This window comes from Hibiscus syriacus, unplaced genomic scaffold (assembly GCF_006381635.1).
Source record: "Hibiscus syriacus cultivar Baekdansim isolate YM2019G1 unplaced genomic scaffold, ASM638163v2 tig00005582_pilon, whole genome shotgun sequence".
NCBI lineage: Eukaryota > Viridiplantae > Streptophyta > Magnoliopsida > Malvales > Malvaceae > Hibiscus > Hibiscus syriacus.
In genome coordinates this window covers 273,260-343,710 of record NW_024062062.1, presented here as the reverse complement: position 1 = coordinate 343,710, position 70,451 = coordinate 273,260, and the positions used below count along the sequence as shown (strand labels likewise).

Here is a 70,451-nt window from a genome sequence, read left to right as displayed (position 1 = left end):
ATGCTACTGATTTTATTAATATTTTTTAACAAATCCGATAAAAAATTACTTAAAACATTATTATTTCTATCGGTTTTGTTATTATTGGGCGCTTTACCTGTTTTGTTAACATATCTGGTAAAGCGTTACCTAAAACATTATTTTTTTACCGGTTTTGTTATTATTGTTCACTTTACCAAAAATGTTAAAAAAAATTAATGTTTTAGGTAATTTTTTATAGGATTTGTTAAAAAAATAATAACAAAACTAGTATCGTCTTTCCTTAACCGTATATTAAGGCTGCTGCTCGGTAGAACTTCTCATTTTATTGGTGATAGCATGTGAACTAATGTTCCATCTTAATTTCATTCACATTTATCCAAAATATCAACCAACTCTTTTTATTTTTTCTTTCACCAAACACATGATTGGATTAAAATGTAACCCTATTAAATGACCTCAATATTAAAATAAAAAATTATTTTTTAATATTTTAGATTTGAACAATTACTTCTGTAATATGTCTATATTATCAATTGATTAAAAAATTAATAAATAATATCTTATAATCACTTTAAATTATTTTAAAAAGATTAATTAAGAAAAGATAAGGAAGAATACACCCACAATATGACCATTTAATCTATTTTTTATTATTGGGAGTTAAAGAGAAAATAATTATTAAATGTAGTAAATTATTTTAATGTAACGATATTTATAGCTAGGGATGGCAAACGGGCGGGTCGGGTGCGGATACTCCCTCTCCCATCCCCATACCAACCTAATATTTTTCAATCCACCACCCGCCCACCACCCATGATGGGTACAAATTTTCAAATCCACACCTGTCCACGCGGGTACATTTTCAAATCCATCCCCACACCCACTACCCACTAGCGACATACCCATCTAGACCCGTCTGACAGCAAACTAATGGGATGTTGGAGTTGGTTCCCAGACAGTTCGTGATGGGGTAGCAGCGCATGCTTCAATTTGTCAGAGGAGTAGCTCTACGAATGTTATGGAGACAGATTGTAGGGAGCATGTAGTCGCAAAGCTGGATTGTTGTGTTGCTTTCGATGTTAATGCTCATAGTGTGCCTAATATGGGTTTTGAGGGGCTAAAGAACATGAAAACTGATGTTTTTTATGTTAATGCTTATAGTACGGCTAATTTATGTTTGGATGGGCAACATGGGCTAAAGAACATGGAAAGTGTGGTTAGTGGAATTATGGGTTTAATCAAAGAGCCGAATATTTCCCTAATTAAAGACCAGATTAAAGACTAAATATCCTTAATATTTGGATAAATTATATGTTATATATTATACAATATTAAAATTTATAAATTAGTCTCTAAAATTACACCTAAATTCATAATGATCCAAAATTTAATAGATATTTAGCTGGGTGGGCGGATGCGGGGCAGGCGGATGTGGGGCGGGTAATGTCTCAAACCCATTACCCGCCCACCACCCCACGACGGGTACCACTTTATAAATCCACACCCGCCCACTACCCGCTAAAATTATACCCATCCCCGCTCCAATTGGAGCGGATGCGGTACGAAATCCACAAAACTATACCCGTTTGCCATCCCTATTTATAGCTAAGAGACATATTGAATCGGTAGGTAAAAAAGGTCAACCATAATAATTGCAAAACGCTGCGGATAAACGGCCGACCTAATCGAATTAAAATGGCAGCAGAGAATCCCTAATCGCACTCAATCATCAAGTTTAAATATGATTTAGTTTGGATTAACCCTAATTAAAATAACCCAGTTGCCTTTTGTTGTTAAATTTCCAATTTTAATATATATTATTATCTGAAATTGAATAAAAAGGGTAAATTACCTATTTGGTATCCCATCTATTCTCCTGTTTTTGTTATTTTTAGGGTAAACTACATGTTTAGTACCCTAACTATCACATTTATTCTGTTTTGGTAACTTAATTATTTTCATTTCAAAATCACACCTAACGTTTAGTTTTAGTTTCATTTTGATCACCGCTGTTAAAAAATTAACAATGATGCTGACGTATCATCAAAACTTACACAATATATCAAATTGATCATAATTTAAAATAATTCAATAAATCACTAATATTTAAAAATAATTGTTAAATGAATAACAAATTATTAAAAAAGTCAAACCTAACAACAATAAGAAACTAAAATATAAAAATATAACATTAGACATAATTTTAAAAAATAATAATTGAATAGTTAAAATAAAAACGAGAGAATAGATAAAGTCGTTTACCCAAATAAAAATCTAAATCTCCTATTTAGTAGCGCATTGACCCTTGGTGGTATATAGGGATGGCAAACGGGTACAGTTTCGTGGATTTCGCACCGCACCCCGCTTCAATTGGGGCGGGGATGGGTATAATTTTAGCGGGTAGTGGGCGGGTGTGGATTTAGAAAGTGATACCCGTCGCGGGTAGTGGGCGGGTAATGGGTTTGAGTCATTACCCGCCCCGCATCCATCCGCCCCGCATCCGCCCGTCTAGCTAAATATCCATTAAATTTTGGACCATTATGAATTTAGGTATAATTTTAGAGACTAATTTATAAATTGTAATATTGTATAAGATATAACATGTAATTTAACCAAATATTGTTATTGGGAATATTGTTTGTGCCACAAAAAGTATTTGATATCAATGAGTTGATTGTACCTGTCAAAACTTATTCTGGAATTGTGAATTGTGAATTAGCAAGATATCATATGTTTGGTGTAGATAAACTTATTCTAGAATTTTACCTGTCAAACCTCTTCGTTGAGTATGAACCATTATATACACTCAAAGCTGAAAAGATTTCCAGAGGGTCTCAAGCATAGCACGAATGTATTTTATTGACCGCACCTGTGAAATTGATGAAGATATTAATAATTTCATCAAATTTATGACTCTGGTTGGAATGGCTGTAAATATAAATTCATCTTTACATATCATTGCTTTTCATAAAAGTCAAAACCCGAAACCTCTTCCGTAAAAAAAGTTTGTTTTTATGCGGATCTAGACGGGTACGTCGCTAGTGGGTAGTGGATGTGGGGATGGATTTGAGAATGTACCCGCGTGGGCGGGTGTGGATTTAAATTTTTTTACCCATCATGGGTGGTGGACGGGTGGTGGATTGAAAAATATTAGGTGGGTATGGGGATGGGGGAGGGGTATCCGCACCCGACCCGCCCGTTTGCCATCCCTAGTGGTATATTTTCTAACTTAATGACCTCAAATTTTGATTAACCCCAAATAAGAAAGAATTAATTATATTTAAAGCTTCTTCTCCTTCCTCCTCACGCACGATTATAGTATTTCAAAGGCAACCGCGATGCCTTTTTGCTTTTACGAGGAACGCCACCATCACCATTTTTCTGCAATTTTTAGCTCGCTTTCCACTGTTGAAAACAGAACAAAAGTAAAATTTCACACTCCGAAAAGGAAAATAAAAAGGGTAACCCTTTTTTTTAAACTTATTTTCATTCTCTGAAACTTCATAATCTGGGAATCACCATTTTCGTTTGTGGACTTTACTGTTACTTTTACTTTTAATCCGGTATTGAGTTTTTTGGGTAATTTTGTGGGTTTTTGTTTTTATTTGCAATTATTACTTTAGTTGGGAAGCCTTAGTTTTCCATGTTCTTCTTCGTTACACGTTGATCGAATTATATTGTCTTCTTCATGATTGAGAATTATTAGCAATGGCATTGACTACTCTTGATTCTAAATACCACAAATTTGTATTATAAAAGATCCCTCTGTTCCATTGGCCGGCAGCTTAGCGGGAACTGCGTGTGTCTACGTCATTTAGCTTCACTTTCAGATTACAACCTTACCTCTGGGATTCTCGCTTTGTTCCTTTCACAGTTCATTTTCCATGAAAACAAACAATAAGATTTCTCATTTCCCAAACACCTTTCACTTTCCATTTGTGTTCATCATTGAGTTTTCAATCTTTCAAATCCTTCCCCCTTTCTTCTTCCCCTTTCATCTCTTTAACCAAGTACATGGAAGTACCAAATTATAAGGCCAGTCTTTTCCCAGATGTATTACCAGTCCTAAAATTTTTACACAATTTTCCACCATGTATTCTTCTCTGTAAAGAAGCTTAAAACCCAAGACTTTTTTTTTAAAATATTATATTGGGAGTTGAGTTTTCTTTTCCTTTTTTAAAACTATTTTTCTTCTCCATTTTTCTGTCTCCATTTCCCCTACAACTAGTTTATTTTATATTCCCGTTGAATTTGTTCACTTAGTTAAAACTCTAAACCTTAAGTTTTCCCTCAAAATATTCATAACTTAATCTCCCAAATCTTTTTCTTTTCAACTGTCAATGATAATCTGAGTTGCCACCGGATTTTGTTTTTTCCTTCAACACTTTATTTAATTTACAATAATATTTATAATTTTCCCCGCCATTATAATATCAGTCAACTTGTTATCGATCCTGATTTTAAACTTCCATTGCTCAGGCAGTTAAGCAACGAAAAATATATATGGGAAAAGTCTCCAAGGTATGCACCTGAACGATTCATCGTTCGTCGGATTTTCTTATGAGCGGAATGCTTAATTTCTGAATCTCTTTTTTTTTTGGCTGTTGCAGTTTTCGTGGCCTAAAGTAATCGTCCGAAAATGGCTGAATATACCGAGTGGAGCAGACGAGTTTCACTCCGATTACGCCATCAACGGTAAAAAAAATTACAAATCCCACCGTGAATATGTCTCGTTTCCGATCAAATTTCATTAGCAGATTTCGTTTTGGATTCGAAGGAAGAATTTTTGTTTTTGGCTTTTTTACAGGCAAGATTGATGAAAGAAGAAAGAGTTGCTCCGACGAGGATTACTACGCGTTTGTACCGGAAGATTTCTCAGGTAGATTTTACGATGCTCCACCGGCACTGTTTTAATTTTCCGTACTGATCTGCAAGCTTTTCTCTTTCATTCTTTCTTTTTTGTTGAATTTCCTGCAGCCGTCAGTTGTACGGCTACGATCAAAGAACTGGTCATGATTTAGGTAGAAATTTGATGATCCGTATATAATTTTCCTCGCCACGTGACGGTCTATATTTGACTTTCACTGTATCACTTTCTAATAACACTTGGATTTACTTAATTATGAATTTATGATTATCTTGTTAACTGTGAGTTTTTGGTTTCTAATAGAAGGCTGGTTGATGGAAGCCGCCGGAGGGATTAAGCCGACGTTAGTCTCGCCGGAGACTATGCCTGTCACTGATTCAATCAACCTCAGGTGATGTTATAAAAACTCGGTTTAGTTATTGTTTGAATCTGTGCAGTTAACTAGGATTATTTGAGTCGAGTCATAGATTTAATTAGCTGTCCGTTATCGAAATAGCGACCGTTATACAGTAGTAACGGTGTCGTTTGAAACTATTATTATAAGGCCGCGATACTTGTAATGACCGTAATAACATCTGTTATATTCGCAATAGCGATAAAACGACCACAACCGCAATTTAAATCTTTGATTTGAGTTGAAGTGTTAATTTTTGTCAAAAATTGTGTTTTATTAAGGTTTTTGGTTTTGACTTGGGGTTTATCTTGTTTTTCTGGGTTTCCAGGATGTTTGTGGGGACATGGAATGTGGGAGGGAAATCGCCTCACCATGGTTTGAACTTAAGAGATTGGTTAATGTCACCTGCTCCTGCCGATATCTATGTTCTTGGGTAAATTCTTGCTCTTTTCTCTACATCATGATCGAACTAATCCGAATTGATTCGTTATGCCATTTTTATGCATCGAGTGTGCGATATTAATTACGATGTTTGTGATGTTTCAAGAATTGATTGGCTCAAACTGGATTTGTTCTGCCGCTAGGTTCCAGGAAATCGTTCCTCTAAATGCTGGCAACGTTCTTGGAGCCGAGGACAACAGCCCCGCCGCACAGTGGCTTTCCCTTATTCGTCAAGCTTTGAATACCAACCGAAGTGACCTAGAACTTGCTCAATGTTACAATGTTATGAGCCCGTCCTCACATCAGCTTGAGCAGCAAGTAACCGTGAAGCCAAGGATCAGCTGTTCGGATTTTCTTTCGATGGAAGACGAAATCATGAAAGATGATTTCGAAAGATCAATGAACTTGAATTCTAGTTTAAGCGAAGAAGGCTTACCTAGCCTCACTTGCATGTCCAGCAGTCCAAATCAGCGGCGCTTCTGCCTAGCTGCTAGCAAGCAAATGGTTGGTCTTTTCTTGTGCGTGTGGGTTCGAGCTGATCTTTACCAGCATATTAGCAACCTGAAAGTCTCGTGCGTTGGCCGTGGCATCATGGGATATCTCGGAAACAAGGTCAGCGATTGCATCGATTCCACACCCCAGTCGAAAAGAAATCAGCATTTATCACAGTTAAATTGCAATTGTATTAAGTTTTGCATCTTTTAATGTTTATAATAGGGTTCAATATCCATTAGTATGACATTGCACCAAACAACGTTCTGCTTCGTTTGCACCCACTTGACTTCCGGAGAGAAAGAAGGCGACGAGATCCGAAGGAATTCGGATGTTGCTGAAATCTTAAAGAGAACAAGGTTCTCTCATACACTTAGAGGTCGCAAACAGCCACTTCCTCCGCATACCATTCTCGACCATGAGTAAGATATATTCTACAATCTTTATGGTATCTGTAAATTTTCACACTTTTCTGTTAAGCCTCTAAAGGTTCAATTGTTTCGTATTTGTTCAGTAAGATTATCTGGTTAGGAGATTTGAACTATCGGCTTGCCGCCGGTTACGCTGATACATTCAAACTACTGAAGAAGAATGATTGGCAAGCACTTCTCGAGAAGGATCAGGTGAGAGCCTAACCTAAACAAACAAAGAAAATAGATAGTTGACATTTGTTAGATCTAACATGTGTTATTTCCCTCATTGCTGAGCAGTTAAGATTAGAACAAAGGGCCGGTCGGGTGTTCAAAGGATGGGAAGAAGGCACAATATACTTCGCTCCGACATACAAATATATAGCCGACTCCGACGACTACGTCATGCAAACATCGAACTGCAAAGAGAAACGGCGGATTCCTGCCTGGTAAGATTTCAAGATTCTTGTTCCTTTCACCACCGGTTTTGATTAATTTTTAGTAATTAAATACATGAAACAAAGATTAAATTAATCCCAAGTTGTGCATTAGTTAAGGTTGCTTGTTGGGAACATGTAGTTGCCTTCATCATCCTTTGAAAACAATAATAATGCTGACTTTTTTATTTGGTTAGATATATATATATATCATGTTTATCAAAATCGGATCGGACCGGTCGGTTCAACCGGTTGAACCGTGAACCATTGGCCTGTCCAGTCCGATTACCTCACAAAACCAGGCTGGCAATGAACCGACTGAAAACCGAGATGAACCGGCTAAAAACCGGCAAAACCGGTTTGAAACGTCGGTTCACTTTTTTTAATTTTTTTAAAAAAAATTAAACCAAACGATGTCGTTTGTTCAACGAGCCAAGTCAAATTCGAGTATTGCTGAGCTCGATTCGAACTCGAAAACTTTAAAAGTAAGCTCAACTCGACTCAAAAACTCACGAGCTAAAAATTATCAAGTTCAACTCGAACTCGAAATATAATATTAAAACTTGAACTCGAAAAGGCTCGAACTCAAAAAAAATTTAGAAGTTCAATTGAAGCCTAAAATTTGAGCTCAATTGAAGCAAAAGAATAGTTCGCTGTGTGCTCACCAAAAGGCTCCATGATTTTGAATATCAAATTACCTCTATTATTTATGGAAGTAAGTTGGATGTTCTTCTATGTTTCTTAGCCATGTGAGATTGTTTTTTTCAAAAGAAAATTAAACCAAATGACATCATTTGTTATGATTTTTTAAGCCCCAATTTTATTTTCCTGATTATAGTTATATAATTATATTTATTATTTAATATGTTTTACCTTAAATATTATGTTGTAGTTGATTTGAATCATTTTGTTTCACTTGATTTTATGGTTTTTAATTTATATATGTTATGACTTGTGATATTTTTATACCTTTTAATATTGTAAACTTAAAAAAAGTGTTACATATATATTAATATTGCTTTGAATATTATGTAAAATTTAAAAAAAATTATATAAAATCCGGTTCAACCGCGATTGAACCCGATTGAACCAGTGAATCAGTACCTTTACCGGTTCAATATCAGGTCCGGTTTTAAAAAGATTGATATATATAATTCCATGGTATATATTACTATTGTTCTGCCTCTACTTTTGGCAGTTTTCATTTTTTCGGTCTAATTGCATTTTTAGTCCTATTGTGTTGGGATTTAAGATTTATGGGAAAATAATTGCAGGTGCGATAGGGTACTATGGAAAGGCGAAGGAATTAAGCAAATGTGGTACTCAAGGGGCGAATTGAGGTTCTCGGATCACAGACCGGTTTATTCGCTCTTCTCGGTCCAAGTGAATTCAGCCAGCTATCCCATCTCGACCGCAAGATCCTGCCCACCGACGTTATCGAAATTAACAGCTTGTGTGGCCAAAGTTCAAGCAGAAGAACTTCTACTAATTCCCAGGGCACAAAGCTGCTTAAACACAACTCCCAGGTTATGAAAACCACCCCAAAATTCCATGTCCAAAAAATGCGCCACAAAGCTGACACCATTCTTGTCCGCGGCATTCTTTAAGATGGCTTGCTTGCTCGGTTTATGATGACGTTCATGATGGAATATATAGCATGGCCTGCTATTTGGAGGAGCATGTCTTGGTGGATGAATCATAATAGAATATGTACATACTTAAAAAACTTGCATGACATGCTGAAATTTTTGTCGAAAAGGCAATGATCTCGTTGGAATCTGGAACTACGTTCAGACGTAGAAGCAGTGCCGCCCTGGGGTTCGAGTTTTGATTAGAGCAAGCACTGTTTAGAAACTGCAAATGCTGTATTATTGATTATTGGTGAATTTATTATCATATGGATTTTTGGGTAGAGTTATTTTTTCCCTCAGTTTTGTCTGCAATTTAACCGTGGATTAGCATGTTAAATTGATTGCTTTGGACGCATTCCTCTTTCGGCCTTAAGTGTGATGGTCACTGTCTTGGATCCAAATGTATCTAATAAATGTTAACGACAGACGGGCCATGAATCATATGACCGAACCAGCACATTTGTTCAATAGTGACAATAGGTTGGCAAGACTAAATGGTGAAATACAGCCCAAAACACAGAATTGACGAGCTGGTACACCCTCTCCTCCCATTTCTAATCAGATATTTCATGGATGCCTTAGAATCCTTGCTTTTAAGTTTACCCCAAAGTACCATCATGAGATATATAACCCCCAGGAACATTTGTTCAGCTAGGATGAAAGAGTCATTATCATGCTTCCCCTGTACTCATAGAACGTTAAAGTTGATCATCTGTTGCTCTTGATTCCCCTCTTCCCGTTATTTTTCTCCCTTTAGTCTGCATGCAATTTTTGGTTTGGATTGAAGTTCTGTGTTGATTGGTTTTCCATAATCTTATTACAAAGAGATATATAGGACTAAAATCTGAATGCTTCTGTAGCTTTCATAGCTCAGTTGGTTAGATCACCTGTTTAGTAAGCAGGAGGCCTTGAGTTCAACTCTCAATGAAAACAACTAAATTTGTTTTCTGTTCACCACCTTGGCCTAGATTAGTATGTAAATGAATGGAATGTTCAGTCAATCGTTTATACGGGAATTTTTTTATTTAATTAAATCAACATAAATAATAATTTGTTGGTTTATATTCAGCTCAATCTCTATAACCATTTAAAATATTAAGATCCAATCATTAATATTTTAAAACCCAAATAATTTTAAACTCAAAACAATTAAAGAAAATATAAACCATACTGTCGGAACCGTCTTTCGGATAGGCCTGAAATTGGGCTTCGACTTAGGGAAATAGATTAGGAGTCGCCACCGATTACTTTAAAAAATATTTAGGTGGATCAGACACCATCTTATCTGATCTACGTTTTACCAGAAATGTGTTGGGCTCGGGAGTCGGTTACGGTCAAGGATTAGCGCCCTTGAACCGCCCTTTCGGTACCAATTAATTTATCGGTTGTCTTTAATGCGAAAAATTAAAAAATTAAATTTAAATTTAAGAACCCGATTTGAATTACTTAGCTTTGATTGGTTGGAGTTCCTCTAAAAGAAGTCGAAAAGGTTATATAAAAAATAATAATAATAAATAAATTTAAATAAATAAAAAACATAAAAAATACTAAAATAATAAATTTAAGGAAGAAAAAAAACAACAAAAATATAATAAATAAATAAAGAATAAAAAAATATTTTTAAAAAATAAATAATCAAAGGGAAATAAGAAAAAAAAGGAAAAAAGGGGAAAAATATCAAAAGAAGAATATTAAATAAAATAAAAATAGTATGGAGAAAGAGAGAGAAAAATAAAATATAAAAAAAATTAGAGGGTCAAATTAGAACACAAAAAGCATAAAACATAAAAAAATAGGACTGAAATGTAAATATTGAAAATAACCGGTTTGAAATAGTAACATAAGATTTCCATTAAGTGGCCAGAATGAAACGTATACAAAGTAAAGACCCCTCTCCACAGTTTACCCATGCGTTGACCCGAGAGATGCCCTAAACTCACCTAAACGACGTCGTTTTGGGGGGTTTATATACCCCTTATATACGATTTTGGCAAGCACTCTCCCTCATTTCCCCAATTCGACCGTTCTCTCTACTCCCCTTTTCTCTCTTCTCAAATAAAAACACGAAATCTCCAAACAAAAAAAAACATACAAACCCTCACTAAAAAATATTACCTTTGGTGGCCTTAAGGGTTCTTTCCACTTCGATGAAGCAAGGTCGACAGGGAACAAGAAGAGAAGATCTACATGCAACAGCCTGAAGGTTTCACTCAACCTGAAAATGAGCATTTAGTTTGCAGATTGAAGAAATCTTTATACGGGTTGAAACAGTCTTCGAGATAATGGTACAAACGATTTTACTCCTATATGATGAAGATTGGCTACTAGCGATGTGAGTATGATTGTTGTGTCTATGTTAAGAGCCTTGATGACGTTCTTTTATTTTTCTGTTACTGTATGTTGATGATATGTTAATTTCTGCGAAGAACATGGATAATGTTATCGGTTTGAAAACTTTATTGAGTCAGGAATTTGATATGAAAGATTTAGGTGCTGCAAAGAAAATTATTGGAATGAAAATTTGCAGGGACAGAGACTCAAGGAAACTGTGACTATCTCAACGGGGTTATATTGAGAAAATCTAGAAAGGTTTGCGATGATCAGTGCAAAACCAGTGAGCACTCCATTGGCGAATCACTTTAAGCTTTCATCATAACAGTGTCCTAAGACAGATAAAAAAGCTAAAGATATGGAAAAGGTTTCGTATTCTAATGTTGTTGGTTTCTTGATGTATGCAATGGTATGTACTCGTCCTGATTTAGCTCATATTGTTAGTCAAGTTTGTAAGACATGTCTAAACCTGGTAAGCAACATTGGGAAACAATCAAGTGGATCTTTAGGTACTTAAAGGGTATTGTGGGACATGGAATTTTTTTGGTAGTCAGCGAGATAATCCTTTGGTTGTAGGATATGTGGATTCAGACTACGCGGGTGATTTGGATAATATAAGATCTACGAAAGGGTATGCCTTTACTCTTGGTGGATGGCCTATTTGTTGGAAGTCTAATGTTCAATCTGTTGTGGCATTATCTACAACTGAAGCTGAATACATGGTAGCGGCTGAAGCTGTAAAAGAAGCTTTATGGCTTAATGGTTTAGTGAAGGAGTTGGGTGTTCAGCAAAGTGGAGTTCAGTTGCTTTGTGACAATCAAAGTACTATTCACTTGGCTAAGAGTCAGGTATATCGTGCTAGAACTAAGCATATTGATGTAAGGTTTCACAAGATCATAGAGTTGGTTGCATCTGGAGAGATTTTGTTTCAAAAGGTACATACTGATGAGAATGCCACTGATATGTTCACCAATCCAGTTACGACATATTAATTCATGCATTGCTTGGACTTGTTAAGTGTTTCGAGTTGTTAAAGAAGTAAGGTAACTCAACCCAAATTGAATGTTTCCTAAGGGACATAATATTCACCAAGGTGGAGATTTGTTAGGTATGGCTCATAAATATACCGGTAAAGAGAACAGAGGAAGGAGAGAAGTAAGCAGAGCGTAGTGAAGATATGACAAAGGTTTCGTATTCTAATACGGTACAGGGTTATTTTTGTAAATATGTACTAGGGTTTATTTATTATAAAGGAGATGTAACCAAAACCTATGATATATTGAATGAAAAATCTAGCTCCGCCCGAGGCACCGAGGACATAAACACATTGCTAAACCTCGTTAAAATTCTTGTGTTCTTTTTGTTTTCTTTACTCGATTATTCAACAACTATTTAATCAAATTTTTGATATTTTTTATCGTTATCGCTCACAGACAACCCAACCTTCCTTTGAGAATGCAAACTATGTCGAAGATACGAGATTTTAGCACTAGTGTGAGCCCCAAACAATCTAAATATATTGAGGAATTTTAAGGTTGGTTTGAGTCCATCATGTTATAGCATCTTAAGAGGCGTTGTCGTTATATGTTTTGACTGAAATGCTCTTGAATTGTGAAGCCATACAAAAGCTATTTTTTAGTGAAGGAATTTCTGCTAATGTGGATGTTTTCTCAAATAATGAGTGTAGTAGTGAGTTGAATATTCAGAATGCTTCAGAATATGGCTTAATTGAGAAGTAGTTTTCTCAAGAGAAATGGCAGCAATGTGGCTATCGTGTTCGAGAGCGTGGAAGGTCCTATGGTTTGAATATGCCACAATTTTAGTTATGTGGTAAATTTGGGCATGTTATGCAAAAATGTTATCATAGGTTTGATAGGGAGTTCCCTGGGGTTGCTGTAAGTGAGGTTCAAACCGGGGATAATTTGAAATGCTCAACCAACTTGACTACTGAGAGTCGTCAGTCTCCTGCTAGAGTGCAAGCCTATACTTACTCTATATTTACCCCTACATTCAATCCTTCATTTACTCTTTATTCTTTTAACTTTCTTCTTCATACTTCACACAACTCAGGGTTTATTAGAGTGCCTACTTTCAATTCCACATCTGTTTATCTTATGGTTTGTCCCATCCCTCGACTCTAATGTTGTATTCTCTGCCTGAAATGTCTGTTGGGTCTTTTCCTGCTACTCAGGCTATTTCGAATGATGGACATAATCCATTTGGGTCTGTCTCACCAACTGTTTTTGTGTCTACTGTTCCTAGTATTTCTTTAGTAATGTTTGTTCCGCAAAAATCGGTTGATATTGCCTAGTACCCTGATACAGGTGCTACGTTCCATGTCACAAATGACCTTTCTCAGTTTAGTTCAGGTACCGTGTATACATGTAATAACACTCTTCTCATGGGTAATGGTGAAGGTGTTAATATTGCTCATGTTGGTCAAGGTTTTGTGCAATTTAGCTTCAAACATTTACTTTTACAAAATATGCTTCTTGTGCCTAATATTAAGTAGAAGTTGTTGTTTGTGTCTCAGTTCACTCGAGACAGTAATGCATTTATTGAGTTTCACCCGTTTGAATGCCTTGTGAAGGATTCTCAGACTCGGACTGTTCTGTTAAAAAGGAAGCTCACAGATGAAGGATTATATCAGCTACTGCCGTACAAGGAAAAGGAGTCGAGGTGTCTTGTGAATAATGTGTCGAAATCTCAAGGTTTATTGGACTTGTGGCACAAACGTCTAAGCTATTCATCTCTTAGAGTTGCAAAAGATGTTATGAAGTCTTGTAATATTTTTCCGCTGAAAATAAATTGTCTACTGTTTATACTGCATGTTTGCAAGCTAAAGCTCATAAGCTGCCATTTTATAAATCTTTGAATACAATGAGCCTTTTCAGTTGATAGTCTCATATATGTGGGGACCTGCTCCCTTATCCTCTTCTGATGATTTTTCGTACTATGCCTCGTTTATTTATGTTTTTAGTCGACATACATGGATTTATTTGCTTAAGAGGAAGTCTGAAGTGATCCAATGTTTTCTTAACTTTTTTAAATTGAATAAAGTTCAGTTTGGTAAGAAGATTATGGCTTTGCAAAGTGATGGTAGGGGTGGGTATCAAGCCCTTAAAGGGTGGTTGTAGATGAATGGTGTTCAACGTAAGATTTACTATCCGAATACATCATAACAAAATGGAAAGGCGGAGCGTAAGCATCTGAATAGATTGGCTTATGCATTTCATCTCTTTTAATATCAGTCTTACTAAATGAATCTCCATCTTAATGATTTTCAATAAGGAGGGGGCTACGAAAAGGGTGTCCTCTATCTCAATTGCTATTCAATTTAGTTGGGGAAGGCTTGAGTGGACTATTGAAAAAAGCTACTTCTATGGGGTGCTTCAAAAGGGTAGCGATTAACAATAGTGCATATCAGTCACATACAATTTTTCGACGACTTGATAGTCTTTTCGGAAGCAAATGGAAATATGGTAAAGAATGTAAAGAGGATTCTCAAGGTATTTAAGGTAGTTGTTGGCCTATCTCTCAATTTAAAAAAGATGAAACTATACGGTGTAAACGTCCCTGAGAGTAGCCTTATGTAATGGTCGGAATTAGTTCAATGTAGTTGGGAGAAGCTTCCTACGGTGTATCTTGGGTTACCCTTGGGTCATCCGAGGATTCTGTGAAAATGTGAAGCCCGATATTAGACAAGTTCCCAGCACTGCTAGATGGATGGAAGGGGAAACTTCTGTCTTTTGGTGGTAGGGTCACTATGATAAAATCAGTTTTATCAAATTTAACGATATTTTTCATGTCTTTGCTTCAAATTCCATCTGAGGTTACATCGAAAGTAAATAAGCCCGTGGCTAATTTTCTATGGGGGCAGACTCAAGAAAGGTAATTCATTGGGTTAAGTGGGCTAATGTGTGCAAACCTCGCGAATACAGAGGGCTGGGATTTTTTGATGTGAGAATCAAGAATCGATCGATGCTGAACAAATGGATTTGGAGATTCAAACAAGAGTCGGATGGGCTTTGGCAGAAAGTGGTGGCTACTAAATATGGTTACGACCAAAATTCTCTGTTCCCTATAACCCCTCATAGGAAGAAGGTGTCATGGGTGTGGAGAAATATCATCGCCCCTCTTTTCATGGAAGAAAACCTATTGATTTCAAACATGAGATGTACTGTGGGTAATGGGGCAAAAGTCGAGTTTTGGGATGATTTTTGGACGAGTGTTTCATCCCTTAAAAAGGCCTTTCCTCGGATATATAACATTGTTGTCAGAAAACATGGTAAAATAAATGAGCTTGGTTATTTTTTTCAATGGTATGTGGGATTGGAGAATTGAATTAAGGCGCTCATTATTTGACTGGGATTTGAGAGTTTGGAATAAATTTCTCTCCATTTTAGATAGTGATGTTTACATAAGTGATATTGAGGATCGTCTTTCTTGGCAGAGATCTTCGGATGGATTATACACGCCTAAAAGCTTCTTCTTGTTGGCGTCGTGCTATGGGCTAAAGGAAGATCGGTTTTGGAATCAAATATGGGCAAATCTAGCACCGCCTAAAATGGAAATATTTGTTTGGAGGGCGATTAAACAGAGGATCCCAGCATTTAACGAACTTTTGAAACGAAATGTTTCAAAAGTGGTGCATAGCACTAGTGTTCTTTGTAAAAAGGAAACCGAAACTACAGATCACCTCTTCGTGCATTGCGAGCTCAGTTGGCTAGTTTGGCAAAAATGGTGTCAGCAGTGGAATGTAATGTTGGTGGTTTCTCCAAGTGTTAAAATGCTGCTTGAACTGTGGAGTGCTCAAAAGTTTCGAAGAAAAGGGATGCCAATATTGGAAAAAGGGGCTCTTTGGATTTATGTGGACTATATGGTTATGCAGAAACGATGTGGTCTTTAACAAAGGCGTTTACAATGTTGAGCGCATTTTTGAAGCGAAAATCCTTAGAACGGGTCTTTGGGTGAAAAATAAATGGGCTAATTGTGCATGGTCTATAAACGACTTCAATAGAAACCCAAAGGAGTGTGACATTGACATGTTTTGATGATTCAAACTTTTAATACGAGTTGATACTTTTTGTGACAATTAGTAGCTTCTCGTCGTTGAGGCCAAATATGTCATGTTTGTGTCATTCGCCTTATTGCAGTTTGCACGCTGCAGTTTTAGAAGTCAGGCGGTGGGGGTCTCACGCGGTTGCTGGCGAGATGGATTCTCTTATTCATGGTGTTGCTCAGGAGCCTTGGGGTTATCTCATTTGCTCTTACGTATGGTAGTTGTTGGTCCTCTGCTGGAAGGTCTTGAGCACATGGAGTATGGCGTTGAAGCGTTGTTTTGCTTCTTCGGAGTTTTGTGTGTGCGCGCTCTATTTAGAGGCAGTACTAAAGTAGGGTTTGCCTCTAAGCCCCGTTTGTGTGCAAGTTTTGTTCGATTGTGGCTTTGTATTCTTGCTCTATTGTTGGTTTTCTTTCATGGCAACTCATGATACACTCTTTTTCTTCCATTTAGATTTAGAGATGTTTTTTTAACGAGACTCATGATGTTGTTTAGTTTTGTATTCTATCTATCTTGAATACAAAATCCCCTCTTCAAAAAAGAAGATAAATTTGAGTAAGGGTATGTTTTTGCTTATGCACATTCCACTAATAAAGAAAGAGAAAGTGGATGAGACGATAATTCGTCTTGATATTGCAATTGTTACTTGAAGCGTGAGAGTTCGGCCGGTGGATGTTCAGGCCGTCGTGCTTCTTGGGAATTTCATTCAATTGGTAGCATTGGTGGCGGCCAGCGGTGGTAAGTGGATTGAAATTAGTTTCTGTTTCGTAAATAAAAAATTTAAAATTTTATAAATACGGCATGTGTGAGATAACAAAAGTTGTATACGACTTATGTATTTAAAAAAGTAACGTAAGTATTAGACTTTAAGCAAAAAAAAATAGATACCTAAAGTCAACTTAGAATATAATTTGAATACTTTTTTTTTATTAAACATTTGTTTAGAAGAACCCAGGCAATGGATTAGGATCTGTTAAGTGGCATTCGTCATAGATTCTAATGTTAGGAGCCCATAGAATCATTGCAAATAAATATTACCTTTTAATAGCTTTAGAATATTAAAAAAAATTAATTATAAATTAGTCTCTTGATTATGAGAATAAAACTCCTAACAATTGAAAAGGATCTCCCGAGCATCTTGAAGAGGGAGAATATGATTCTTACATCATTCGACTTACCTTCATGTGATTCACCTTTGATTTTTGTGGATCAATGATTAAATTGGAGTTACAGTAGTGTTTTCGATAGCGTTTCATTTATCGTAGTTGTAAATATAACAGACGGTATTACGATAATTAAGGATAGCATGATCATACAATAATAGTAACGAACAATATCGTTACCATTATATACCGAGTGTTATTGCAGTAGCAGCTTGCTATTTAAATCCCTAGTTGTAGTTGTAGTTGTAGGGTGAAATAGTGGGTGCTCCACAAAATCTTTTAAGATTAGCTTAGCATGTAGGATCGATGCCCCCAATAGCTCCATTACCACCTAATTCTTTGTGGCTCTCTGCCCCCATGTAAACTAGGGATGTATCACACAATGATAAGCCAAATGATCTAATAGCTCTCCACCCCATGTAGATCTTTCGGCATACCATCATTTGATTCATCCCAGTGGTTGCTGGCATGGGCAAAGAGCCATCGAGAGTTAATTCAAAATTGCACCGTTGGGTGAAATAATCCCACATCTTGAGCAAAGCTTAAATAAATTTGGAGTGCACTTAAGGTTGCTTACAATACAAAAAATAGGTTTAATATAAGAATAAGTCCTTAAATTATACTTAAAATTGACTTGTAGTGTCTAAAGAATATTTTTTTGAAAATAAGTGTCTAATATTTTCTTCGTTACACTTTTAGGTGTCTACCGTTAGAAAAAGCCGTTAAGTGACACATATCACATTTATATATATATTTTTATATTTTTTTAAAAATAAAATATTATTTAAAAATATTTAAAAAAAATCTAAATGTGACATGTGTCACTTAACTATCTTTTTAAAAGTAGACACTTAAAAGTGTAACGGATAAAACATTAAACACCTATTTTTAACAGAAAATTCTTTAGGCATCAAAATTAAATTTCGAGTATAGTTTAAGCATTTATTTTTATATTAAGCCAAAACAAATGTATTAGTCAATAATTTAAATATAACTATAATTCATAAAATTATTTACGTAAATAATTCTTACAGATTATTATGTAGTTTAAAGCCCAAATGAAAAGGTAGTTTAGTTTAGCTATTGAGCCATGTTGATTTTCGAATAAAGACATATATGTTTCTAATTATTAACCTGATTAATTATGTTTAAAAAAGCCTAGTAGCTGATCTAAAGGACTAAATTGTGAAGAATCTAAAGTTGTTATTATAATCAGGATTAAATTAAAGGAATATAGACATAAAGAATTCAATCTAAAATTAAGACTCAAAAATCAAATTAGAAATATACAAAATAAGGTAAAAAAAAACTTAAAAGTAATTTTACCAAAGTACGCAAAACAAATTAAGGGACTAAATCTAAACCTACAGGATAGTTCAGGGGCTAAATTTAAAATTGACATCTAATCAAAGGCCTAATTTAAACTTACATAAATTTTAGAATAGTGACCGGATTGAAAAAAAAAAGATAAGAATTTGAACAGTGACCTAAATGCAAAATAACGTTAAAATTAGAGTGACTAAATCATAATTATTCCATTTTTGTAACTCTAATAACTACTAGAGATGCAGAAAGGAAAAATAATGTAATTAGTACAATACAATTGAAACAATTTTAAATGAATATACACTAAGTGACAGAAATGTAAATTAACGAATGAAGAAAGGGGATCTAAACATGATTATACCTAAAACTCTAATATAAAATCCCTATTTTACTAACTAAATCTCAACCCTAATGTTAAACTAAGCAGCCGCATCCTCCTTTGAGAGTTTCTATCAAACTCTATCCTTCGGCCGAAGTCCCCAAGCGCTCCAAGCTTCGCCGCTGGTGATTGAAGCATCCGGCCACCATCCACAGTGCCCGGGAAGACTAAAAAACCAACCCGAGCTAACGTAAACCCTCACTTCCTTGTCCAACCTCTCTCGTCTCTTTGTTCGAGACTCACAACTGAACCATTCTCGTCTCTTTTACAGATTTCCATAAGAGTAAAAAAGATTAAAAAAATGGCTGATTCCCCTTCTGTTATTTTTATTTTCATTGCACGTTTTTGGAATGAAACCGTTGCTGGAAGAGCTGCAGGCGTGGATGCTGCTGAATGGTCCACGCGCACTTTCTGGAAACATCTGGAAGCCGCTGTTGAATTGGTATCATCCTGGGCGCGTGAAACAACCTGAGGATCGCGCGTGCTTGCTGTGCGTGCCTGTTGGAGAAACTTCTGGAATGGGAAATGAAGAGGTTGCGGCTGGTTGAGAACCCCCAACCTAGGATTTTCTCACAAATTGGCATGTGGGTTCCAATCGGGCCATGTAATGAGATTTGAGTTTAATGTAATTGGGCTTGGGTTAGGTCAAAGTGGGTCAATTTGGATCGGGCTTAAGGCTTAACTGATGGGTGTATGGACTATTTGGACTGCCATGTATTGGGTATGATGTTGGGCTAATCGGGTTAAATGGGGTTTGTAAATGGGTTATGATTTTAGTTGTAAAATGGAAATGTAAATGGGTCGAGTTATACCGGATCGATTTTTGGATTTAGAAATGTACATGGACATTGTGTTTGGTAAATGGACATTACCGTGGACTACTCATGGACTTGGGTCTTTTATTTTTGATACTTGGTATCCAATTAAAAGGTTTAATTTAGATCATACGTTCTGGTCAACGTTCAATCAAGTATGGTTACGACCCAATTGAGTGCCAAAGTATTCAACGTTCTTGTCAAATTAAAATCTTAAACTTATTTAAAGATTAAATTCATACGTGATGTTCAAAATATATGTAGATTAATCTCAAATAAATATAGGTTTTTATGTGTGTGATTAGTATACTTTGATATATCAAGATCAAATCAGATTTAGAGTAATAAGGTGATGAATGATAAAACTACTGAAAGATCACCGAAAAATCGTAAATTAAAGTCGATCGACGTGAGAAAATTATCTACGAACGTAAATCATAAATCTAAATCTAATTCGATGGTCTAAAGAAGAAGATTTGGCATGATAACAAATAAGCGCTATCTTGATCAATCAAAGTGATATCATATTCAACCTTTAGAAAAAAGATAAACAAAAACAATGATTAAACAACCAATAATGAAAAGTGAAAAAGTACCAAAAGATAGAAGAAAATATTGTATAAAGGAAGAGGAAAACATATCATAAAGACAAATTATTAAAAAAAATTAAAAAAGGAAAAATATGATAAAAATAAAAGAAAAATAAGAAATATCGATGGCGACGACCAACACCAAAATTGATACCACTGTCATGCATATGCGAGTGTGAGCGTTGTTAATGGCTAAAAATTATGAATAAAATTACTTTGTAATCACTTTATACTATTAAAAAAATAAGAGTATTGGCTACTATATCTTTTGGTTGCTCTGATTGTGATACGAATGCGGGTGTAAATGAACAGAGCGTTCGTGAACTGTTTGTAAATCGTTCGTATAACGTTCATTTATATTCTTTTGTTAAACTAAATAAATATGTAAAAATTTATATATTCATTTAATAAACGAACGAACACAAACAAATGTGTGTTCGACTAATTTATGTTTACGAATAAGCTCATCTATAATCTCGTTTATAAGCTCGTTTACCGACTCGTTCATTTATGTTCAAGAACAAGTTCGTTTAACGAATCTTTTATAAGCTCGTTTATCTCGTTTTCGTTCTTTTTATTTTTTGACATTTTAAATATTAGTGGATGTAAGGACTAAATTGAACACATGACAAAGTTTAGAGTTTAAATAATAAATCTTAAGGAGTTAAAGCACCAGTAGCCTAATTTTACAATTTTTCTTTAGCTATCAAATGAAACGGCAAAATCTGAAAATTGAATATATAAATTAATGCTAAACGAACATGTTCGCGAATAATAAATAAATGAACACTAACACCTTCAAAAAATAAATAAACAAACACGAACTGAACATAAACATGAACACCTTTAGAAATAAATCATTGAACACGAACACAACTTTATTCCTTCGAACTCAGTTATTTGCCTTCACATGCTTTATTGAACAGTTTAACAATTTATGGTGTGATTAAAAATTATTAATGAAAGAAGCCCATTAAGCTCACTGATAACAAATGATGTTTAGGGCCGACAACTTATCAATAACGTTTTATAATGCAAAAATCATCTTTGTTACACTCGAGTCAGAAACCACCACCCAGCTTTGTCAGTGGATGTCACACAGGAAATCAAATCCCAAATATAAACCACAATTGAATCCCTTCTCTGTTGACCAAAACTGTCATTTTCACTGATGGTAGCATTATCTAATTTAGCTGCCTCTATTTGTTGCTCCAGTAATGGCTGTTGGGACTTGCATTCCTTGCTTTTACCCCATAGCACAAAATACAGTCCCGAGATTATGATAATAGCACCAATTACTCTTCCAAGGAACAATTGCTCTCCCAGAATGAAAGATGACATTATGGCTACAATCACCAGACATAGTGGGACCAAAAGCTGTTGGGAAAATGGGTCCTCTGTCGTTTATTACCACACCTTGAATGTAATAAGCAAGTCCTGAACATACAATGCCCTGCACCAACAAGAGCTCGAGCAAGTGAAACGGATGCATTGGTTAATCGTTGGTTAAACAAAAAATTTCTCTGTATGCAACTGTAAGTAACTTGGTGTCCTATATAAGAGCCCAAATGGCAGCATTTCCCTTCTCCATTACCAAAGCCGCTACGGTTCCTTCGAGTGTGCCCATCAGGCATATCCAAACATTCAGAGAAAGCTCGACCGGATATGTTTTCAACGTGACACCATCCGGCAAGTCAATGTCATGGTTCCATCAAATTGATTTGGACTAATTTTTGTGTTTTCCTTACTTGCAGAATCATGAAACAAACGAAGCTGAAGCAACCGGCGCAGATCATCAGACCCCCTTTGATTGTGTCATGGAAATCTGTTCCGGTTTCGTGGCTATTGATACGTGCTTCGGTCGAAAACAACTCAAGCACCGGTCCTTTCATTAGTACCATCACCATGGCTCCCGAGTCGGTCGCGAGTGTACAGATAATCTTAGCATGGCTGCGGATTGATCTCAAGTTCACCTTCTCAAGCCTGCATAGATATTTTACACAAAAAATGAATCTCTCTCCATTTTTATTGCTTAAGATTATAGCTTCTCTGTTTTTTATTTTTACCTTAGGATCCAAGCCATTAAGAAGGTGATGGCCGGAATAATGTTGTACATAGCAGCAACAAAAGTTGCAGTTGTGTACTTCATCCCCACATAATACAAGTTCTGTTCAAGAACTGCCCTGCCCAAGTATAAATACAGACATTTGTTACATGATAATCGTATGTTATTCAGTAAAAAAAAAATCGTATTTCGATTCGGATTAGTACTCCAATATGCCGAGTACCATTATTTTGATGAAGATTGGTATAGTCATCTTAGGCCTCACTTTCCTATCAAACAAACAATGAAAAGTTAAAAATGTTCCTATCAATCATTAGATCAAAGACATGTATAGAGAGATGTATTTATACTTTTCGATAATGGCTGCAAAAGGAGCCATGAGGAAGGCGGCGATGGCGTGGCGGTAGACGACGATTGCGTAATCGTTCATGCCTTGGTTCAGTGCAGCCTTGGATAAGACATCGTTTCCTGCAAAACTAAGTTGCAGAAAAATTACAGAAAAATATGGCTTGAACTTACCTAAAGAACCCACTATGTTCTGCATGTGTGTGTGTATGAATGCACACTTGATTTTGTTCTGGAACTTATAGGACATGAAAATGGAGTGCTGCACTCACGAGGGATTTGTGGTAAATGTTTCTTCCTATTTATTCGTATAAAGATAAACCAAAATTATCCCTAGCCATGAGATGAAGAAAGGGTTAAATTGGTGCCAGTATTTTAAAATATAACGTAATGGCTGATGAATGGAATGGTGGGTGGAAAACAGTAATGTTCATATATGTCTTCAATAATTTTGGGTTAACATGGATCTATATAGAAGGCATTATTCTATGTCAAAAGAAGTTATTTTATAAAATTCTAAGAGTTAACTTTTTAAGATAAAAATAAATTATTAAAAAAAATATAAAATAATATTTACAGTATATGAAATTTTGAAATTTTGAAGGGACTCTCTTGTCAATCCCTCGAACAATCTTTGGATGCATGTTCATGCCTAGAGCTATAAATGAGATTTAGACAGATTGCAAGCTCTTCGAGTTTGACTTGGTCAAAGTTCGGTCAACACTCAAAATGAATAGACTCAAATTGAATTGTTAACAGGTCAAAATGAGCTACATGATACCCGACTCAAAAAACTCATAATCAATTCAAAATTTAATTTAATTTAATTTAAATTATTAATAATATTAACATCTATATATTATTTATTTAAATACAATGTAAGACACTATCATACATGTAACACCCTAATTTAGGGGCTAAATTTTAAGAAATTATAAAGTGGTGGATTTAATTGGTATTTTGAAAGAAACTGTGGATTAAATTGTAAAATTTCAAAGTTGGCAGACCATTTTAAGAAGTGCAGGAAGTTCAGAGGCTAAACTCATGATTTGACCATTTTTCTTTAGGAGTCAATATAACCCCATTTCCGAGAAAATTACCTCAGTGACCAAAAATGTCTTATAATATACGATTTTAACCAACTTTTTTTGGATTTGCCAAAATGACCAACTAAATCGCAATGCGATCGATAATTCGCAACGCGATCTCTGGTATCGCAAATCAGTTTTCAGATTCGCAACGCGATTCTGACTATCGCATTGCGATTTCCCAAATTTGCGTTGCGATTTTCTTAATTCGCAATGCGAATACATAAATCACAACGCGATTACGTAAATCGCAATGCGAATTAGGAAAATCGCAACACGATTACGTAAATCGCAATGCGAATTAGGAAAATCGCAACACGATTACGTAAATCGCAATGCGAATTAGGAAAATCGCAATGCGAATACGTAAATCGCAATGCAAATCTGACTATCGCAATGCGATTTACATAGCGCCATTCGTATTAACGCGTATTTTTTTTCAAATTCCAAACACAAATATATTAATATATCGGAAACTGAACCGTCCACAGTATATCCCGTAATCGCAACTCATAACCTAAAACCTAAAATCACAACTCAGTCCCATCTCCATCTCTCACTCTCTACGGCGAAATCCGTCCCCATCTCCGAAGATTTCCGTCCCCATCTCCGGCGAAATCCCTCACAACCATTTACGGTCAGAAATCCCTCACAATCATTCAGAAATGGAAAATCAACCTCCAATGGTTAGTTTTTTTAATTAATTTTATTTTGAAAATTTTGCATTATTTTAGGTTTTTCATATTGAAATTGATGATAAGTTTACTGGTAATTTCAATAATAGATTAACCATTTCACTTAGATTTCTTATTAAATTCATTCGATTGCTGCCAATACTGCTAAACTGTTTAGTCTTTAACCCTGTGAAGTTAGTATTTATCTTTGTTTTGTCTTTTGGTTGAAGTAATGCAGAAGAAGAATAGTTTCTAAACTTAAAATCACAACATGAAAATGAAAATCGCAACACGAAAATGACTATCGCAACAAGAGAAATGAAAATCGCAACGCGAAATGAAAATCACAACGATATAATCGCAACGCGAAACCAAAATCGCATTGCGATTTTCATTTCGCGTTGCGATTCTCTCGTTGCGATTTTCATTTCGCGTTGCGATAGTCATTTCCGCGTTGCGATTTTCATTCTCTCGTTGCGATTTTCATTTCAACCAAAAGACAAAACAGTGTTGCAAATTTTAGTTTCAAGAATAAACTACTATTTATGTTTATTGTTTTTGGTATATCTTCACAGTGTAGTTTTTGGTATATCTAACTTGGTATATTTATTGTTTTTGTAGAAATTTTTTTCGGCTTCATTGACATTAAGGAATAAAGTTAGCCTAGCCACTACAATTGCTTCTAAGTTTTCACCTACACAAAGAAAATTGTTTGAGGAAACCTGCTTCGGGCCATGGCTGAGAGTACAACATCCGGGTGGAGATGCTAATTTGAACCATTTGTGGCTTCAGACCATGACTAGCGATCTACCCGACAGTATACAACGTGGTGAGGAAGAGATATGGTTTCATTTTCCACCGGTGTATACTTGTTTTGGGCGGAAGGAGTTCTGCTTAATCACTGGTCTACGATTCGGACACGATGATGTAGGCCGGTACACTCTTCATATCACCCGCCCATCATGGTTATCCAGGGTTTTTCCTGATGAGTCAATAAAGAAGCCAAACTTACACATCGACGACCTGAAGAAATTGTTTAATAAGAAAGATGGTTTTACTCGGATGAATGACGTCGATGTTGTCCGAGTATGCCTTCTAGTACTTTTGTATGCCGTCTTTTTAGGCAGAGAGGCCAGACAACCTATTCCTCAGGAGCTAATATTATTGGTAGAGGACCTGAATGAATGGAATCTGTTTCCGTGGGGTTCGTATATATGGAAAGCTACCTGGACTAAGTTGTCGTCTGCCTTTGATGACCGTAAAAGTTTGCGTGGCGATGGGTCGAAATACACTTTGTCAGACTTTGTTTGGGCCTTTAAGGTAAGAATTTCTATTTAATGTTTTCAAAATTATAATTAATTATTTAACAATTACTAATGTTTGTTATTATATTGTTTGTAGATTTGGATATTCGAGGCTTTCCCCAGTATGCGGACATATGCATTAAAAACTTCAAATGATATTCCTAGGTCTATTTCCTGGAAGAGGAAACGTCTGTTGGATTGGGAAGACTTAATACCATATGCGACAATAAATAATGTAAGTTAACACAAATGCTATCATATATAAACAAGTTATTAATAGTAGACGTTTAACTTTGTTTGAGTTTTTATATTTTTAGGAGGCCAACACTCCATTAATGAGACTGACACCCACGGAGGCTGAGCTTGCCACTGATTGGTGGCAAGCTAGTCAGCGTTTTCTTGATGGCACGAATGATGAGCAGCCTCCACTTCCTCCACTTCGAGAGCCATCACCTCACCCAGAGCCATCACCTGATCGACCCGGCTATACACCTCTACAACGAGAGCCATCACCTATCCAGTCACATCATCGAGCCTCTTATCCACCATCACCTCATGATAGGCGACCGACAAAGATGCCATGACTTCTATCTCCCTGTTCTCCACTTCCACCTCCACGGGATAAGTCAAGGGAGTTACGTGATGAGGTCAATGCCTTGCATGAGGAGATCGGTACTCTACGCGATAACGATGGTGCATGGCGTGTGGAGGTGTCTACTTTACGTGGTGAGGTTGCCGCTCTACGTGAGATGGTAGTATCATTGCAGAATGAGGTTCATACTCTATGCAACGAGGTAAGTTTAAGATTTTCCATATTTAACTTGATGATAAATTTACTCGTAATTTCACTTAGATTAACCATTTCACTTAGATTGCTTAGTAAATTTATTCGGTTGCTGCCAATACTGCTAAATTGTTTATTAACACTGTGAAGTTAGTATTTGTCTTTTGTTGTCTTTTGGTTGAAGTAAATTTATTCGGTTGCTACCAATTCTGCTAAACTGTGTATTCTTTAACATTGTGAAGTTAGTATTTATTGCGATTCTCTCGTTGCGATTTTCATTTCGCGTTGCGATAGTCATTTTTCACGTTGCGATTTTAAGTTCCAGAAACTATTCTTCTTCTGCAAATTGAAACTTGAATGAATTGCATTACTTCAGCCAATAGACAAAGACAAATACTAAGTTGACAGTGTTGCAAGTTTGAAACATATTTGTCTTTGTTTCTGATGCATTTTGAACTATGATAAATAATGACTTGGGTGAATTCAATGCAAGTTTGAAACATATTTTTCTTTGTTTTCACTGTTTAAATATCATGTCTGTTTATTTACTGATTTTTGTATTTAATTATTTAGCGGCCCGATAAGGTGGATGCTTTACGTCGGGTTTTTCTTGCACGACAGAGTTCACGCATCAGACGGCGTGCACGTGCTATTAAGTCTCCGTACACCCCAATAGTGCGAAAACACCGCAAGAAGAAGCCCGACTCGCCTGTCATCCCTCAAGAGTCCACTCCTATCGTTGAAGATGCCCCTATCATTCCTCGAGAGTCCCCTCCCACCGTTCAAGAGGCCACTGTCATCGTTGAAGAGGTCCCTCTCACCATTCAAGAGCCCGATTCACATGGCGTCATATGTAAGATTCTTGAGAAACCCTCTGACGTGCCGTACATGATGGATGATAGTTGGCTCTCGTATGAGTTATCGGCCAGTACCATTCCAGTATCTGAAGTGGAGAGGAGACAACTACCAGACACAGTTCTGGATAACACCCTTTGGGCTAAGACCGCAGTTGATTTTTATCTATATGAGCGGAGCCAGGGGTGTTTCACTGACATATGCAAGCTCAACGATGATATCTATTTGTTGCTTGATCGGTCTTGGTGGGGCGTATTATTAGGGGTCGAAGATAATGGCTATTTTGATGGAGGGGTAAGTCTTATATTTTTCTTATATTTCAATTTGATTTTTTTTTTAAATTTATGTAAGTTACTAATATATGTCTTTTTTTGTGAAACAGCATATCGATGCGTGGGTGTCACGTCTTCTAATAATTAGGAAACTTAAGGAAAATAAAAGAAATACACGATATACAATTATGCCGACGTCTTTTAACGCCGTTCACTTGAAGAATCAACGAGATGAATCATTTGCGTTGGGCAATGGACAAGTTAAACTTTATCCTGCATGGTGGGAGGTCGATAAGGTTAGTATTTATTTTAGATTGAGTTTAAAGGTATTCATAAATAAGTGCGCAAATGAATGAATTATTACTTATGATTGCAGGTGTTTATCCCTGTTTTGGAACGTAAACATTGGCTTCTCGTCGAGATTCAGCTCCCATCCCTTAAGGCAATAGTATATGACAGCATGATAAATTACATATCATTGGCTGATTTAAGAGATATTATTAAGGGATGGAGCTCTCATTTGGCTAAATTCTTGGATGCGATAAATTATTGGACTCGTTCTGGAAACAAGAAGCCAAAGAAGCTCAATATTACAGTTAGTAGAGACGAGACCGCACCACAACAAACGAATGGACCCAGAGGGGATTGTGGTCCTCTCGTATGCTTGGCGTTGGAGCGTTTGATCACAGGAAGTATAAAGTATCTACCTCCCACCGATAGAGATAGAGCTGCAGCAGGCTTGTGGTTTCGGCATTATATGGCTAGATAGATATATACGAGACACTGCCTACCTGCATCCGCGTTATAAAAATGTCCATAAACAATTGGTAAGTTTATAGGCTTTTGGTTTGAAAAATGTTTGGTTAAGTACCTAGAATTCAATAATTTGCTGTTTGTAGGTTTTAGATGTGTAGAAAGTGTTGTTTGAGCAAATTTTTGGTTTCTGTAGGTTAATCTCAGAAGTGAGCTGCGTGAAAATGATGTATGGCTGCAAAAGTTGATTCAATAGTAGATGAGGAAATAAGAATTATTGCTTATTTTTTGATTGTTTAATTGATTTGTAAAAGATGATTTGTAAAAGTTGATTTGTTTAATTGATATGAACATAATTCTTATTTGTGCTTGTTTAATTGATTGAAATGTAATGGTTGATTTTGTTGATTTATATCTGCATTATGTTGAAGGCAAAAATGACTATCGAAATGTGAAATGAAAATCGCAACGCGAAATGAAAATCGCAACGCAAAACGAAATTCGCGTTGCGATTTTCATTTCGCTTTGTGATTCCCTCGTTGCGATTTTCATTTCGTATTGCGATTCTCTCGTTGCGATTTTCATTTCGCATTGCGATAGTCATTTCCGCGTTGCGATAGACATTAAGATGATTGCGAACGTCATTTCCGTGTTGCGATAGTCAAATGAATGCCTAATAAGTGATAACAACTGAACATATCATAGCAATTTTCAAACTCAAGTTACTAATACATGCCTAACTGAAAATGTTAAAAGTTCACACATAAAATCCACATAATACAACGTTTGCATTTAAAAATCACCTAAGTTAACAGTCCCAAAAGGTGAAGCCGGTTGTGATTGGGATTTTAAAGATGATTGCGATTTTGATTGCCTTTTGCTTGACACCATATAAGCTTTGGATTTTGATGAGGATCCATATTTTGGTAGAGGAAAGATGATTGTGATGGCACTGGTGATCCACATGTCAACCTTGTATGACCACTTTCCTTGCATCGACTACATGTCGATCTCTTCTTCTCTTCACCCTTAGACAGTATACGATCGTGACTTTTTGGTCGGCTAGGTAGCCTTCTGTCCATGGCTGGTGGCAAAACTGTTTGTAAGTCATCTGGTATGTAACACTCAGAAGGATGTGGAATAGGGTAGACAATCTCGCCATAAGTCTGTCGATATACTTCTGTAGTGTAGCAATCCATAGCGTATGCGCTTGAATCATCTTGGTTTAGATGAAGAGAAACTTTTATAACATGGCCACACGGATAACCAGATGTTTGCCATTTTATACAACTACACGTCTTTGCATTTAGATCGACAAGCCCATTTAAGTTATTATCCAGTACTTTAAACAAAGTGTTTGAACATGGTTCAACTCTCCATGACGTTGACTTCACAACACGTTTCGTTATCTTTTTTTCTGTCCATGGTGTAACACGATTTTCCAATGTTCCTGTAAATTTAAATAAATAATACTTAGTAAAATATATGATAAGTTACGAATTTAAAGAAATAATACCTGCATGGTTTCTTTTCTTGTAGTACCACTGTTGAATAGAGGCTCGAAAAAACTCCATTAATATAATAATGGATAATTTCCGGGAATGACGACTTAGAGCGTTGATTGATTCTGCACTATTAGACGTCATGAAACCAAATCTTGCTTCAAGTTGATGTACTCTTGACCATCTTTCAAACCCGACATCTTCTAGTGTTTGAGCACACTGGGGAAAAACACGTCTTAAACAGTTTATATGCTTTTTAAAATCCACTTCCCGATAAGCTTTTACATCCTTCCAGTATGTTCATTTGTGATTTTTTATACCAACAGACCTTGATTTTAGATTTCTATACAAATGAACACCATTAAGTCCATGAAAAGCATATGGAAAACACCTTCTAACAGCGTTGTCAATTGAGTTTGCCCTATCGGATATGATTGTCAGATTGCTAATAGGACCTATGCAATCCCTAAGATGCCCCATAAACCATGTCCATGAATCAGAGGTTTCAGATTTGCCAACCCCGTAAGCTATTGGCAGTATCCCATGGTTAGCATCCATGGCTACTGCTAATAAGTTTACTCCAAGGTATCGACCTTTTAAATGTGCTCCGTCAACTATAATAACTGGGCGCATGCAATTAATAAACGAACGAATCTACAAAATCATATACACAAGAAATATAATCATTTAAATGTGAAATGCATGTAACTAACAAAAATGAGTCAACAAAATTATATTGATTTACTAACCGCAGCACCAATGGCGATAAACAGCAACTCAAAACGTCCATCTCTATCTGTTTTGATATGAGTTACCGACCCCAGGATTTTTCAGCTTTAAATTGTGACAATAAGCCAGCAGTTAGGCAAACGATGCTTCTGGCGACCCCCTCAACAATTCCAAGGCATAACATTTGGCTCTCCAAGATTGAGAATATGAGATACTAATCTTGAACCGAGTATTCATGTCAGCCATAATTTCATGTCCCCGATATATCCTACCATTTAAAAACATTAACTCAGCCAGAAAACCACCCAACACCTTTTTGTTTGCCTGTCTATGGTGAGGAAAAACTTGGGTTCTTGAACATGTATGTTTATCAATAAAAGTCCTAACTTGAAACATTTCGCAATCTTTTATCCTCTTTGCAATCATACGCCACATACAGTTTTTGTCAATCATACATCTTGTTTCGAAATGATCTTTGCTTGATTTGTTAACTTTTAGTTGATAGCCATCTTCCACACATTTCGTATACAAAGCTATCTTCAAGTCTTCCTTTGTATCAAAACAATCATCTTTCTTGATACGAATAATTTTTGTGTAACAATCAACTGCTATCTTTACCAACTCTTCTTCCGGTATCTGAAGTAATTCTGGCATATTCCAGTTATACTCCCGTGGCATTTTCTTCGGGGACTTTTCTTTGGGGATTTCTTCTTCTTCTTTTTCTTCTTCAATGTTATATGAATTACAGAATGGATGTTCAACATGTTCATTTACAATCGTAACTTCCTCCTCATTATCATCAACAACATCTTCCTCGGCAACGGTTGTTTCATCATCAAAAATCGGGTATTGACCAATATCAAAATCATTACACGCAGGGTCTGTTTCTTCTTCTGAAAAATCATCAAAATCCGAGTATTGACCAAGATCAAAGTCCGGGTATTGACCAAGATCAAATTTCGAATACTGACTAGTACTCACAATTTTTTTTGTTGGCTCATCATCGTCTAACTGGTCAATACGAAAACCGAAATTTGGTGCTGAAAGTTGAATGAGATTTGGATTAGGGAAAGGTTGTGGGTTTTGAGATTGTGTTTGGTATTGGAAATGTGGTGAAACAATATTTGCTTGGTGATGAAATTGTGGTGGAACCATTAAATTTTTGAGCACCATAAACTGGGGTTGAAAAACTTAGTTGATTACTACCCGCTGCTGACCAAACTTCACTACTTCTAGGTTCAACAACATACAATGTAACATCATCACTTGAAACACTAATGTAAGCAATGAATCGTTCAACATCTTCATTGTGGTTAACAAATAAACTTTACCATTTCTCTGATAAGATAGCCTAAATCCACTTAGGGGCTCTAAATTCAATTTATTTGCAACACGTAACATTAGAGTTTCATAAGTTAACTTTTTTAATGACAATTTTAATTGAAGATTCATGGGTAAAGGCATATATTGTAAAACACCATGAACATTCTCCCATGACCCTCCAAAACACAAATTTATCCAAACATGATCAATATTAGATGATTTCATTATTGTAAATTAATCTACTAAACAAACGAGCTGCGAAACTAAGCCGGATGGGGAAGAATGTCGTTGGATATAGGAACAGATGTCGCCAGAGAGAGTGATAGATGGAGATGGAATGAGTTGCGATTTAGGGATTTAGGTTATGAGTTACTGCTGCTGCGTAGTTATATACTAAAACATTTGTTTTGCGAAATTAAAACCTGTTGCGAATTCAGAAATCGAGTTGCGAATTTGAAATTCAGTATTGCGATAGTCAGAATCTCGTTGCGATTTACTAAATCGCAATGCGAATACGTAAATCGCAATGCGAATTAGGAAAATCGCAATGCGAATACGTAAATCGCAATGCGAATACGTAAATCGCAATACGATTACGTAAATCGCAATGCGATTACGTAAATCGCAATGCGAATACGTAATCGTATTGCGATTTTCCTAATTCGCATTGCGATTTACGTATTCGCATTGCGATTTAGGAAAATCGCAACGCGAATTTGGGAAATCGCAATGCGATAGTCAGAATCGCGTTGCGAATCTAGAAACTGATTTGCGATATTGGAGATCGCGTTTCGAATTATCGATCGCATTGCGATTTAGTTGGTCATTTTGATAAATCCAAAAAAAGTTGATTAAAATCGTATATTATAAGACATTTTGGTCACTGAGGTTATTTTCTCTTTATTTTTCTGCAGAAAATGCTCATAAAAAAAAGTTGATTAAAATCGTATATTATAAGACATTTTGGTCACTGAGGTTATTTTCTCTTTATTTTTCTGCAGAAAATGCTCATAATTCCTCTCTGGGTCACCAACTTTCAACTCCGATCTACTCGTCATCCAACCTCCGATCGACGAGCCGAAACCACCATCGTGTTCGTTGTCGAGCGAGAAACAAAACCCCTCAAATATTTCATCGTGAATCGTCACCATTCATCGTTAATTTAGTCGGAAGCATCGTCGATAATAACTCGGTTTTAGTTGGTTTTTCATCGATTCATGACGATCCGGTCATCCTTTTACGACACCTCCCGCACCATTGTGTTCCTTGCATCGTTCCAAGTCTGCCGATGTCATCCTTGGTCTCTGTCGACGGCGGCGCGTGAGGAGGTGAAGCGGTCAAAGTTTCCAATTTAGCACTGTTCACGCGCCCCCAATCGCCACCACTGCGTGTGGGGAAGGAAAAAGTGATCGGTTTGACCGGTTTTGGAACTGATTTGACCAGTTACAACCCGACCCGACCCGTTTGACCCAACCCGACCCGTTGACCGTTGACCGGCGTTGACCAAAACTTTGACTGACTTTGACCGGGCATTAAACAACCTTTGACTTTGACCGAGTATACCTATCCTGACATTTTTCGACGTTCCAAATCCGATTCCGCTACCCGTTTTTCGAAATTCGAACCCGAAGACCTCGAAATTACCGATCAAACCCTTTGACTTTGATTTTGACCAAAAATTCCAAATTTTCGAAAAGTCATATTTTATGCTTTCGACGTCCTGAATCCGAATCCGAAGTCCGTTTCACCAAATTCGAAACAGGTAAGTTGTTTTTCACTGATTTATCACTCGATTCGATTCGTTTATCGTAATTAAGCTCCGTTTTTTATATAATTTATGTTGATATGTATCTGAGGAATTATTGGAAGTTGTATTGAAGATCAAAGGCGTTCAAATGGAATTTTTATGGTCGATCAATATTTGCACGAAAATCGAGGTAATACTTTACCACCTCTTTATGCTTTATGGAACATGTCAATATTGGTAAATGCATGATTAAGATAATGTTGGTCTCATTTGTGTAGTTAATTAGTTTCTACACTCGATTTGAATACGGTAAAAGGGTTTAGTAATTGAATATGGTTCAGATGATTTTTATAAGAAATTTAGGGATTGTTAGAATTAAATTACAAGTTCTGTGCTTAGTGATAAAGAAATCAACATGGATTGTAACTTATAGTTTATTCATCAAATGTTAAATGTTAAAGGTACTTGGATGGGAAATTATGATAATACTCTGTAGGGTAAAATTACAAAAATACCTTAAGTTGTAAGATGTCAAGAATTGTCCCTGGAAGTTGATTATAACTCTGAAAGGATATATTATATGATAAAACTACAGATGTGCTTAAGAAATGCTAGATTTTGCTTACGAAATACGGATAACCGGTTTTTAACCCTAGAGAGTTTGTGCAAGATATTAGAATTCTATTAAGGAATCATTTCAAGATAAGAGAATGTTTGGTAAAGCAATTGATCATAGGATCTCTAAATTATAATTATTTTCATTAAGAGCTAATATTGAAATTATCTAGTTAAGAAATTACGAAAATACCCTTGAGAAGTAAAATAGTCCTAGTTAACCCTGAATGAGAAAATACTTTGAGGATTTGTACTTAACTCGATTAAGTAAATATTTGATTATTAAGATCCTGACTTAGTTCAGGAAAATTCTTGATTTTCCGTTTGTAAAATCTGAGAAGACACTTGACCCAGAAATATCCGAGTTATGAGTAAACACCTGAAGAATAATTTGTCGGGGTGTTCTGTTGTCATAATTGTTCAAAAGGACTGAAATAAATGATAAGATTGAATTTAATAGTAAGATCGAACGGAAGGAAATGATTGAAATACGCTGAATCTGTAAAATGACCAAAATACCCCTGTAATTGAAATAACCCATGAATACCACCAATCTCAATAATGTTTGGATATCTTCGAGCTCTGAAATAAATGGAATAAAAATGAATACCAAAATTACCAAAATACCCTTGTGTCCTATTCTAAGTAAATGCCTTGGATTAATTAAGGAATCCAAATAAGCATAGGTATTGGACTACCTTTAAAAAGTTATGGAACACAGCTTAAGTAAGCCGATCAACTTTAATGATATGTCAGTACCTGAACGACATAGATATTACTTGAATGCGTGTTCGTCTACTCAAGTTTAGCTCGATGATAATTTTGGAAGTATTCAACTCAGCTCAACTCTAGATTGTATTCAGTATTAAGAATTGGACGTTTGTTCGACAAATAAACCACGAAGACCAAATTAAACTGAATGGAAATACAATATGTATTTAGAATTCAGAAACGTCTGAATTACTCTGAAAAAAGTAACAATAATAGACATGATTGTTAAATGAACTAAATAACCTCAATGAATAAGGATTAAATAAGTGATTGGATGAGTCTGGAAACACTGTTGAACTTACATGATAAATTGTCTTTATGGGTTATAAACCATGAATCAAGTACGTCCGTATTTCCTGATATCGTTGAAACATGGAAATGAAATAAAGACAGTTGGGAGATCTATTCAGCGATGATTATGGGGATGATCTATGGATCTACATTATGGTATTAAAGAGTGAATACACTAGAAGGATAATGAATGACTTGTTGACATGCATCAGTTTGAAAGTTGTGTAACTCGAGTTGTTTGATATGATCGATAGTCATAGATTGTAAATGACTTGCATATTTGATTCTATATTTTCATCTAAAATCACTTCTTTATGTTGGAAAACGCAAGTAACACAGAAGGAAAAGATTCAGAATACCTCATTTGGTTCAATTGGGCTGAAATCCTATGAATTCAAAGTATATTCCTGAATACCCTGATTGTTTGGATAATGGAATCACTCGCAGTAAAATCTGAATTTAGAATTATTATGTATAAAGGTTCCTGAACGTTTTCCTGATGCACATAGAAACTTAGTGGAATTCTAAAGTATCAATCTGAAATGTCTGATTAGATCGGTTAGAAATCGATTCTCTTCAATAAGATCTTATTACTGGAATTCGATCAAATTGCACAATTCATGTTATCCATATTGATAACTACAAAATACATCTAAAAATTTGGATTCTCTAGTGTGTTCCTTATATTTTGAAAAATTGTTTTATTGTTTTAACATGTGGTACACTGAAATCTATGGTTACTGTTTGGATGCACCGACTTAACGGTGATGGCTTATGGATTTGTATCATTGTATAAACTGTATCTTGGAGATACAGATTTGTAAAGTACAGCTCTGATCAAGCTGGAAAATTTTATGGACCTAATGAATCTTAGGTAGGCTCTGCGGCCCTGAGATCATTCTCGGGTAGGCTTGTGGCCCTAAGATGTATTCTTAGGTAGGCCCTACGGCCCCAAAATCTATCTTGGGTAGGCTCTCAGGCCCTAAGATGTTCCCTTAGGTTAACTCTTTGTAAGATGGTTTTAAAATACGAGTTAAAAAGCTCCACTACAATATGGTTTATGGGATTTTACTGAACTATCATTTGATTAGTGTACCTATTATGGTTTTATCGTACTGATGGAAACACTAGGCATCCTATTCGACCTCATGAAAACGTGATAGTATGAAAGGTTTCTTATGAACTGAGATTCATGGCTTCTACTCGATGAACTCTAATGGAACCCCAAATTATTCCGCCCACTGGTATACATATGATTCAATAAGGAAATTATGGTTTTCCAATTATTTGCATGTCATGTAGCATCATCTGGTAGTTCTGTATTACTGAGCTTTTCGAAGCTCACTCTATTACTCATCATTGCAGGTTAAAAGAATACTAGTATCACTATCGACTTCAGTAAGGGAGTTCTTCCGGCGTTGTTGCAGAGTATGGTACATGTGTTTAGGGGGCATGTAATTGTATTTTGATTTATACGAGTCTGAAAATCTGTTTTATTTCTACATACTGATAAATCATTTTATAAGTTACATATTTTAATAAAAGTTTTTAAATTTTCGTAATTTTTACAGTGGGTCGCTCCGGTGGCCCTAATGTGACACCCCAGATCGGATTGGGCTATCCATATCGGTCTGAGGGGGTTACAATACATGAATGGACACAATATTTTATGTAAAATGGGTGAATTTCTAAATATTTAGAAAAGAACTTATAAGTTTTATGGGACAAAAATATATTTTTAATAAAAATACATTAAAAAAACTAAAATACAACAAAAATTTTAGGGGCTCTGCCTACCTATCCCTTGGTCCATTTTCTTTTCTCTTACTTAATATTTATATTTAAACTCGAATTTCAATTTGAGTCGACCTTGATAATTTTAAACTCGTAAAATTTTAAATAAAATCAAATTCAATTTTAAATTTTTCAAACCAAGTCGATAGTCAAACTTTGACTCTACTTTTAGAAATGGAGCTTGCGTTGTGTGGTTGAGAACTCAATGAATAGCGGGATTTGCTTTTGTAACTTTCTTACAGAAGTGTTTAGTGGCTCCTATAAATAAACATCAAACCCCAAGCTAAAAATAACCAATAGCCTTTAGATTAACTAAAAATTATAAATTTAACATACACTTTTTAATTTAATTACTTTAATTCATACTTACATTATTTATATCATATCTCAAATTTTAAAATTAAAAAAACACAGAAATTAAATCCACAATTTTTATCTAATATATGAACAACATGAAAAATCTATTTTTATATATCTTTCTTTCAGCTGATTGTGCCATTTGCTTTTGTTGAATACTTGAGAAGAGCCCATGGCAAAGAGAAAAGACTCCTAAATGGTTCTTAATTTGAACTCCAAAAATGAAAATGGTAGACAAAATATGTCGGATTTAAGGGTATTGTTCTCCTTAGAGATTTTGAGTTCGAGTAGTAGTATATGCTGTCAATGGTTAAAAAAATTAATATAAATATTTTCTTTGTAAAATACCATGGATCTAACATTTCACACAAAAGAGTTGCAAATATAAAATAATGATAGACAGAAGATTACAAGCAATAGCAATATAGTCGTAACAAATTAGTTCTGGCGGACCAAAACAGCACCCTAGAGAAGAACATGTACCCTCATCATAAGTTCGTTCATTGCCCGCAGCATCCTGATTTTTGAGCATTTGCCGCACCCCCTCCCGCCTGATTTGGTTGGTTGATCTTAATCGTCTGTGGCTGCAACGATGAACCACAAGATGATCGAAATGAGAAAATGTACGATTTGCATAATCAATAGTTAGTACTTTTGAGCAAAAGAATCCATACCTCCGCCTTCGAGTCAGAATCAGCAAGTCTTTGCTTAATATCTCGTGCTATCGAAAAGAAAACCTCCTCGACGTTTAAGTTAGATTTTGCACTCTGCAAAATAGTGACTCTTGAGTATACAGGACAGATACAACTAAACATTGGAAAAGTAACTACGGGATCTGCGGTAAAATTACATACAGTCTCAAAGAACTTGATGTTGTATTCATCAGCAAGAGCTTGGCCCTTTGGTAGGGACGGCCTGAAAAATAACTTAAGGGTCAACTTGACAAGAAACAAATCAAGGCCAATATGGCAAACAGAAGGTAACCAAAAAGGGAAGAGAAAGAAGAAACAAACCCTTTTGCTTTCATCCATGTCAGCCTTATTTCCCACCAGAATCTTGTTGACATTATCCGATGCATGTTGTTCAATATTACGAATCCAATTTCTAATGTCTACACCAAAAAGGGATATTAGTACAGTTGATAAGACAATTATAATGGAGAATGAATAAATTTTCAAATCACCAGATAAGGGGTATTTTTCAATTTTCAGCACTCAGGGAACTGAAAAGTTCCGATAACAAGCAAAATTTGATGAAAGCACTAAACATTTCTAAAGATTCAAAGATGGACAAGATCGCAAAAAAGTGTATGAATTTCAAATTTTAAATGATAAGTTCAGTACTTACTATTGAAAGATGACTCATCAGTTACATCATACACGAGTAAAATACCCATGGCTCCACGATAGTAGGCTGCACAAAATGAAGATGTTACATAATTCATTTGTACACCATACAAGACTGGAAAAAAATAAAATCTGGATGTACTAGAGAGATCAGACACATGGAGTTAATAAAATATAGTGAACACTGCAACCATGATGGTAAAACAAGATAAGCGACTTAGAAGAAAGCAGCATGCAACCATGTTTTGGAGTGTGAAAGAAAAGAATATGCAAGCATATAATTTTCACCACCAGTAGAGCTGATACTAACAGAAAACACCATTTATTTAAACATTGAATAACTAGAATCCAGAAAATACGAAAGGCTACGCATCTACAATTTCAAGCCTAACCACCTGTTCTTTGTAATTTTATTCCTAGGTCATGTCATACAGTAAAGAGTACAAAAAAGTTGGATTGAATAATGTGAAACCATGAAAGCATAAAAGCTCCCGAGTCCTGACTTCCTTACAGACCAAAAACACCAGAAAGTTTATTGAATTTGATAATAATGGAGAGAAAACAAATGGTAACTCGTATCAAAGAACAACAAACAAGCATAAGTGAGAACAATGCCAAAGGTATGCTATCAAATTATTTATCAATCATATATGTTATAATTCTGATTAGACATGTATTTCTAGTCAATGACACCTCCAAAGCCCACAAACTAACCAGTTGTGATTGTTCGAAACCGCTCTTGCCCAGCAGTATCCCAGATTTGCAATTTGATCCTTTTTCCATCAAGCTCTATAGTCCTTATCTTAAAGTCAATTCTGCCAAAGTAAACGCAGCCTTTAAACCGCGTGTCCCTCATAGAAATAAAAGTAAGAATAATATGAAGATCATGTAATGTAAATAAGAAAGAACCTACCCAATTGTCGTGATAAAACTTGTAGTAAATGAGCCATCCGAAAAACGCAAAAGGAGGCAACTCTTACCCACACCTGCCAACCAGTCAATGGTACAAGCAAACAGAGTTATTGAGAACTCAAATTCAGAAAGTGCATATCAAGAAAAACTCCTTTCAAAATCACTACAATACATATTAATCCCTAGTTACAGACAATTATAACTATTTATAGCAAAGCAAATTGATCACACGAATTGAAAAACGGTTTCCTAATGAAATGTACAAGCTACGGCTCACAATATTCAGCATCAGGAACACAAATAGAGGCAGAATATTTCCACATGACAAGCTATATTAAGATGGAATACATTTTCAAATACAAGACCAATATATCATTAGCATATTCACCGTATAAGGAACCAGAACACTCTTGTTTCTCTTGAATCAAAGACGCTTAACGAAAAAGAAATGGTATTAAGATCGTTTATAGGCCTAAATCAAGCTGAATATATTAGTAGAATTCACATCACAATCTCAAATCTGGGTTTTTCCATATTTAATAAATAAAAATTCTCAAATAACCAAAACATTTGTCGTGAAAAATGTAGAATCCATTCGTAGATCCAATTTCAAATCAAATACAAACATGAAATTATGGTCAGAAAAACAAAATGAAATGAACATTTACCACTGTCACCGATTAAAAGGAGCTTTATGAGGTAGTCATAATCGGCTCGAGCTCTTGCAGGTGGAGCAGCCATGGAAATAGAAGAAATTTATCGGAAACAAACCCTACAATAAAAAAATCGACGTTAAAATCAAATAAAAAAGGTATAAGTAAATGAACGGAGAGCAGTACCGGATCTGGTACGTCAGCAGATGCGCTGCGATTTTTGTATCTGACACCGAGGATGCTGCGAGTCAAAATAATTTACTTAGATATTTTTTAATTATTGATTAAATTATAAATTTCAATCACTTAATTTTAATTATTTTTATTTTGTCAAAAAAATTAAAATTTATAATTAGATCACTTAATTTTAAAGATTGACTTTTTTTTCTAGTCACCGCATCATTATCTAATCAATTTGGCGATGACATGAATTATTTTATTTATATTTTTAAAATATTGATGTTACAAATGTTATCGTTTTTAATGTCAACCATGCATACATTTTATGAAATCTTATCTCATATTATTCTTATGCTTAAACATTAGATCGATACCCACACAAGTATTAATATTATTATTCAGAATACTAGTGTCACTCATGAGTATCGATACCAAAATGATTCTCGAAGTTAAATAATTTCATCCAATATCAATACTACCCTATAGGTATTGATATTTCCCTCAAGCATCATACCAAACAAGCCTCATGTTTGAAAACTAAACCTATATTGATATTGCAACCTTAATATTATATTTGAAGAACGATTTTGATATCCTATGAATATAGTATCGATATTATTTCACTAAAATCTCATATTTTGACCTTCATATGAACAATGTTGATATCAATTCATCCAGTATCAATACTCAAGCCCATAATTAAATTTTTTTCTCGAAAACTCGTCTCAAACACTATTTAGGTCCTATGATAGTATTTAAAGCTTACGGAACCATATAAGTCATAATACATCATTTATATGTATAAATAACCCCAAATATGTCCAAAATCATTATAAGCAAATATGCACTCTGTTTCATGCACTCATACAAACAAGTAAAGCTACATAAAATGATTTGTGTATTATAGATGAGTTAAAAGTGTTTATCTAATTCCAAAGTTACTAGAAGTCTTTCATAGCTTATCTAAGCACATTTTGTTTTTGCTTTTAGAGATCTTCCCACTACTTTCAATAATCATACAAGCAAATCAAGAGTTACTAATTCGGAAAGTTCTACAGTGCGACACTTTAATATAAGGCTAAAATAAGCGCTACCTGTTTTGTTATTATTAAATAACAAAACCGGTAAAGAAATACCTAAAACATTATTATTTTTACCTAAAATATCAATTTTTTAACATTTCCGGTAAAAGTGCCCAACAATAACAAAATCGATAGAAAAAATAACAAAACCGGTAGAAAAAAACAAAACCGGTAGCGCTTTACCAAATCCGGTAAAACGCCAAATAATAACAAACCGGTAGAGCCTAATAATGTTTCCGGTTTTTTTATTTAAACAATAACAAAACCGATAACGTTTTTTTTAGCCGTATATTAAGTTGTCGCACGTGAACATTTCGCTACTAATTCCTTTACTACTCCAAAAGAATAAAAGGTGAATCTAAATGCAAGATTTCAGACTAAAATGGGTTGATTAGTATACGATGCTAAGTTCACTTGCTTAATAATCATATTGTAAGCTAAAACTTTGATTCATTATAGACAAATAAATTGGTACAATAAATACTTGATAATATTAACCTTGATTCATTATAGAAAATAGATTCACATAATAATTAATACTTGATAATATTGATTTATTGTAGACAAATAATTGGTACAATAAATACTTGATTATAATAATTTTATTTATTTAAATAAATAAGTTATCACAATAAATATTTAATTTTATTATATTGATTTATTATATATAGAATAAATTAGCATAGTGAGTGCTTGAACTTGTTTATGAATATTGATGACATCAATCGTATAAAATCATATGATATAATTTTACATTTTCGGATATGGTTTATGGTTTTTTTTGGTCCAATACGGCAAATGGATTTATTAACGAGTCATATAGGGTATATTGAAGTTTATTTTGGGATCTACAACATTTGTTATAGTGTTCCTAGATCTCGTCACGTCGAGGTGACTAGTTTCAATAGAAAATATATTTTATTTAATATTTAATTATTTTTCGAGGAACTCATCATGTCGAGGTGACAAGTTTCATTAAAATAATATTAACTTTTTAATTTAGAGTTTTTTTTTCAAAATAAAAAAGAGGAAAATAATGGAACTCGTTGTGCCGAGGTAACGAGTTCCTTTGGGTTTAAATAAGTAGTCATTGGCAAATCAACGACATGATTTTTTTTTGAATTGATAAAACTCGTCATGTGGGAGTGACGAGTTCCAATAGTCATTTGGCAAAATTTTCATTATAAATAGGAGTGGGGTGGGTTGATAGAGTGTATATGAGATTGAAATAATGCATTTGTGGGAAGAATATTATGAAATTTTTGAATGGTATATTTGGGTCTGATTACTCAAACAACGATGATTCGAACTCGAGATCGTCTTCAGATGCTGAGTGGGTAATGAGGCAATGAAGTTGATACTTGATTAACATAAGGAGAGAATGAAACTTGAAGAAGATAATAAGGATATGAAAATCGAAAAGTAGTAGAAGAAGAAGAATAAAAAGATGAAGATGAAGAAGTATGAAGACTTACCAATCCGACGTTGCAAACGATTTATAGCGAAGAATGAAAAAATAAAAAATAATTATGTAGAAATTGAGAAGAAGAACAAGACGAAAGATTGTTTTTAAATCCAAAAAATAGTTTGTAATTATGTATGAAAAGTTAAAAATCTGTATGATGTTCATAATTAGAAAAAGAGTAAACAAAACACATAAACTGAATTATGATGATTTTATCGACCGATCAGTATTTAGGAAGATGTGGAAAATGCTTCCTATTGTGGCCTTTACCTTTGTAGTGGCCACAAAGCTTTGGCAAACCTTGCTCTCGTTAAAGATCATCCATATCAGTATGAATTTGACTAGATTCAGGTCAACCTTGCAACTTTCTTCGTAATTATGGATTTGGCAACCATTCTTCAAAATTTATTGGTGGCTAATAAGCATCGTTTGGGAGATACTTAAACTCGCAGTTGTATATATTGCGCATAGTATGCAGGCTATAATAATCGTTTGCATAAGAGTATGAGTCAACATTAACATGCCTACATGCAATAACAACGTGAGCACATGAGTATCTAAAAGCTTGAAATCGATTGTAATCACATCATATTTTATTGAGATTATCGATGTATGTGTAGAATTACCAACCCTATTTAGTCGAACAATGCTTGGATAAATTAATCAGAATTAAGTCTGTCTAAATTATGAACAAACATTGATGTTGCATGTTTTGGTTTTTGTTCATTTCCAAATGGAGCTCAATTTCTACCATCTTTGATCACCTTTGTCTACCCAAACTTTACCCAATCGAAGTAAGTCTACCTAACAATACTTGCTACTAGAAGATGTTTATTTAAGCATTGGATTTATACATTCGACAAGATTGGTTGTCATGACTGTAACATCGATCTGATCATCATATGCCTATGAACATCTTTTCCAAGGTATTCTATCTGCAAAATAGTAAACATCTTCTCCATATTTCCTCAAATTCCAGCCTCGTACTAAGTTCAGTTGCAGTAAAGCATATCCTGAAAAAGTTGGATTTCAGAATAATAATAATTGAAAACATAGTTATAGTAAAAATCATGAACGAAAAAAGAATAAGTTACCCATGTTGATAATCTTTTCTTCATAGCACTGGAAACAATATAACATATTCAATACGTCAAATATACATGCAAAGGTGACCACTTACTTCCATTCTATCAATTGTGGCTAACAACCTAGGTGAACAGTCCGATATCATACAAACCCATCTTAAGTAACAACGTGGGAGTGCAAGTTGAGAGAAAGAAATTCCATGTTTCCACCGACTCATTTTTAACAATGACAAAGGTAATAGGAAATGTTTATGTCCTATATTGTACAACAGTTATCATCAAGACGTGTTTGTATACTCTATATAGAAAAGTATCGTCCACTTGAACCATTTCTTTACAATAGCGAAAACCCTTGATGGATTACTTAAAATCCTAGAACACGCCTCCGAAAAATCTCTTCATTGTTATAATTTCTCCATCAAATGTCCTCGCATGATAAGTATAAGATCGTACAATGGTCCAGGGATGAAAAATTTTATTGCATGCAACAGATGTTGAAGCTCATTATAGATTGATCCCAATCATAGTACAATAGTGTCACCGCCTTCCTTTTTACCATCCATGACTTGTAGCAAGACGAAATATAACCAAACATATTCTGGATGGATGCAACTATCATTGAAACTGGGATCCTTGATTTTTCTCGACCAAAAGCTTTACGTATGAACATATGTCATCAGAATCTAAGTGTTTTTGGTTTTGTGTCAATGAGCTCAATGTACAACTGTGTTGCCCATAGAACCTTGTGACCTCCCATAACATCTTCCGTTGTAAGTATGAAACATGTATCCTATACTTACAGTTGATATTGTGATTTATAAATCTGATAAAATATGTCTTTTGATCAGACTCCACCACATAGAATTCTATATGAGCTTGATCCACAACTCCTTAAATGCTAGTTAGGCATCATGCTTAGTTTCAAATTGAGACCCAACTGCTAACTCTGTTGAGTCATCTTCCGAGGTACCCTAGTGAGCTGCACATATGTCCAACATATTAGGAATCTCAAGAATCCTCATGGCATCATAGTTTATGTCATGCATTGCAACTGGATGATGATTTTGAGGCATTGTGGGTTGATGCATTTGGGGCTAAGGAGGTATTGATGAATGGATCCAACCTCTTGGAGTATTCCACAATGCATGACCCCGTAAAATCGCTACCTCCCACACATCACCCTCAACATTGAAATTGTGTCCTTGTGAAGCAGCCTCAATGATATCAGAATCATCAATTATTGGTGTGGCATCGTCTATTATTACTGGAACAAAAGTTTCATCATCCTCGCTAAATTGAACAAAGCTTTCACCGAATCGACCAACAAGGTTAGCATCTGTTGATGGTATTGCTTCTTCAGTGATGAACGTAGTTGTTGATGAGGTAGGAATATCTGCAACATTTGTCATTTTAGCATATACCTCAATCATTTAATTATTTGAAGATTGTCTAACCATCACAGCAACATCGTCATCATCCTCAAGCTGGATCGCTCCATATGTAAGTGGAGTCTCTGAATTTATGTGTCGATAACTCGAACATGAAACAGAAGCTCCAAGTTTTCTTTCAATTTTCTACTTTATTTGTCGATGAGATACATCTATAGGGAACATCATGTTTATGGGCCTTTGTGGGGTAAACACAACACTATCATCAATTTGTATAATTTGGCCATTTAAATGGACAATTATGAAAATTTTGTTAGCCATTGCTTGAGAAAAAAATTCTTGTGATTCAATGACGTTGTAGAAAGTAGAAGTTTTGCGAAGATTCACATAACATAAGCAAATTTAAAAGAAAAATGAGCTATCATTAATGACCATTCAATTCGGTAACAGAAACTTTTTGGTGATATATCACTTTATTTTAGTAACTTTCAGTGACATATCACTTTATTTCAGAAAATTTTAAAAAACGAGCTTTCATCAATGACCATTTAATACATCATTTTTTCATACACCGTTTAATAAACAACGACAAAACTTTTCAGTGATATATCACTTTATTTTAGAAAAATATCCTTTTCTCATACGCTATTTAATACACAATGAAAAAAAATTCAATGCCCAATTACTTCATTTTAGAAACTTTTCAATGATATATCACCTCATTTTAGAAAGTTTTCAAAGATGATCTATCATTAATGACCATTTAATATACCATTTTCTCATAAACCATTTAATACAAAATGACAAAAAGTTTTCAATGTCCAATTACTTCACCTCAAAAACTTTTCAGTGATATATTAATTCATTTCAGTGTTATATCATATATGTCTGATATAAACCTATTTTTATATGTTTTTATTTAATGTTATGTAGTTTTTCATACCTATTTTTTATATCACCTCGTCTTATAAAAAACGCTTCCTGATGGCCTATAAATATGTGTGAAGTGAAATTTATTTTACATCCAAAAGAATTTTAGTCTTTCACTTCTCAAACTTGATTTTTTTCCTAATATGGATATTGTTCTTGCAACTAATTTTTATGATTGTAAATCTTTAAGCATGTAATTCAAAAAAAAAAATATTCAACTAAACGAGTTGAAGTTGAAAATAGAAAGAATGGTTCAACTCAGAAGCAATAGAATAATATCTTCATTATACTATAAATTGTCACTATCATGCACGAGGTTTCATCTAAGCAATGATGTCGACCTTGCTGGTTTGATTGAGACATTCTATTATAATTATATATCTAATGTGGATTTGTTTGTAGAATTCGCTGATGTCGACCTTGCTCATATGGTTGAGGATGCTGCTTCCAGCTCGAATATCCCACCAACTAAGAAAAATGATGAAGACACATAGATAGATGATGGAGACACATAAGCATGATGTAATACCCCAAATTTTGACTAGTGACTAAAATATAAATTTTGAAAGTTTGGTGACTAAAGTGTGATTTTTAAAAGTTATATATTTTGGGCCTATAAATGAATAGTTCACCCCCAAGAATGACGTTTTCGTGTGTTTCAGATTTTTGATCCGAGATTTGTATAAAAGTCTATTAAGTGATAATGTTCAGTAAAATATTCAAATAACCGGATCGAAACAGAAGTTTACAAAATTTAAAGGAATGTATTTTGAGGTTGGAAATATTATACCGATATTTTTTAATCAATATAATTTTATTTGAATAAGTGAAATTAAGTGAAATTTCCATGTTAAAGTGGAATAGTGAGAAGTTGGTGACTAAATTAAATTTTTGGAAAATTAGAAAGACAAAGATGGAAATTAATAAATATGATATTTTTATTTATTTTATTTCATTAAAATAGATATAAAAGGATGTCATGGAGGTAGTTATCAAGATTTATTAAGGGTAATTTGGACTTTAGGGAGTAAAATGAATTTACATTCATTTTAGTTAGAATAAATACAAGTATCCCAAGATTTTTTACATGGAATCTCTATTCTTTTTCCTCAATTGTCGTGGGTCTCCATAGAAGGCAAAGTGATAGTTTAAAGTAAGGAGCTTTATTGACATCAATCTACCCGAAAGTCATCACGTTACTATCAGTATGGCATCCTCTGATATTTTTTTATTTACATAGTGGAATTTATATATTATGTGAGTATTATGTTTCCTTTAATATGATAGTTATAAATTGGATGAAGTATTAAAATACTAATGACTTAGAATGGGTATTATTAAATATGAATAGTATTTTAAATGCTTAGTATTTATCCAATTATATTTATGATACGAATCAACATTGAACTGCTAATTTACTACCTGAAACTGAACTTGAATTAGGTGTTTAAATATTATATTTTGGTTTTTAACGATAAATTATTTAGTTTGAAAGGATTAAATTGTGAAAATTTTAAAGAAATAATTTTTTACCTGTTTTCAACTATAGATTGTCTATAAATATTGTGTGACATCTTTGACTCGTATACAGAGACTATGAGTTACGCGTATTGTATTTAATGATATCATAGCTACAGTGTTGAAAACATTTTGATGTTTCGATATAACAAATTAAGTATGAATGAATTTTAAGATTTTACAAATGATTTTCTAAGTATATTCGATTTAATTACTCAAATATCAAAATATTACTCCTAATCTTTCAAAGATCAATTTCAATCCTTACTAAAGTGTAAAATCGTGTTTTAATCTTAAAATATTTTTGAAACAATTTTCACAAAGTATTTCGAACAAAAAACGAGCCTAAAATCAATTTTTCAAAAGAGTGTACCGATGCACCAATCCATGCATCGATGCACCATTGAATAAATTGAACATCGAATGCATTTTATGCATCGATGCACATACCATGCATCGATGCACTCAGGATTTTATGAAAACATCGAATACATTTAATGCATCGATGCACAATCCATGCATCGATGCACAATCCATGCATCGATGCACAATCCATGCATCGATGCACTCAGACTATTTTAAAACATCGAATGCATTTTACGCATCGATGCACTCTTAGTGCACCGATGCACTAAGGGTCCAACGGTCAAAATATTTGAATTTTACACATAGCTTACCGATGCACCAGACGCTCCCAACTATTTTATTAATTGTTTTCACACTTAAACGGCTCTATTGACTCGACTAATCATCCCCAACGTTCATAATCAATTAAAAGAGTATTTAAACAAGCTCAGAAGCCATTGATCAACAATAAGAAACAACAAGAAACAAGAATCAAGAGAGAATCAAAGAGAAAACATCAAACTCATTGTTTGAGCACTTCAAGCCTATTTTAATTCAATATTCATTTTGCTTTCAAGAACACTACTTGTACTTTGTTGAGTTAATCGATCGATGGAATAGGCCAAGAGGGGGGTGAATTGACAATTAAAATTTTGGTGGAAGCTTTTGCAGAAAATTGAAAGAAGTTGCACAACGATTTAGAGTGGTTCGACTTTCTCAACCAAAGTCTACGTCCACTACCTTAGCTATCCACACTAAGGATTTTCCAACAAATTCACTAATTTTTTCTTTCTTTTGAGGCCAAAGAGATAACCTTACAACTCCCTCAAGAATATAACCCAATTCTTGAGAACACTCTTTTTCAAAGAGAAAAACACAAATTTGCAAACTTACAAGGAAAAACTCACAAGGTAGATTGTTTGCACAATTCTAGAACAAAGAAAGAACACTCAAGGATAAATACAATAGAGCACAAATGGTGTTCTTGAAAGCACAATGAATATTGAATGAAAAATAGGCTTGAAGTGCTCAAACAATGAGTTTGATGCTTTCTCTTTGATTCTCTCTTGATTCTTGTTGATTGTAGTTTCTTGTTCTTGATCAATGGCTTCTAAGCTTGTTTAAATACTCTTTTAATTGATTCTGAACGTTGGGGGATGATTAGTGGAGTCAATGGAGCCGTTTAAGTGTGAAATCAATTAATAAAACAGTTTGGAGCGTGGGGGGTATCGGTACCCCTTCATAGGGTATCGATACCTACATTGTAAAATTCAAATATTTCGACCGTTATATGCCTTAGGGTATTGGTACCACCTGAGGGGTATCGGTACCAATGCATGGGGGTATCGATACCTCTGGAAGGGTATCGGTACCATCCGAGCATTCTGTTATTTCTCGGAACCAAAATGTTCATAGGGGTATCGGTACCCTATAGGGGGTATCGATGCCATATTAAATAAATTTTATTTTTGGCTTGAATATGACTTGAAATACTTTGTAAAAATTGTTTCAAAAATATTTTAAGATTGAAACTTAATTTTACACTTGCGTAAGGATTAAATAAACATTTGAAAACTTGGAGTAATAATTTTCATATTCGAATAACTTAATCGAATATATAATTCAATATAAAATCTTAAAATTCATTAACATTTAATTTGTTATATCGAAATTTCAAAATGTTTTCAACAATCTCCCCCTTTTTGATATAACAAAACATTTTAGTAATTTTAAGAATTTTTATTTTTAAAATCATTTTTGAAATCAAGTTTGAAAAATTACTCCCCCTTACTCTAACGCTTATCCTCTTAACACCTTAACACTTCTCCCCCTTTTTGTTAAATCAAAAAGAAGACTCTAAAACTTTTATAAAACAAATTTTTGCCAATTGATTTTAATTAGATAAAGCTTAAGCTACTAAGATCAAAGTCAAGAGAAAGATTAGCCATTAGTTCCATAATTCAATATTCATAAATAAATGCGCAATGGAAATTGGTCATTAGTACTAAAATGATGCAAAAGAAAGAGACATTTAAGTTCAATATTCAAATAAAAACATTCAAACCAACAATTACCAACCCAAACATCGATGTTGTTTGCACAAATTAATGATTGAAGCAGGATTGGGAGTTGAGAAGCAAACGAATTCTGACTAAACATCGATGTTTTGAACCAATGTAGGGATTTAGGAAGATGGAGGGAGAGCTTGGCGGCAAAGAGAGAAGAGAGGGTTTGAGAGAATGAGGTTTATTTTAGGGTGTTTATAAACAGACCCCGTGGAGGGTATCGGTGCCATCAGGGGGTATCGATACCTATTCAAAGATGGTATTGATACTTATTGCAAGGGTATCAATACCTATTCAAAGGCGGTATCGATACTCTATGCACAAAAATGTCAAAAATCTTTTTTAAACTTTCAAAATGATAAATTAATTAGCTCTAGTGGTATTGTCAACTCATATATTGAAAATTAATCATGTTCAATCAATCAATTTAATCCTTAAACTATATTTGAACATAAAATTAATTCTCACCAAATAACATAAACTCCCCCTAACAATAGAAAAGAATGCAATCAAAAATTATTATTATAAGCATTTTTCATTTATTCTTAAAAGTGCTAAAATTAATTTAAACACTAAGTGATGAAAGGTCAGTTAAACTTAATTCTCTCCTAAGTGTCCAAAATCTTTCTTTATCTAAAGGTTTTGTAAAGATATCCGCTAATTGGTGCAAAGTATCAACAAATTCTAAAACTACGTCTTCCTTAGCGACATGGTCTCTAATGAAGTGATGTCTAATTTCAATGTGCTTAGTTCTAGAGTGTTGGATGGGAGTTTTAGTGAGACAAATAGCACTAGTATTGTCGCACTTGATAGGAATGGTACCTACTTCAATTCCATAATCAAAAAGTTATTGTTTCATCCATAAAACTTGTGCACAACAACTACCGGCTGAAATGTATTTCGCTTCAGTGGTAGATAATGCAACACAATTTTGTTTCTTTGAAAACCAAGAAATCAACATATTTCCAAGGAATTGGCAAGTACCGGAAGTTCTTTTCCTATCTAATTTGCATCCTCCATAATCCGCATCAGAGAAGGCATGCAAGCTAAAGCTAGAGTCTCTAGGATACCAAAGTCCTAAACTACGAGTGTCCTTAAGGTATCTAAAGATCCTCTTAACAGCTAGTAAATGTGATTCCTTAGGACATGATTGAAATCTAGCACATAAGCAAACACTAAACATAATGTCCGGTCTACTTGCGGTTAAATAAAGCAAAGAGTCAATCATTGACCTATATAATTTAACATCGACACATTTACCTCCTTCATCCAAGTCAAGCTTTGTAGAAGAACTCATTGGAGTGGCATAAGGTTTCCCATTTTCCAATCCAAATTTCTTGAGCATATCTTTGACGTACTTAGCTTGATTGATGAAGATGCCATCTTTTCTTTGCTTGATTTGGAGTCCTAAAAAAAATGAGAGCTCCCCCATCATGCTCATTTCGAATTCACTTTGCATTAGCTTAGAAAACTCTTGGTAAAGAACATCATTAGTAGAACCAAATATTATATCATTAACATAAATTTAAACTACTAATAAATCTTTACCTTTATGCTTTAAAAACAATGTATTGTCAACCTTCTCTTTTGAAAAACCTTTTTCAATTAAAATTTTTGACAATCTTTCATACCAAGCTCTAGGAGCTTGTTTTAAACCATAAAGCGCTTTTGTCAATTTAAGAACATGATCCGAAAATTTTGAACCTTCAAAACCTAGAGGTTATTACACATACACTTCTTCTTTTATAAAACCATTTAAAAATATACTTTTAATATCCATTTGATATAAATTAAATTCATGAAAATATGCAAATGCTAATAACATTCTAATTGCTTCCATCCTAGCTACGGGAGCGTATGTTTCATCATAGTCTATGCCTTCTTCTTGAGTATAGCCTTGAGCAGCAAGTCTAGCCTTGTTTCTCACTATATTACCACTTTCATCAAGCTTATTCCTAAATACCCATCTAGTACCTATAGTAGATTTATTACTAGGCCTTTCAACTAATGTCCAAACTTTACTCCTCTCAAATTGATTTAACTCTTCTTGCATAGCCATAATCCAATGTTCATTATTTAATGCTTCTTTAATATTCTTAGGCTCTATGCATGAGATAAATGCAATATAATTACAAATATTTTTAAGAGATGATTGAGTTATTACCCCTTTGGATGGATCACCCATAATCTCACCATCCTTGACATAGTTGTATTCCCTTGGGTAAGATACTTCCCTTTCTTCAATGGTTGGATTCTCGAGAGGATCATGAGTTTCCTCATCTTTCGTTTCTTCCTTTGATGATGGTTCTCCAACGTCATGTCCAACGTCATTTATATTTATAATGCCTACATCATCATTCACACAAGAATCCTTCCTCAGAAGGGGATTATCATCGAAAACAACATGTATAGATTCTTCTACAACTAAAGTTCTTTTATTAAATACCCGATAAGCTTTAGAATTTAAGGAATAACCCAAAAAAATTCCTTCATCACTTTTAGCATCAAATTGTCAAGATTGTTTTTACCGTTGTTTAAAATAAAACATTTACATCCAAAAGGATGAAAATAGATAATGTTAGGTTTTTTTATTTTTTTTAAAAGTTCATATGGAGTTTTCTTCAAAATAGGCCTAATCATTACTCGATTAATAACATAACAAGCGGTATTTGTGCCTTCCACCCAAAAATATTTTGGCAAATTGTTTTCACAAAGCATGGTTCTAGCCATTTCTTCTAAAGTTCGATTTTTCCTCTCAATAACTCCATTTTGTTGAGGGGTTCTAGGTGTTGAAAAATTATGGCTAATACCATTAGAATTACAAAATTCAGTAAATCCAAGATTTTCAAATTCAGTTCCATGATCACTCCTAACACTAGTTATAGAGTAACCTTTTTCGTTTTGGATTACTTTTGAAAATGTGATGATTTTTTCCAATGCTTCATCTTTAGTACTTAAAAATAGAACCCAAGTATATCTAGAATAATCATCTACCAATACAAATGCATATTGTTTTCCACCTAAGCTAGTAGTTCTAGATGGCCCAAAAAGATCTAAATGAATCAATTGTAGTACTCTACTAGTGGATATGTCATTAATGGATTTAAAAGAAATTCGCTTTTGTTTTCCTTTAGCACAAGCATCACAGATTTTATCATTATCAAATTTTAGTTTAGGCAACCCTCGAACTAAATCTCCTTGAATTAACTGTTGCAAAACACTCATACTAGCATGTCCTAGTCTCCTATGCCATAACCAACTATCATGCTCATCCTTAGCAACTAGGCATAAATTAGTCATATCTATAGAATCTAAATGCACCATGTAAATGTTTCTCATTTTATGACCAACAAGCATAATCAAAGTAGATGAAATGTCAATAAATTTTGCAAACACTTAATTTAAAAATAAGACATTGTATCTTTTGTCAATTTCATCTAATCGGATTATGCTTTAATCCATTCACATACAAAACATTATGCAATGTTGATTATCGAGATTAAAAGCACATGCATAAAGCTTTTGAAAATGTTATGCATTAAAACCTTTTAAAAAAATATGCATAAACATTAAGAAAAATTTAAGGTCAAAATTTTGCAAAACCAAAGTTCTTGAAAAATCGATATCAATTGTTAAAGATATATCAAAAACAATTTTGACCAAAAATTAATATGATGAACTAGAGTTTTTAAAACATTACAAAAAATTAATATTTTCATCATACAATATTTTTCGACATAGATGAGATAAAACATAATCATTTAGAATTATTCAACATTTAAAACCTCATGCATGCATAAACTAAATGAGCAACCAAATAAAATAAAAACATTAAGTTTAGAGGTTACCCATTCCTTTTTCATGTGTGGCTAGAGCATCTTGAATACCATCATCTTCATCATCATTGCTCTCACACACCTACAAGAGACATTTAAGTAGATTTTGGTATCCAAATTGCTTTGGATCCTTGAACATTAGTTTCAATGCCTCTTGTTCCTTTTGGAACCTATACTTGTCTAATTTTAAATTGTTTTCCTTTCTTTAAAGGACAAGTATGTTCCTTATGACCATGATAATGACAATGTGAACATATTGTCATTATTGAACTAGATGAATTATTTAGAATGATATCTTTTTCTTTTGTTAAACATTCAAGCTTAACTTTCAAATCGAAATTTTCTTTTCAATACTTTCAAATTTCATTTTTGAAAGCTCTAAATCCTTCTTCAAGATTTCATTTTGATTTTCAAAATCCATTTTCATTTCTAGAAGAAGTTTGTTTAATTTGAAAATTTCTTTTTCAAAGTTTTTAGATTTTATTTTTGAAAGCTCTAACTCATTTCTCAACATTTCATTTTGATTTTTCAAGTCTGTTTTAGCTTTCAAAAGAATATCATTTTTAGCAATAAATTTAGAAATTAATTTATTGTATTTGGAGTTCATGGTCTCAAACTCCAAAAATAATTCATCATAGGCATCTTATAACTCATTAAAAGATTTTGAATTTAATCTATTTGAGCTAGAAGATACCTTTGGCTCTGTGAGAGCTAATAGAGACATCACCTTTATTTGTTCTTCTTCTTCCTTGTCTCTATAGATATCCTCAAGCTTATCCCACATCTCATTGGCATTTGAGCAAGAAGAAACACCTTTATATACATTATGATCAATTGCACAACACAACATGTGCATAGCCTTTGTATTTTGTTGAGCTTTCTTACGTTCTTGATCACTCCACTTCTTTGCCTTCTTTGTAGGAGAAGAATATCCTTTCTCGATCATCATCCAAGCTTCCATATCAAATGCTTGGATAAATATCATCATAATCTTCTTCCAACGACGATAATTTGTTCCATTGAAGTGTGGAGGCACGTCAATTGGTCTGGATTCTTCCATGGAGAATGAACTGGAAGTGGACGCCATCTTTATCGATTTAACTCTTCCCGGATCTACTAAAGATGTGGTTAAACCTTCAAATGAGTCAAGCTTTGATGTCAATTGTTGAGTTAATCGATCGATGGAATAGGCCAAGAGGGGGTGAATTGGTAATTAAAATTTTGGTGGAAGCTTTTGCAGAAAATTGAAAGAAGTTGCACAGCGATTTAGAGTGGTTCGCCTTTCTCAACCAAAGTCTACGTCCACAACCTTAGCTATCCATACTAAGGATTTTCCAAAAAATCACTAATTTGTTCTTTCTTTTGAGGACAAAGAGATAACCTTACAACTCCCTCAAGAATATACCCCAATTCTTGAGAACACTCTTTTTCAAAGAGAAAAACACAAATTTGCAAACTTACAAGGAAAAACTCATAAGGTAGATTGTTTGCACAATTCTAGAACAAAGAAAGAACACTCAAGGATAAATACAATAGAGCACAAATAGTGTTCTTGAAAGCACAATGAATATTGAATGCAAAATAGGCTTGAAGTGCTCAAACAATGAGTTTAATGCTTTCTCTTTGATTCTCTCTTGATTATTGTTGATTGTAGTTTCTTGTTATTGATCAATGGCTTATAAGCTTGTTTAAATACTCATTCAATTGATTCTGAATGTTGGGGATGATTAGTGGAGTCAATGGAGCCGTTTAAGTGTGAAATTAATTAATAAAACAACTTAGAGCGTGGGGGTATCGGTACCCCTTCATAGGGTATCGGTACATACAGTGTAAAATTTAAATATTTCGACCGTTATATGCCTTAGGGTATCGGTACCACCTGAGGGGTATCGGTACCATTGCATGGGGGTATCGATACCTCTGGAAGGATATCGGTACCATCCAAGCATTCTGTTATTTCTCAGAACCAAAATGTTCATAGGGGTATCGGTACCCTATAGGGGGTATCGATACCATACTAAATAAATTTTATTTTTGTCTTGAAATACTTTGTAAAAATTGTTTCAAAAATATTTTAAAATTGAAACTTTATTTTACACTTGAGTAAGGATTGAAATAAACATTTGAAAACTTGGAGTAATAATTTTCATATTTGAATAATTTAATTGAATATATAATTCAATATAAAATCTTAAAATTCATTAACACTTAATTTGTTATATCGAAATTTCAAAATGTTTTCAACATACTTAATTGTATTCATTCTTGAGTATTCTTTCTTTGTTCTAGAATTGTGCAAACACATTTGCCTTGTGAGGTTTTTCATTAAGTTTGCGAATTTGTAATCTTCTCTTTGAGAAAGAGTGTTCTCAAGAATTTGGGGTATAATTCTTGAGGGATTTGTAAGGTTACTCTTTGTCCTCAAAAGAAAGACAAATTAGTGAATTTGTGGAAAATTCTTAGTGTGGATAGCTAAGGTAGTGGACGTAGACTTTGGTTGAGAAAGTCGAACCACTCTAAATCGTTGCGCAATTACTTTCAATTTTCTGCAAAAGCTTCCACCAAAATTTCAATTGCCAATTCATCCCCTCTTGGCCATATTCTTCGATTGATTAACTCAACAATTGGTATCAAAGACTCACTCATTTGAAGGTTTAATTACCTTTTGAGTCGATTCGGGAAGAGTTACATCAATAATCAAGTCATAAATGGTCGGCGCTTCAAACTCTGACTTTAGTCTCGATTCATTGCCCGTCAAAAAGCCTCATTTCTTTAATGGAGCTAAGTATGCTTATTGGAAGAATAGGATGATGTATTTCATTCAAGCAAGTGACATGAGAGCATGGAATATCATAGAAGATGGATAAATCAAACCCTCCACTCACCCGAGGTTGTGGAGTGAAGGAGAAACAATAATGTTCCAGCTCAACTCCAAAGCTATCCATATTATCTTTTGTGCTCTTGGACCGGATGAATACAGGAGAGTTTCATCTTGCACAACCGCCAAGGAGATATGGGAGAAATTACAAGTCACTCATGAAGGCACAAACGAGGTAAAAAAATCTAAAATTAGTCTTCTAACTCATAGCTATGAAAATTTCAGGATGAAACCGGATGAGGATGTCAAAGCTATGACGGATAGATTCTCCACGATTGTCAATAGTCTCAAATCATATGGAGAAATCATTCCAAATGAAAAGCTTGTAAGGAAGTTAGTTTACTCTCTTCCAAAAGCTTGGCAATCAAAGAAGACGGCGATCATCGAGGTTAAGAACTTAAAATCCTTGACCCTCGATGAACTTATTGGATCTCTCCTCACGCATGAAATGATGCTTAAAGAAGAGGAAGATCTTGAGAAAAGAGACGAGCCAAAGAAGGAGACGGAGAAAAAGAAGAATGTGGGAGTTGCTCTCAAATCAACAAAAGATGAGAGTGATTCGGATGAAGATGACGATGACGAGGAAATGGCATTGTTTACCAAACGGTTCAGAAAAATGATGAGGCCTAACCGAGGGAGAAAATTCAAACGAAATGAAGGCTTCAAAAATGAACCAAAAGAGAAAGACCCGATCATTTGCTATGAATGCAAAAAACCGGGGCATGTCAAATATGATTGCCCACAATTGAAGAAGAAGGGTCAATCAAAGATTAAGAACAAGGCTCACTTGGCTACATGGAGCGATGAAGAAGGTTCCGATGAAGAGGAACAAGAAGTAGCAAACTTGTGCTTGATGGCATTCGGGGAAGATTCTAAGGTAGCCTCTAACTCATTTGATTTGGATGATTTATCTTATGATGAGTTATTAGAGGAATATAATGGGTTGGCTTCGGATTATGAGAAATTGTTTTTAAAATATAAAAATGATATTTCAAAATTGAAAAATGAAAATAATCTCATATCCAAGACCAACAATAATCTTGAAAGTAAAATAAAAAATTTGCAAATTAATCTAGAACAATTTGAAAAGAAAAATTCTGATTTGCATAATTTACTTTCAAAGGTCAATGATGATCATCAAAAGAAAATTGATGATCTTAAAGCTTCTTTTAATAAAGTTGGAATAAAACGTTTTGAAAATGAAGAAAATTCAAAATCCAACTTTATTAGAAAATGTTTTAAAAACTACAATCATAGAGGTCCTCGAAGAACCTCTAATGGAAAAATCGTTAGAAGTATATGAGTTCCTAAAGAACTCATTACTACTAAAGATAAATATATCCTACACAAATGGATACCTAAGGGGACTAGGATTTTGGAAACTAATGAATATGGACCCAAAAGAATTTGGGTACAAAAAATAAAAAATTAATCTATGTTTGTAGGAAAATGAGCATTGCTACAAGGCACGGGAAACAAATTCAAATTCATGGTACTTTGATAGTGGATGCTCAAGACACATGACCGGAGACAAGAGCCGGTTCATAGAGCTCAACGCCAAAAATGGAGGAGAGGTGACTTTTGGTGATAACTCAAAAGGTCACATTGAAGGTATAGGTACAATAGGTAATACCTCTTCCATACAAATTAAGAATGCTTTATATGCGAATAGATTAAAGCATAATCTATTGAGTATTAGTCAATTTTGCGATAAAGGATTCCATGTCATGTTTGAAACTAATGGTTGTAAAGTCATTGACATGGCATCAAATCGGATTATGCTTGTTGGTCATAGAATAGGAAACATTTACATGGTGCATTTAGATTCCATAGATATGACTAATTTATGCCTAGTTGCTAAAGATGAGCATGATAGTTGGTTATGGCATAGGAGACTAGGACATGCTAGTATGAGTGTTTTACAATGATTGATTCAAGGAGATCTAGTTCGAGGGTTGCCTAAGCTTAAATTTGATTATGATAAAATCTGTGATGCTTGTGCTAAAGGAAAACAAAAGCGAATTTCTTCTAAATTCATTAATGATGTATCCACTAATAGAGTATTACAATCGATCCATTTAGATCTTTTTGGGTCATCTAGAAATACTAGCTTAGGTGGAAAACAATATGCATTTGTATTGGTAGATGATTATTCTAGATATACTTGGGTTCTATTTTTAAGTAGTAAAGATGAAGCATTAGAAAAATTCATCACGTTTTCAAAAGTAATCTAAAATGAAAAAAGGTTACTCTATAACTAGTGTTAGGAGTGATCATGGAACTGAATTTGAAAATCTTGGATTTACTGAATTTTGTAATTGTAATGGTATTAGCCATAATTTTTCAGCACCTAGAACCCCTCAACAAAATGGAGTTATTGAGAGGAAAAATCGAACTTTAGAAGAAATGGCTAGGACCATGCTTTGTGAAAATAATTTGCCAAAATATATTTTTGGGCGGAAGCCACAAATACCACTTGTTATGTTATTAATCGAGCAATGATTAGGCCTATTTTGAAGAAAACTCCATATGAACTTTTTAAAAATAAAAAAACCTAACATTAGCTATTTTCATCTTTTTGGATGTAAATGTTTTGTTTTAAACAATGGTAAAGACAATCTTGGCAAATTTGATGCTAAAAGTGATGAAGGAATTTTTCTGGGTTATTCCTTAAATTCTAAAGCTTATCGAGTATTTAATAAAAGAACTTTAGTTGTAGAAGAGTCTATACATGTTGTTTTCGATGATAATCCCTTTCCGAGGAAGGATTCTTGTGTGAATGATGATGTAGGCATTATAAATATAAATGATGTTGCAGAACCATCATCAAAGGAAGAAACAAAAGATGAGGAAACTCAAGATCCTCTCGAGAATCCAACCATTGAAGAAAGGGAAGTCTCTTACCCAAGGGAATACAACTATGTTAAAGGTGGTGAGATTATAGGTGATCCATCTAAAGGGATAACAACTCGATCCTCTCTTAGAGATATTTGTAATTATGTTTCATTTATCTCATGCATAGAGCCTAAGAATATTAAAGAAGAATTAAATGATGAACATTGGATTATGGCTATGCAAGAAGAGTTAAATCAATTTGAGAGGAGTAAAGTTTGGATATTAGTTGAAAGGCCTAGTAATAAATCTACTGTAGGTACTAGATGGGTATTTAGAAATAAGCTTGATGAAAGTGGTAATATAGTGAGAAACAAGGCTAGACTTATTGCTCAAGGCTATACTCAAGAAGAAGGCATAGACTATGATGAAACATACACTCTCGTAGCTAGGATGGAAGCAATTAGAATGTTATTAGCATTTGCATGTTTTCATGAATTTAAATTATATCAAATGGATGTTAAAAGTACATTTTTAAATGGTTTTATAAAAGAAGTGTAAGTGGAACAACCTCCTGGTTTTGAAGACTCAAATTTTCCAAATCATGTTCTTAAATTGACAAAAGCACTTTATGGTTTAAAACAAGCTCCTAGAGCTTGGTATGAAAGATTGTCAAACTTTTTAATTGAAAAAGGTTTTTCAAAAGGGAGGGTTGACACTACATTGTTTTTAAAGCATAAAGGTAAAGATTTATTAGTAGTTCAAATTTATGTTGATGATATAATATTTGGTTCTACTAATGATGTTCTTTGCCAATAATTTTCTAAGCTTATGCAAAGTGAATTCGAGATGAGCATGATGGGGGAGCTCTCATTTTTCTTGGGGATCAAAATCAAGCAAAGAAAAGATGACATCTTCATCAATCAAGCTAAGTACGTCAAGGATATGCTCAAGAAATTTGGATTGGAAAATGGGAAACCTTATGTCACTCCAATGAGTTCTTCTATAAAGCTTGACTTGGATGAATGAGGTAAATGTGTGGATGTTAAATTATATAGGTCAATGATTGGCTCTTTGCTTTATTTAACCGCAAGTAGACCGAACATTATGTTTAGTATTTGTTTATGTTCTAGATTTCAATCGTGTTATAAGGAATCACATTTACTAGCTGTTAAGAGAATCTTTAGATACATTAAGGGATACTCCTAGTTTAGGACTTTGGTATCCTAGAGACTCTAGCTTTAGCTTGCATGCCTTCTCTTATGCGGATTATGGAGGATACAAATTAGATAGGAAAAGCACCTCGGGTACTTGCCAATTCCTTGGAAATATGTTGATTTCTTGGTTTTCAAAGAAACAAAATTGATTTGCATTATCTACCACTGAAGCGGAATACATTTCAGCTGGTAGTTGTTGTGCATAAGTTTTATGAATGAAACAACAACTTTTTGATTATGGAATTGAAGTAGGTACCATTCCTATCAAGTGTGACAACACTAGTGCTATTTATCTCACTAAAAATCCCATCCAACACTCTAGAACTAAGCATATTGAAATTAGACATCACTTCATTAGAGACCATGTCACTAAGGAAGATGTAGTTCTAGAATTTGTTCATACTTTGCACCAATTAGCGGATATCTTTACAAAACCTTTAGATAAAGAAATATTTTGGACACTTAGGAGAGAATTAGGTTTAACTGACCTTTCCTCACTTAGTGTTTAAATTATTAGCACTTTTAAGAATAAATGAAAAATGCTTATAATAATAATTTTTTATTGCATTCTTTGTTATTAGTTAGGGGGAGTTTATATTCATTGGTGAAAATTAATTTTATGTTCAAATGTAGTTTAAGGATTAAATTGATTGGTTGAACATGATTAATTTTCAATATATGAGTTGCCAATACCACTAGAGCTAATTAATTTAGCATTTTGAGTGTTTAAAATGAATTTTGAACATTTTTGTGCATAATGCATCGATACACTGAACAGTGCATCGATGAATCCCTTTGAATGTGCATCAATACATCATGAAGATGCACTGACGCACTCCTTGAATGTGCATCGATGCACAAGGCCATGCATTGATACATCCATCGGGTTTTTGAATAAAAACCCTGCTTTTCTCTTTATCTTCTCAAACCCTCAAAACTCTCTCAAAACCGTCATTCCCTCTCTTTCTCTCTAATCTCTCCTTTTATCATCAAATCGTGTAAAACAACATCACATTCCTCTCAATCCGAAATTTTCAAGGTAATATTTCAAAACCTCTGTTTTATTGATTTTTGAACTTAGAACTAGTTTTGATTAGTTCTAGGATGAACATTATATCAGGAATTGATTATATTATGATTCTAAACTAGATTTTACAATCAATTTCCTCAAAAACAAACAATTTTTCAAGATTTTCTTTGAATTTTTGAAATAAAAAAATTGTTATTTTCGAAAATTATTGATGTTTTTGATTTAATTGTATTGTTTTCATGAAAACTGTATGTATTATGATGTTATTTTCAACTAGTTTTCAAGATCATGCCCATTAGGATTCGATTTAGAGAACCTTGAATTATTACGGACTCAATTGAGTTTTGGGAATGATTATTTTGCATACATGTGTTTCAAAATTGCAGGTTATATTCCTAATTCCATTTTCTAAATCATGTCAAACCCTAAACACCCTAGGACTTCTTCTAGTCATTCTATTTGACCTTCTAATTCTATTCCTCCTCAAGCTCTAAATCCAAACGATACCATTCTAAACTCTTATTTTAATATGCCTGAGCGTCATAGAGATGAACTCTACCATATGTACTTGAATTCATTCCAATCTTATAAAATCCGGGAAGAACGTATTCCCTCTGTTCAAGCCATGATAGATATCAACTTTCAATACCTATCTACTCTCAAGTCCTGGAAGTTTGATAAAATGTTTCATCTTAAACCTATTGTCTATCATCGGCTGGTCTATATTTTCTACTCTAATGTGGTATGTATTCAAAACCAGAGTCAATGTGGGACTATAGGAATTAGATCCTATCTTTTAGGACATTATATTAATATTGACCCCGAGACTATAGCTAAGCAATTTGGGTTAGATGACAATGGTTTATACAATGAGAAAGAAACTGTGGAATATCCCTATATTCCTAATGCTAGTGTCAGTACCTTACGTACTCATCACGATCGTTTTCTACATTTAATGATCTCTTGGTGGTTTCGACCATCCGGAGGTAGGTACTCCACTCTCTGTGTCAGGGATTTATGGTGGATGAATTGCATCTAACATAATAGAAAGATCAATTTGCCACACATTATCTTTAGTGAACTAGTAGATACCATAAATGTTGTCCCTTCTAAACATGTCAAAACTTTAGTTTATGGGTGTCTACTTAGTAATCTTTTTATCAAACTCGGCCTTATAGTTTCGATAGACAATCCAATCCCTCTTCAAAACCAAATCAATCTCACCTCTTTGAAGAAAGCTGATTGGAAACAGTACGAGGAAACTGATCTATGGGTCTTTCGACCCAATAAGCAAACTCCGGGAGCTAGTTCTTCACGAGCTGCTCCTAGCTCTTCACGTGCTCCTCCTCCTCCTCCGGCACCGACTGTAGACGATGATCTAGAACTTCAGCAACTCATGCAAGATATTGATGAGGAAGTACCTTATGATGTTCCTCCGGCACCGGAACCAGCACAGCAAGAAGATCAAATGCCACCATATTTTTTATCTTTCTTAGAGTCGTTTGATATGAGGTTTGCTTCCATGGAGTCTCAGATAACTGAGTTTCAACGGGAGATGCGTGAATGTATGGACGCTCTAACTCTTGAAGTACGAGCTCATTATCCTCCTCCTCCCGACCCTCCGATGGAGTAGCTCCCTTGCCATGATTTCTTGAACTTAAACTTGGATTGATAAACATTTTGATGTTTTTGGATTGTTTTTAATTTGGTTATTGAATGTTTGAAATTGTTTGGATTTATAATTTGGATGATTGGATGTTTGAACTTATTATATATATATTTGGTTTGGATTTAACATTCATTTTGAGCTTATTGTTTATTAATTTTTGCATCATTTACATATTAGTTGCATTATGACCAATTATGACATTTCACATTTGATTATGAATATTGAATTATGAAACTAATGGCTAACCTTTCTCTTGATCTTTGATCTTAGCAGCTTAAGCTATACTTATTTATAATCAATTGGCTATGCTTTTCAAAACCTTGTTTAAAATGTTTTTAAAGTCTTTTTGATTTAACATAAAAGGGGAGAAGTGTAAAGGTGTTAAAGGGGAGAAGTGTTAGAGTAAGGGGGAGTAAGTTCAAACTTGATTTCAAAATTTATTTTCAAAGAAAATCTTAAAATTACACAAGTGTTTTGTTATATAAAAAAGGGGGAGATTGTTGAAAACATTTTGATGTTTCGATATAACAAATTAAGTATAAATGAATTTTAAGATTTTACAGATGATTTTCTAAGTATATTCGATTTAATTACTCGAATATCAAAATATTACTCCTAGTCTTTCAAAGATCAATTTTAATCCTTACTAAAGTGTAAAATCGTGTTTTAATCTTAAAATATTTTTGAAACAAATTTCACAAAGTATTTTGAACCAAAAATGTGCCTAAAATCAATTTTTCAAAAGAGTGTACCGATGCACCAATCCATGCATCGATGCACCATTGAATAAATTGAACATCGAATGCATTTTATGCATCGATGCACATACCATGCATCGATGTACTCAGGATTTTATGAAAACATCGAATGCATTAAATGCATCGATGCACAATCCATGCATCGATGCACTCAGGCTATTTTAAAATATCGAATGCATTTTATGCATCGATGCACTCTTAGTGCACCGATGCACTAAGGGTCCAACGGTCGAAATATTTGAATTTTACACATAATTTACCGATGCACTAGCCTTATGCATCGATGCACCAGACGCTCCCAACTGTTTTATTAATTGTTTTCACACTTAAACGGCTCTATTGACTCCACTAATCATCCCTAACGTTCAGTATCAATTGAAAGAGTATTTAAATAAGCTCAGAAGTCATTGATCAATAATAAGAAACAACAAGAAACAAGAATCAAGAGAGAATCAAAGAGAAAGCATCAAACTCATTGTTTGAGCACTTCAAGCCTATTTTTCATTCAATATTTATTTTGCTTTCAAGAACACTACTTGTACTTAATTGTATTCATTCTTGAGTGTTCTTTCTTTGTTCTAGAATTGTGCAAACACATTTGCCTTGTGAGGTTTTTCATTAAGTTTGTGAATTTGTAATCTTCTCTTTGAGAAAGAGTGTTCTCAAGAATTTGGGGTATAATTCTTGAGGGATTTGTAAGGTTACTCTTTGTCCTCAAAAGAAAGACAAATTAGTGAATTTGTGGAAAATCCTTAGTGTGGATAGCTAAGGTAGTGGACGTAGACTTTGGTTGAGAAAGTCTAACCACTCTAAATCGTTGCACAATTACTTTCAATTTTCTGCAAAAGCTTCCACCAAAATTTCAATTGCCAATTCACCCCCTCTTGGCCATATTCGTCAATCGATTAACTCAACATACATGTATGAAGTTAAAATGTGTAAAAAAATTACATGACACTAAGATGTCAATAATACTGATACGATGTTTAAGTGATTGATGTCACTCCTTACTAAAATAAGATGTTATTTGTTTGTATAAGAAAAAAAGAAGATGATGATGTCTGAATCAAGGAATTCGAGACAGAAGAATGAGAAAGAAGTCCCAAAAAAGACTATGAATGATAATAATGAAGTGAACTTAAGGTTTTCTACTCAGTCGAAATAACGAAGAGCACCGACACGCAAAGAGTTCCTGTGCAGGATCAGAGGACTTTTCTCTGAGCATTAGAAGCTACTTTGCACTAATATCAACCTGCTCCCTCACCTCTTCTGATGTTTGTTGCAAAGGAATTAAAAAGTCTGGGAGCCCCTGAATTTAAGGGGAAAGTCAACGAAGGTCTGGTGACAATGAATCTTTGGTTATATGATGTAAAAGTGATGTTGGATGGATTGCACTATTCAAACCGATTGAGATTAGATGTAGTGTCTTTGATGTGGGGTTTGACCCGGATGTGGTGGACAAACACCACAATGCATGTTCCTCTAAAGCATATAACTTGGCAATTTTCTTGGAGGAATATAATAACAAGTATATCTGCAAACAATTTATTTGGAAAATAAAACAGTAATTCTTGAATTTGAAGCAAGGCAACTATGTTTATGAGTTTGAGTATGAATTCAATGAGTTGAATCAGTTTGCCTCAAAATTAGTCCCAATAGAGAAAGATCAGTATGAGTGGTTCATAGAGGGGTTGCGTCCAAGACTGAAGGAGTTCATGCTGGCATTAGAGTTGCCTACTTTCAAGAGACAGTGAACCGAGCCAAAGCCTTGAAAAGAGCACAAAATGAAAGGTTTATAGAGCAAAAAGCTCAATCAGTAAAAAGATCGGGAACATTCTCAACTTCATTCCAATCTAAACGGTGCCGAGATTCTAGCCCTCAGTATCAGAATAGAACAAAATTTGGTGATTTTACACGAAAAATATCAAATGTCGAAAAAGTTACACAATCTCAAACAATAGTTACTGGCACAAGTAAAGCACCTCAAAATCAATCTCAGAAAAGTTTAGTGTGTGGCAAATTCCATGGAGGAGTAAGCAGAGCGATTAGAAGAGTTTGTTTTAGATGTAGAGACACAAATCATTTTATTAAATATTATCCTTTGAAGACTGAAGAAAGGACGATTCAAACAGAAAGATCAGTTGCTACGTCTATAAGCGGTAGAGGAAAGGTTAAGTCTAGAGGACCATCATAAACTGCCTCACAGCCAGAGTATCATACACTAGCTAGGATGTATCACATCAGGATTGATGAGAATCAAGACGATACAAAAATCATTGCAGGTATATTCTATTTTGATAATAAAATTATAATAAATAATTGTTTTGATCGATTCTGATTCCACACACACACTCGTATATTAGTACAAAAAATTATTAGATAAAGAGGTACCTCCTTAAAATTTAAAATAGAGATGTATCAGAAATTACTCATATTTCTACGACTTAATATAGATAAGATCTACTGAGCCTAAAAAATTTAAGATAAAGTTATAAGATTTATTATATCGAAGTCTAAGATGAGCTAGCGCAGTGACATTGGATACATATTGAAAATTCAAGTATAAATTTTCATAAGGGGAAGAATTGTAATACCCAAATTTTGACTAGTGATTAAAATGTAAAATTTGAAAGTTTGGTGACTAAAGTGCATTTTTTTATAAGTTATATATTTTGGGCCCATAAATGAATAGTTAACCCCCAAGAATGATGTTTTCGTGGGTTTCAAATTTTTGATCTGGAATTTGTATAAAAGTCTATTAAGTGATAAAGTTCGGTAAAATATTCGAATAACCGAATCAAATTAAAATATAAATGTTTAAATATTATATTTTAATTTTTTGCGATTAAATTATTTAGTTTGAAAGGATTAAATTGTAAAAATTAAAAAAAAAACAATTTTTTTACCTGTTTTCAACCTAGACTATCTATAAATGTTGTGGGACATCTTTGACTCGTATACAATGACATATATGAGTAAATAGTGTTACACATGATTCCAATTTGTATGTGAATGACAACAAGAAAAAGCATGGAGAATTGAAGAATTGAATATTACTTCTGAAGCACGAACCAAGTGGCCTCTATGGTAAAGTAATTATTGTTATTCATGAGGACCTCGGTTTCGAGCACCATAGATGTCAGGGGTGCGAACATTTAATGTCGAAAGGTTGAGAGTTATATTTGAATAGATACTACCTTGTACTTACTCCATATTAATAAAAATGAATATTACTTTTGACGAGTTTATTGATTACGAGGATTAAAACATCATAAAGAATAGTCATATGTTTATGATTTTATTTACTGATTAAGGTGTGTGTAATGTTTGTTGTATTTATGTCCTTAACGTAATGTGTTAAGTTTTTTTTATCTTCTTAATGTAATCTTTATGGTTCATTGTTTTTATCTGTTAAATGTAATGTTTTGTGGTTTAGGGTTAAATGTAATGTTTCGTGGTTTAGGGTTTAATGTAATGTTTTATAAAAAAATCCTTCTTTTTTTCATGGTTTAGTGTCCAATCACACCATTTAATACAAAGTATTAAATAAAACCTTAGCATGACAGATGAAACTGTCACCTCAGCATAATGAGTTCTATTTCTTTTTTTCATATTTAAAAAACCATTCCATATTAGAAAAAAACTAAAAATATTATTTTAATAAAACTTGTCACCTCGACATGACGAGTTCCAAGAAAAATAATTAAATATTAAACTATACGAATCAATCGAATAAAATATATTTTTCATTAAAACTCGTCTTCTCAACGTGACGAGTCTAAGAACACTATAACAAATATCGTAGATCCCAAAATAAACTTCTATATAACTTATTAGGGTAATTATTTTTCCTATTTTATGTATTGGGCCAATTTTACCTATAATTTATTGATTTTTGAGCTTGATTTTGGACATTGGACAATAAACTTTATTCTTTTATTATTGGACGGTCTGATTGGATTTTCATTAAAATGTAGACTTTAATTAAGTAATAAAATGATCAAAATCTTAGTATGGTTTCAAGAGAGGATTATCGAAACCTCATCATCTTTTATTGCTATCGATGTTTATTTCATTTTATTTTTTATTAAGTACATTCTCAAAAATAAATATTATGGTTTGAATCCACATAAAGTAAGATAATTTGAGTATCTTTAAGCGCTCGAGCAATTAATAAATATGTGGTTTATCTTATTTTATTGTCAATTATTCTCTTGGGTAAACTATAGAAATGATTATTTTCGTTTGTCTTTTTTAAACTTTTCCTCTTAAATTAAAAAAACATAAGATTTGGTCATTTTTATTTCGTTTTAATTAAGATGTGATCACTGAAAATTAACGGTCTTAAACCTTTAACAGCTTGCTGACATGGCACGATAATATATAAAATTAGAATTATATCATTTCCACATAGATAATACGTAGATTAAATTTTGATCACTTTCTTTTCATATTTATACACTTTTGGCCACTTATGTTATTGTTTTCTTAGTATGGTTCCAAGAGAGGATTATTGAACCTCATCATCTTTCATTTCTATTGTTGTTTATTAAGTACAGGGGTATTCTCAAGATATTAAGATTTGAACTCACATAAGATAAGATAATTTGAACATCTTTAAGCACCGAGCAATTAATAAATCTATGTGGTTTATTTTATTATCAATTATTCTCTTTCCTAATCTAGAATAAAGAAATTTCTTTGTATTTATAATATTATCATATCTAATCAAATCTCTTCATAGATTCGAAGGAATTACTTAAAATTTATTATTTGACAACAACATGCACTTAGCTAAACGACCAATAAAACTTGGTGACGATGAGTGATGTTTGTTATTAATGGTGTTAGTTTGATTATTAATTTTGAATGTGTAAAGGAAAATCCGATGATCAAAGTTTATGGACGACCATGAGATGTCATTGTCTGCAACTTATTTATAGATGCTGACATACAAATACACAGGTTCACGTGAATATAGTCACTTTTAGGCTGCTGGAAAGCATGTGTATATGTATTCGAATTCGAGCAAGGCCACCACATGCAGCATAAAGTTGTTTGTTTTCCTTGGGAAATCATGGATTATGGGGCCAGCCCTTACAGTACCAACTGAGGAAGAATGGAACTGGGTATCAGTGGAGCTTGAAAGTAGATCCCAATGTTTGAAACAATGTGAGGCTTTTGATGTGCGTTCCTTAAGGACAGCGACAAACGCATTAAGCCCTTAAAACTCTTAAAAGAGACAAGTGCATACTAACTATTTTAGAAAAAATATTTAATTTAATATATTAAAAGAAATTCTTAAAATAATAAATTTATATACTCATTCATTTAAAAAAAATTAAAATTTTGGATCCGTTGCTCCTTAAAGAATGCTTGTGGAAAGCTTTCGCTTGTTTAAACCAGTTGTAAGTAGAGTAAAAATCATAAGAAAATACCATACTTATATGCAAAAAAAATATTATGTCACACCCCAATTTTCATTCAATTCAAATTTGTTTTTATTTAATTAATTTTTGGAATCAAATTATGAATTTCCAAAGTTATAAGACAGTTTTCAAATTCCCCTGAAAGTTCAAGGATTTGTCCCCGAATTTAACCATTTTTAGTAAGATGAAAAAACCAATAAATATGCATTTGGTGGGTTTCGAACCCATAATTTTTAAAATCTT

General features: G+C 34.0%; 1 protein-coding gene, 1 non-coding gene and 2 pseudogenes across 2 annotated transcripts; 2 read left to right on the top strand and 2 right to left on the bottom strand.

The window, feature by feature from the left end:
* Positions 1 to 4,405: 4,405 nt before the first annotated feature.
* On the top strand, positions 4,406 to 8,878 carry LOC120199825 (type I inositol polyphosphate 5-phosphatase 8-like). The gene is made up of 10 exons (XM_039200822.1): positions 4,406 to 4,503; positions 4,593 to 4,677; positions 4,790 to 4,861; positions 5,153 to 5,240; positions 5,572 to 5,676; positions 5,828 to 6,296; positions 6,402 to 6,598; positions 6,691 to 6,799; positions 6,887 to 7,035; positions 8,298 to 8,878. The coding sequence occupies exons 1-10, from the start codon at positions 4,486 to 4,488 to the stop codon at positions 8,554 to 8,556; spliced, it is 1,551 nt and encodes a 516-aa protein (XP_039056753.1). The 5' UTR covers positions 4,406 to 4,485; the 3' UTR covers positions 8,557 to 8,878.
* A 635-nt stretch (positions 8,879 to 9,513) lies between these two features.
* Positions 9,514 to 9,587, top strand: TRNAT-AGU. Its single transcript has one exon. It is a non-coding gene; the product is annotated as a tRNA-Thr (tRNA).
* Positions 9,588 to 21,370: 11,783 nt separating this feature from the next.
* On the bottom strand, positions 21,371 to 22,929 carry LOC120199831 (annotated as a pseudogene).
* A 15,105-nt stretch (positions 22,930 to 38,034) lies between these two features.
* Positions 38,035 to 61,021, bottom strand: LOC120199824 (annotated as a pseudogene).
* Positions 61,022 to 70,451: the final 9,430 nt, after the last annotated feature.

Bases quoted from the DNA above. Each gene is read 5' to 3' on its own strand.
- LOC120199825 (XM_039200822.1), top strand. The intron at 6,599-6,690 runs GTAAGATATATT...GTATTTGTTCAG, and splicing joins CATACCATTCTCGACCATGA to TAAGATTATCTGGTTAGGAG. The intron at 6,800-6,886 runs GTGAGAGCCTAA...ATTGCTGAGCAG, and splicing joins CACTTCTCGAGAAGGATCAG to TTAAGATTAGAACAAAGGGC.